The sequence below is a fragment of the Nelumbo nucifera genome, chromosome 1, assembly GCF_055504915.1.
Source record: "Nelumbo nucifera cultivar China Antique chromosome 1, China Antique-T2T, whole genome shotgun sequence".
Lineage (NCBI taxonomy): Eukaryota > Viridiplantae > Streptophyta > Magnoliopsida > Proteales > Nelumbonaceae > Nelumbo > Nelumbo nucifera.
Window position 1 is genome coordinate 140,314,304 of NC_142649.1, and position 51,551 is coordinate 140,365,854.

Consider the following 51,551-nt stretch of genomic DNA (forward strand, 5'->3'; position numbering starts at 1 on the left):
TCATCAACCTACCAGAGACCTCGGGCTTGAGCAAGACTTGCCTCAGAGGCTTGTTGGTGAGGACGACGACGGTATGAGCTTGGAAGTACAGACGGAGCTTCCGAGCTGCAATGACTAGCGCATACGCCAACTTTTCGATCTCTGGATACCTCATTTCTGCACCCTGCAACACTTTGCTAACATAGTAGATGGGTCGTTGGACCCAATCTACTTCTCTTATCAGTACCGAGCTGACCACCTCGTCACTTGCAGAGAGGTACAACTCCAAAACATCACCTTCCTCGGGTTAGGTTAAGACTGGGATGCTGGCGAGGTACCTTTTGAGCTCGTCGAACGCGAGCTGACACTCTTCGATCCATTCAAAGCCTCTGCTTTTGATTGCCTTAAAGAAAGGCAAGCAGTGATATGCTGATTTGGACATGAAGCGGCTCAGAGCGGCTATGCGGCCATTCAACCTCTGAACCTCCTTCAATTTCTGGGGTGGTCTCATTTCTAGTATGGCCTTAATTTTATCCGGGTTGGCCTCAATGCCACGCTGGTTAACGATGTACCCTAGGAATTTACCTGAGGTGACACTGAAAACACACTTGTTCGGGTTTAACTTCATATTAAATTTACGCAAAATCTCAAAAACAGAATGCAAGTCTTGTATTAAATCATTTGAAAACTGAGTCTTGACGACCATGTCGTCTACATAACATTCTACTTTTCTACCAATTAATGGCTCAAATAATTTATTTACAAGTCTTTGAAAGGTAGCCCCGACATTTTTTAATCCAAAGGGCATGACTTTGTAGCAGTACAGGCCTAGTTCGGTTATAAAGGCCATTTTTTCTTCGTCGGCAAGGTTCATTCTTATCAGGTTATAGCCCGAGTAGGTGTCCAAGAAACTCAGCATCTCGTGCCCTGAGGTCGCGTCCACTAGGCGGTCAATCTTGGGGAGTGGGAAGCAATCCTTCGGACAAGCTCGGTTCAGGTCGGTATAATCGACGCACATGCGCCATTTACCGTTGGCCTTCTTTACCAGGACAGGGTTGGCTACCCAGCTCGGGAAATGAACCTCTCTAATAAAGTCGGCTGTGAGGAGCTTCCCGACCTCCTCATCAACTGCTCTCCAGCGCTCTGGGGCTAAGTTGCGTTTCTTCTGTTTAACGGGCCTAACTACAGGATCAGTATTCAGCTTGTGAGTTATGATGCTAGGGTCTATGTCGGGCATCTCTGTCGCGGACCATGCAAAAACATCTAAATTTTCAAGTAAAAAACTTATCAGTTAGGATCGCAGAGGCTCCTCGATTGAAGCAGTGATTTAGAGTGTCCGAGTTGGGTCCTCTGTCGAAGTTGGGACGAAGACAGTCTCTTCTCTGGGTGCAACTCACTCCTCGCACTGCTCCGCAGGTCGCTCCAACTCGAGGTCGTCTGCCACCTAGGCTTTCCCTTTGAGGGCGGCGATGTAGCACTTGCGAGACTCAAGCTGATCGCCTCGTGCCACCCCAACTCCGAAGTCCATAGGGAACTTCATCGCCAGATAGTAGGTGGAGACCACCGCACGTAGGGCGTGGGTGATGGGCTGACCTATTATGGCATTGAACGGGGAGGGAGTCGTGACCACCAGGAAGTCATGGTTGAGCCTCACTATGCTAGGCCAGGTGCCGACCTCCATAGGTACAGTGATTCTCCCAAGGGGCCTGACTTCCTCTCCGCTGAAGCCCACCAAGGGAGTACTTGCGGGCTTGAGGTTGCTTTCTTGGAGCTGAAGCTTGTCGAATGCCGCCTTGAAAAGAATGTCCGCCGAACTGCCGGAGTCGACGAGGACACGCTTGACTTTGAAGTCGTTAATCCTTATCTTCACAATGAGCGCATCATCGTGGGGGTAGTGGACCCCGCACGCGTCATCCTCCGTGAAGAAGATCGGGTCTTCTGTCCTTGGCCGCTTTGGGGGGTTCTGGTCTTCCCTTCTGACCTCGCGGGTTGATGTCCGAGCTGCAGCCGAGGTGCAGCCCGCAACAATCCATCCTCCGACGATCACATGGATAGTCCCCCGAACTGGTCTCTCCTCCGGGGGCTGCCTCTATGGCTGCTCTGCTTGCCTGCTGCTGGATTCAGGAGCATCTATACTTTGCCCCCTACTGACCTGCTTTATTATTTCTTAAGTATCTGCGACGGATGAGCTCCTCTATTTCATCGCGGAGGTTTTTACAACTCTTAGTACTATGACCGTGATCTTTATGGAAGCTACAATACAAGTTCTTATTCCTTACATTAGGGTCCTCTCTAAGTCGGGGTGGCCACTTCACGTACGGGGCGTCCTTGATCGCCATAAGGATCTCGGCCCACTTCGCGTTCAGAGGCGTGTAGTCTGTCCTCTCTGCTGGTGGAGCTTGGAAAGGATGACCTGGCCTTGCCCCTCGAGTTGGGTCTTTTTTCTTCTTTCTGTCCCCTTGGGTCGAGGACTCGACTTCCCTTTTTCTTTTTTCAGGGACCTGCTCACCCTTCTGGTTGATTTCCTCCTCCGTCCCTATAAACCGGTCCACGAGCTTGAGGAACTCAATTACAGTCTTGGGCCGATTAACAACCACGTGCCACTTGAATTCTTTGTGCGTGATGCCTCTCTTGGCCACTGTAAGCTGAACTGCGGGGTCTAGGTCTGGTATCTGTAAACAAGCGTTATTGAACTGTTTGATGTAACTTCGGATAGATTCTCCTTTCCTCTGGACTATGCCAAGGAAGCTCTCCTGGGTTCTCGGGCACCGCTTGCTGGTGACGAAATGAGAAGTGAAGACTTGCACGAATTGCACCCAGCTTTTTATTGATCCGGGCGTGAGGTTCCTATACCATGTGCGGGTCACTCCTTTGAAAGTGGTGGAGAAAGCCACGCACATGCAGGACTCATCGGCCCTTGCCAAGTGCATATGTGATTGGAAGGCGTCAACATGGTCATTCGGGTCGAACGATCCATCATATTTGTCTAGGGGAGGTAGTTTGAAGTCCTTGGGCATTGGGACGACCAAGAGTTTAGGAGATAGAGGGGATGGTACAGAGAGGAGCGAAGTGGCTTTCACTTCGCCCGAGCTTACCTCTTCTTTTCCTTTGAGTTTGGGCAAGTAGTGCGTTGTAGTTCGGGGAGCTCGGCGACGTCTCCACTGCTTTTTTGCGGGCTCCGCGTTGGTGCTGCTGGCCTCGGTATTGTCGGGCACAGTTTTCGCGGCGAGGGGGACGAATTGTTGGTGATGGCTGCGGATAGAGGGATCTTGCATGGAATCTGTGGCCAATACCTCGAACCGGTTCTCCACAAGCGGGGCCACGAACTCGGAAAGTTGAGGCGATGCGGGTCTAGTAGGCTGGGACCCTCCCGACCTGACCGCGCGCGGCGAGGCAGGGGTAACTGGTCTTTCCTTCCTCCCATGGGATGAGACTTGACTCTTGAGAGGATTCTGGGTCTGAGAGGTCTCTCCCCGGCGAGAAGGACGTTCATTCCGACGGTGAGGCCTGACTTGTTGCGCTGCTGGATGTCGAGGAGGAAGCGGTTGCTGGGTCTGAGGCAGCAGAGGAAACTACTGCTGGTAGTGATCCTAAGAAACTTGGTGCAACACTTGCTGCTGATATAGTTGGAATTGCTAGACCTGTTGCATCTGAGCTTGCATAGCTCGCATGCATTGCACTAGGTCTTCAAGCTGGTTTTGGGCGATCACCGAAGGAACAAGGGAGGGTTCGATGAAGGTTGTTCCAACTGTGAAACGGAGTGGAGCGTTCACGGGTGCCATTGTCTGAGGCACGTTCAGAATGGGAACTCCATCCGTGGAGAGGGGGACGATGAACTGTCCAATACACACCGTTGGGACTTGGAGTTGCTCCCCGGCGGTGTTCATTTCTGCACTGCGTCCGGCGTTGCTGGAGGAAGCCATGAGAACTGAAGTCTGCAAAGTTTTGGTGGAAGGCTTTTTGAAGCGTTCCCACAGACGCCGCCAAATGATGTAGTGCGATCCGGTCACTCCTAGCTGGCGGTGGCCTGGCTCCTAGCTGGCGACGGACAACACCTGAGATGGAGAAGACAGTGAAGGATTCCTGGGGAGCTCACCCGGCGGGAACACTCTGACGATCAAGTTAGAATTCTGAGAGATAATTGCAGAGAATACAAGGAGAGCTAAGAGTGTAGATAGCGCGAAATCAATTACCTTTGTCCCTTGGGGATCGGGGCCTTTTTATACTGATGCCCTGTCAATTTTGGCGTAACCGCCACTGATTCTCTGTTGCAGCCGTTACTGCCAGACCTGAGGTAGTGGGCGTAGGTAACCATTGTAGGGTACGGCCCTGCCAGACAAGGGACACTTATCAGAGCCAGGTAGGCACGACGCCGCCTGGCCAGAGACGTGAGTGTAGTCTCCAGATCTGGCAGGTATGGTTGTTAGGCGATGCACCGAGTTACCTAGTACCGAGCTACTGCTGACATATTGAGATGCTTCTGCCCGAAGTAAGTCTTTGAGTCGATTACTTAGGCTTGGGCAGGAACCTACTAGCGAGCTTGCCCGAAGTGCCTTCAGTTCAGGATGTTCCTTACCCAGGGATCTTAGATTGGGGTGCTCCCTTCTTGAGAAGGAGCTCGGGGACTCCTTACTGAGGAGGAGCTCGGAGGCTCCTTATTGTGGAAGAGTTTGGGGGCTCCTCATTTGGAGAGACCTCGGGGCGCTCCCCCTTTGGGAGAGAGCTCGCGGTAACCTAAATACCACCTTGTAGCGATCTGTTGCTCGTGTCGAGCTATCAGGCTGGGCTCCAACGAGCTCATCACGCTGAGTTGCGGCCAGGCTGTCATGCCGAGTTGTCACTTATGTCGAGTCATTTCCACGTGTTCCCCCATTATGCGATCGGGCCAAATCACCCTCCATCAAATTCCTTGTATGGCTGTGATGTCCATTTTGTATATTTTAATTGAGAAGAAGTCCCATTATATTATGATTGATGTATCTTGTGTGGTTTCTTGGCCTTGTATCCAAGCCAACCTTCAAATCGGTCTATCTAGTCTTTCCACTCATTATGTTTTCTGGACTAGGAGGAATGTTGCTATAACTTATATTAACATGCATCGTTTTCTTTTCATGCTCTTTCATGACTATGCTGATGTCTGGCATCGATGCTGATTTCCTAAAAATCATTGCCATGTTGGAGCCACCTTAGTGTTAGAAGAATCGGCGTTGAAATTTCTGTTTGGTTGGCCGATTTTGATGATTTTGAAATCAGCCATTTTTCAAGGATTACTTTTTTTTGGTGACTTTCTGATTTTCAATTAATTTCGATTTTTTGAAGATGATATGGCATTGAATAATAACTCTAATACAAAAATAATTGGACTTTGAAAATCAGTACCAAACAGACTTGAATCTGATTTCTCAAATATCGACTTACAAGACAGAAATCATAGCAAATAACAAAATTTAATTTACCGATTTTTGAAAAAAATCTATGAGGAATATCAGCATTGATGCCAAACATCACCTACGTTTTCTCTATTTTGCATTTTTCTAGTAAAAAAGGAAAAAAGCGGACCCAATTACACAAATTTGGGGTGATTCGGATTTTCTCCTCACACCAACCTCACAACATTTTTAGTCGTTCATTGGGAACATCTCCCATAATTTGATTCTAATCTAGAATTTTTAAAGGATTAGTCATTTGAAAACAATAATTCTCATTGGATCCTAATTTTGTTTGGCAATGCATTGGCCTGTTTTGTTTAGTTCGGCTCCTATATGTAAATTTCTTTCTTCCATGTGTCTAAAATCATCAAAGCACCTCGTAGGGGGTCAAGAATTTGAGATGTTCAACCAATGATTTCAAGTGTATTTTTCTGACATATTAGATTTGCTCATTTAAAGTTTAATTTGATGACGTATGATCACAAAGCTCATCGGAAGCTAACGTACACGTGAGAAGCACGCGTCATTTTACCAGTTAAAAGAACAAAATCCACTTTGTTGCCTCGATGTATTAAATGACAAAAGAAGGATTTAGAGAGAGAGAGAAAGAGGTGCGGCGCCGGCAGCCGTGAGACAAGAGGTCTTGCTACGTCTCACCCATCACTCTTGGGAGTTTGGGCTTCATTCATACTTCAAACCGTTATACAAAATATCCCCAACAGGCTATTTTTTTTCTTTATCTTTTTTTATTAAAGAAATCAAAAGAGATTGGATTCTGCTCCCTGAGACCCTGGGGGTTCCCTCCAATAGTCCAAACCCTTAAAAATAAAATTTAATTTTAATTAGTTTATTGGTAAATACAATTATTTGAGTGCCAATAAAGTTCAAATTTACTAAAAGGCCCCCACCACAGTTCTATTCCCAGTTCCCACCGACCATGCTCTCTCTACTGAGAAACTAACTGTAAGAGAACTCTTCCCTTCTTCACTGCTAGAACAAACGGATACCTTCCGTAATCCGTATCTTACAAAACATAAAAAAATAAATAAAAAAAAAAGAAAATCTCGCACTCCCCCAAATGGGCCAAATCTCAATCGCCCATTCGCCCATCAACCGAATCCATCCAGCCTCAACTCCCGAGTCGGAGAGCTTCAACTTGCGACCATATATATATATATATATATCCTATTGCTCCATGGTCTAACACTAACATACGATCTCATCGTCTTCGTATGCCCTGCTTTCGACGGTATTTCTCCGGTATCGTTTCCCGAATAAGTTAGGAGGGTAGAGAGAGGAAGACACGAAAAAAAGAAAAGATAAAAAAAAAAGAAAAAACAAACAGACTTTTTTCATCTCTGTGAGAGAGAAAAGGGAGGGAAGAGAGCAGAGGAGATTACTGAGAGTTATAGAGCTTCATTTGCAGCCCTTTCATGGCGTTTTTCATTTACGTATATCCATGAGTACGTCTTCCCGTATTGTCGTGGATTTACAGTTTAATCTCCTGAAATCTCTTACGGATCCACTGCTCTAGCTCTTCGGTTTTCGTCGTGAGTTTTCTTTCTCTTATTGATTTTGATTTGCATATATATTGTATGTTTTTGGACCTGGCATTCAGAACGTCGGCTATAAATTTCGGAGTTTTCTTTGGTTTTTGTTCCTTTTTGATTCTCAGTTTCAAGCGTTTTTGAATTCTTTTTGTTGTTTCCGGAACCCTACATTGCTTTATTAGATTATTTTTTACTAACTTGGTTTATGGCTTTGTTTTTGATGCAAATTAGGGTTTCGAGTTTGGTGTCTTCATTGAGCCGGCGGAAGGAATTGCAGTATGAGCGTCGATACCCACAGGGAAGGGGAGAATTAGGGTTCTTGTCCGTAGTCCTTGGATTTCCATGGGTGATGGCGGAGTCGCCTGCGTGCCTTCCCAGCATGTTATGGAAAGGTTTCCAATTCCGGATATGTTCTGCGGGGGCAATGGTGGTTTCAACTCCAAGTCTCTTCAGTTTGCAGAATCACAAGTTCAGAGAGAGCATGAGAAGAAAATGAAAGTAGAGAAAGAAGATTTCGGTTCAGTCAAAGGGCGAAAAAGAGGTGCAGAGAAGGGGGAATTGGGTTTAGAGAGAGGGAAGAAAGGGGAAGTTGAGAAGGACGAGATTCTGTCCAACTCGCTGCCAAAGAAGGATGAAATGGAGGAGGGAGAATTGTGTTTAACGAAGGGCCCGAAAGCAGAATTGGAGAACGGTGAGTTTGTTCCAGATAAATTGAAAAAAAGAGAAGCTGAGAAGGGAGAGTTAGTTCCTGATAGATGGAGGAAAGAGGAGGTAGAGAAAGGAGAGTTCATTCCAGAAAAATGGCCCAAGGGGAAAGTAGAGAAGGGAGAATTTTGTGCAGGAAGACTGCGGAGAGAACTAGAGAAGGGAGAGTTCAATTCAGTGAAGTGGAGAAAAAGTGAGGTAGAAAGGTCAGACTACAGTTCAGGGGAACCACGGAGAGGTGAACCGGAGAAAGTGGTGAAGGATGGATTTGGTTCCGTAAGAGAGCGAAAACGTGAGCAAGATCATACACCACCTTCTACAAGGTTTTCCGATGAGGATGCTTCTCAGAGAAAGGATTTCACTAGAATTGACAGTGAGCGTAGAAAAAGGTCTTCCAGGTGGGATCATGAGAGGGGCTCAAAGATCAGTTCAAGAGTCATAGACGAGGAACCAGGTTCCTACAAGCGCGAACACAGCGATGGGAAGAACCACGGGAGAGAGTACGCCTCTGGAAGTTGGCTGAAACGGTATAGTACAGATTCCGACAGCAGCACGCGCAAATACCATGGGGAATATGTTGATTATTCAGGTTCTAGAAGCCGGAGGATTACTGATGACAGTAGCCGGTCTGGCTACTCGGAGAAGCAATACTCACGCTGTTCGGTGGAGAGCTCGTTTAGGAATTCTTCCTCTTCATCAAGGGTCTCATCATCAAGCAGGTATTCATCTAGGCATTATGATTCTTCTTTATCTTCAAGAGGAGTGCATGACAGACATTGCCGGAGGCGAAGTCCAAGTTATTCTGAGCGGTCCCCACATGACCGGACCCGGCATCATGATTATAAGGATCGAAGTCCTGTCCACAGTCAGAGGTCCCCACGTGATCGGGCCCGTTACCATGAGCTTAGGAACAAAAGCCCCACTCATGCTGAGCGGTCTCCATATGACAGATCAAGGCGCCATGACCGCAGGGACCTGACCCCGGGTTACTTGGAACAGTCGCCTCTTCATTGTGGTCGGACCCGTGATCATCGAGAAGTTAGTAGAAAGAGTGATAGACGGCATGATCGGTATGGAAGTACAGGGCACCAAGAAAAACTCGACCAGGTGGATTCTGTCGGAGATCCTCATAGGCATTCAAGTAGACAACCAGAAGACACCAGTTTGCATGATGGTGGTAGTTCTGTTGAGAAAAATGTCAACGATCAATCTCACAAAGAAGAACAGTTGCAAAACCCAAGCACAGAGACCAATGAACCTCCTCAGGTTGATGGAGTTCCAGATGAGCTTCTCTCCATGGAAGAGGACATGGATATAAGTGACACACCACCACATGTTCCAGTCATGGTTGATTCAAACCAAGGAAAATGGTTTTACCTCGACCATCTTGGTATTGAACAAGGTCCTTCTAAATTGCGTGACCTTAAGAGGCTTGTTGATGAAGGGGTTCTTCTATCAGATCATTTAATAAAGCATTCGGAGAGTGATAGGTGGGTAACAGTTGAAAATGCTGCTTCTCCATTGGTGTCTGTAAACTTCCCATCAATTGTTTCAGATTCTATAACTCAGCTAGTAAGCCCTCCTGAGGCTCCTGGGAACCTGTTGTCAGATGCTGGCGATGCTGCACAATCTGTTAATCAGTATAGACAAGAACAAGCTACCAGCGGTTTAGTTGAACCTGAGCTCATAGAAGATCTCCGTATTGATGAAAGGGTTGGGGAGTTGCTAAGGGGTTACACTATTATTCCTGGGAAGGAACTCGAGAACATTGGAGGTACACTTTTCTTCTCTTTTCATTTTCCTTTCCCATTTTCTTACTATTCTGAAGCATTCTTCTGTTCTTGTTGTTTTCATGTAAGTTTGATTATTTTGATTGTATTTTCCCCTGTTTTGTTGGCTTGCAGAAGTACTACATGCAACCTTTGAGCACATAGAATGGGAGAAATGGGGTAGCTATGAAGGTACTTCTGGATTTGCATTGATTTTAGCTCATTGATTTATTTATCTGGAATTAACATATGTGCATATGTTGCAAATCTGTGAGCAATCAATTTGGTGTTAGGCATTGGTGCTGTGCAATTGATTTGGTCTACTGTTCACCCAGGGAACAGTCTATACATATAGGAGGTTTGGGGACGTTTAGGCATTGTCTTGGCTGCCATAGTGCTTACATATGTAAGTGAGGTCAAGTTTAGTGAGTGGTGTACCTAAGCATTAGCTTGCATGGAAATATTCCAATTGAAAATTTTAACTATCTGATTTTTTTTGGGTGTATGAAATCCTTTTGGAGTTGGGTCATACTATGGTGTTTCACGATCCATTTTGGAGATATTCCATTACTGAAGGTGACCTCAAAATGGTCTTTAGAATTTTAACTAAAAAGAACATTATAATTGTTATAATGGTTACCTCAAAAAGAACATATCTACGTTTCGTCAAATTTTTGCAAAATGGACCCCAAAAGGAAACTTGATCCACAGTCAGAATGGACCTAAAATGTAGATTTTCCATTAGTGAAGGTGACCTCAAAGTGGTCTTTAGGATATACTATGGCATTATAATTGTTATTATTGTATTACCATGAGTCATTTTTTTTTTTCTGCCAATGCATCATCACAGAGATTATTCATATAAGTTTTGAAAGATGGTTAAACAACTTATTTTCCTCTCCAGTTCATGTCCCATTTTGAGTTTATTGCATGCATGTGCAGGTTTCACAAGGTTCCGATCTGGCACTGGGGAGGCGTATGGACATCAAAGAGATGAGGACTCTGTGAGATCCTTTGACATTACATCAAAAGAAGCTTTAGAAATTAGGTTGCCTGCACTTCATGACAAAGATTATGCTTTTGGTGGTGGTGATTCTGTTGACTGGTTTTCTGGGCGGTGGTCCTGCAAGGGTGGTGATTGGAAGAGGAATGATGAAGCTGCCCAGGATAGATCATCAAAAAAGAAACTTGTCATCAATGATGGTTACCCGCTTTGCCAGATGCCAAAATCTGGGTATGAGGACCCTCAGTGGCATAGGAAGGATGAGTTATACTATCATTCGCACAGTAGAAGACTTGATTTACCCCCGTGGGCCTTCTCTTTCTTTGATGATAGGAATGATTTCAATGGAATAAGCAAGCTAAGCCAAGCCAAACCACTGGCTGCTAGGGGAGCAAAGGGTATTATGCTACCAGTTGTCAGGATAAATGCTTGTGTTGTCAAGGACCATGGTTCATTTATCTCTGAACCTTGCATAAGAGTTAGAGGAAATGATCGTCATTCAAGATCCATACGTTCTTTTGCTGGAAGTAGTGACAACAAGAATTCATTATCAGAAGGTGCTCCTGGATCCAAAAAGAATATTGAACAGGATTTGCTGGGTTTACAGAAGTGTATAACACCCATTAGCACTCAAAAAGATCACGTTTGCACAATAGATGAACTACAATTGCATTTGGGTGATTGGTACTACCTTGATGGTGCTGGCCATGAATATGGACCATCGTCATTCTCAGAGTTGCAAGCTTTGGTTGATAAAGGTAATATCCAGAACTATACCAGTGTTTTCAGGAAAGTTGATAAAATTTGGGTTCCGGTTACCTCTACTGCACTAGCATCCAATGCTGCTAGCCATGCCCAAGAAGAAAAAGGAGCAGATAATGATTCATCTGGAGTTCACCTTTCTCAATCAGAGGTTGCTGCAGAAGTTGTGGGCAATGTTGCTTTAAGTTCGTTTCACAGTTTGCACCCACAATTTATTGGTTTTGCTCGTGGGAAGCTACATGAGTTGGTCATGAAGTCTTACAAGAGCCGGGAGTTTGCTGCTGCTATAAATGAGGTCTTGGATCCATGGATCACTGCTAAACAGCCAAAGAAGGAATTGGAAAGGCTCCCCTTGAATTTAGCAACTGCAAAAAGTTCTTTCTCATCCCGAAGATCAGGTATGAGAAAATCCTTGAAGTTATGTGTGAGTTCTTTGTTCTGTTTTTTCATTTTCCTTTCTTATTTTTGGATAAAAGTATTGATACAAGGATGTATGTGAATAAGGGGACTGTTATCAATGGGTCTACCTAGGAGCTATCTTCCAATATTTAACCCAAATACCCAATTTATCAACTAGTTAATCCCAACATTGATCTTTCCTACTCTCTTGGATAGTTATGATATTCAGAATGGTTTGGGTGGCATAATCATCACATTAGCAATTTTTGGTTGTTAATAGATGCTTTATTGATTAGAATAAAGAACAATAGTATGCACAAAGGTGCATTGCATCTCCCGTCTCAGGCTGACTGTCACTACCTACTACCCTGTGATCCCTTTTTGTCATGCAATTTGTGTCACAATACTTGTTCCTATCTGGCCCCGGAATAAGTGTTCTCCATTGACTCCCTGTCTTGCCATTGCATCAGCCAACTGATTGGCTGGTTTATGGATCCAGCAAAAGGTGATAACTAGTTCCCTTTCTGTCACTCTTCTCTTTCACGGTGTTTCAGTATTGCCATGGAACCAGACCATTTTTTTTGGATCAATCATGGAACCAGACCATTTTTAAGCCAGCTTACCCAGTGTTTTAAAAGCGCAAGGTGCAAAAAAGGCACAGGGGCCAATTTGCGCCTGAGGCGCAAGGCACAAGGCGCGAGGCGCACAAAATTTTCAGAAAGTGCAAAAAAATAGAAAAAATATATAAAAATTTAAAAAAAATCAGAAAAATACAAAAAACAATACAATCTAAATTTCTAAGAGTTAAGAGTTAAGATGTGAGTATGACAATGGCATCTAAAGTTCTAATTTCTATTCTAAAGTCTAAAGTTCTAAACAATTAAATAATTAAAATAACATAGTATCAAAACTAAACACAGTAAAACCTATTAACATAACTATTAAGTTACAAGTATAATTATATTGAAAAATATAAAAAAAAAACTAAACACAGATACAGCAGACCTATAGAAAATTAGTGTATTTACCTGAATCGGATGTGATGTGAATCTCCAAGACTTCAAGACCACACCACAGTAAAGCCTATTATGAGTCTAAGACAGAATCAATGTTTTAGTATAAAAATTAGAGAAAAAAAGAATAAAATTGGTAGCAGAAAGAAAAAAAAAATGTTTAAAATGATAAAATCATTGGAAGAAAGAAAGAAAAATAAATGGAACTTGCACCACTATTTTCGGTGTAAAACTGATGAAGCATACAGTGGAAAGAAAAAAAAAAAACTAAGAAAGAAATAAAGAAATAAAACTAAAAAAGAAATAAAGAAAATAGGGAGGAAGAAGAAGAAGAGGGCTGGAGCCTTGGAGCCCCTGTTTTCAGTGCAAACAGCAAACCAGTGGAACTGTGGAAGAAAAAAAAAAGGGGTGGAGCCCCTGTTTTCAGTGCAAAACAGTGAAGAAGAAAAAAAATAGAAACAGAGAAAGAAAGAGGAAGAAGAAGGGGTGGAGCCCCTGTTTTTGGTGCAAAACAGTGAAGAATAAAAAAAAAATGAATGAAAGAAAGAAAGAAGAAGAAGGGGCGGAGCCCCTGTTTTCAGTGCAAAACAGTAAGAAGAAAATAAAGGACAAAGAAAGAAAGAAGAAAAGAAAGACAGAAAGACAGAAAGACAGAAAGAAGTTACCTATTTTTGATTGAATGTGCCACTGGAAGATTGAAGAATGGATTGAATCTGAATTCTGGACCTGAACGATCAAGAAGGTTTGCTCATGGAGCCTTGGACTGGAGTTCAACGATCAGACTTCTTTTGCTTTTTTGGGAAGTTTTGATTCATTTCCCATTATTCTTTTATTCTTTTACCATATGGTATGCAACAGGTGTAAAAAAATAAAAGAAAAATAACTTTTATACATGATAATATCTATCTATAAACTAAACCATAGAGAATTAAACAAAAAAATTTGAATACATACATAAGGCGCTCGACTGGGCTGCCTAGCGCCTGGCCTAAGGCGCATGCCTAGGCTCAGAGGCGAGCGCCTTCCTGAAGGGCATACACCTGGACCTGGGCGAAGGGCAAAACCTGAAATGTGCCTTTCCTCCATGCCTAGGTTTTCCTGAGGTGCGACTTTTAAAACACTGCATCTAGTTGGGTGCATAGTTGTCAAGTCGCCTAGGCGCCAGCCTAGGTGTTGCCTAGGCGACTAGGCACCCTTGGCTGGGTGCCTCGCCCTGCCTAGGCGACAAAAATGACAAGGCGGGCGCCTTTTGTAATACCATTTATATTGCTGTATCTTATTAATGTATGTGTTAATACATTTTTATTATATGCTATGTATATATATATATATCAATTATACTTTGTTTTAATGTTTTACTATTGAAATTTAAAAGATCAAAGGGTTTTGAGAAGAGAAAAAGAAAGAAAGAAAGAAAACTCCATTCTTGTTTTTTTTTTTTTCTATTTTACTTTCCATCTTGAATACTTATCATATAAAGTTAATAACCTTCTTTAGCTGCTAATTAATATGAATTTACTCTATTAAATACTTATTACAGTAGTATTATTTTTGAAAATAATGAAATTAATATATGTAAAAGATTTATATCTTTTAGGTGTGATGATTTGCCACATTTTTAGAGAAAATTTAATGTTCTTAATAAAGAGAATTGCTATTTTTTTTTTTCAATTAACATACATGGTATATAAAACTAGGAAACTAGCCAAAAGTCGGTTTTTTAAATTATAAAATTTTTATTGCCTAGGCAATGCCTAGGCGCCCCAGTGTCGCCCAGAATCGCCTAGACGCCTTGAAAACTATGGTTGGATGGGATCAGGTTTACAAATCTAAGGAAGTTGGGGGTCTCGAATTAGAACATGTCAAGGAGAGGAACCAAGCACTCTTAGGGAAGTGGCTAAGGATGTTCCCTGTCGAAACAGATGCTATTTGGACTTCTGTCATTAGCAGCAAGTATGGAAGGCAAGCTAATGGTTGGGATAGTAAGGTGCATTTGAATCTGGTAAAAGCTTCAAACCTTTGGAAAGGTATTTCTTCAACCTTCTCCTCTTTCATTTCTTTCAACAGATTCAAAGTGGGTAACGGTTTTAAAATCAAAACTTGGACTGACCTTTGGTGGGGGGAAGATACCTTGGCCAACACTTTTCCTCGCTTGTTCAAGTTCAACCTTCATGTACTAAAGATGTTACTGTTGCTTCCTGTATCCAATCCTCACCCTCTGGAGTTAACTGGAATCTAAATTTCAGTAGACCTTTAAGAAATGTAGAGATTGATGAGACTGCAAATCTCTTAAGTTCTCTAAGTGAGGTCTACATTTCCGTTGCAACCCCAGAACAATGCATTTGGAAACTTAAACCTGATGGAAAATTCTCAACTAAGTCCTTCAGGGCCTTGGTTCTGGGAATCTCCAACTCTAGTTTTCCTCACAAGAGGATTTGGTGCTCTAATATTCCCTCTAAAGTCTCTTTCTTTGTGTGGGAGGCCTGCCTCAACAAAATCAACACTCGCCCTCTGGAGTTAACTGGAATCTAAATTTCAGAAGACCTAGTAGAGATTGATGAGACTGCAAATCTCAAGTTCTCTAAGTGAGGTTTACATTTCCTTAGCAATACCAGAGCAATGCATTTGGAAACTTCAACCTGATGGAAAATTCTCAACTAAGTCCTTCAGGGCCTTGGTTCTGGGAATCTCCAACTCTTGTTTTCCTCACAAGAGGATCTGGTGCTCTAATGTTCCCTCTAGAGTCTCTTTGTGTGGGAGGCCTGCCTCAACAAAATCAACACTTGTGACTTGGTTCAGAAGAAGAGCAAAGGCAGATTGTTTATCTCCCCCCGTGCTTGCCCCTTATGTCTGAAGGATGGTGAATCCACTAATCACCGCCTTCTACACTGCCCAGATACAAGGAAGATTTGGTCCTACTTCCTTAATCTTGTAGAGTACAGCTGCGTTTTTTCTGAACATAATTGACTTTATCCGACAAGGAAGATTTGGTCCTACTTCCTTAATCTTGTAGAGTACAGCTGCGTTTTTTCTGAACATAATTGACTTTATCCGACAATGGAGGGGCAGTGCTCTTGGAAGTAGGGGAAAATTTACTGGTGTATGGTTGCCCAAGCAGTGATGTGGTGTGTTTGGAAAGAAAGAAACAATTGTCTCTTTCGGAACAGAACTAGATCTTTTGAAGATTTGCTTTCCCACACTATTTTTTTGGGCAATCTGTGGGCTTCTGTTGTGTAGTTCAAAGGCTTATCTCTGAATGTTCTGCAAAGAAATTTGGGGGAAATCCTTTCCTCTTCACCTAGACCTTCTTGAAGATTAAATGCTGTTCCTGTAAGTTTGGAATCAGAGCTCATTTTGAGTTTTGAAGGCAGTGCCTTGGGCAATCCCAGAGCTGTGGGGATTGGCAGAGTTTTTAGAGGAAGGGATGGAAGCATTAAGTGGGCTTTTAGTGGCCCAATCGGAGTTGCTGATTCTTCAAAAGCAGAAATCATGGCTGCACTCACAGGTCTTCGAATTGCTAAAGAAAAGGGCTGGTCTGTTCTAATAATAAAAGGTAACTCTGCAAATACAATAAGATAGTTAGGGAGGAGGGAGGCCCATGAAGACTAGCTCATTACCTGACCGAGGCCAGAGACATTTTGAACACCTTGGCTGTAAATCTAATCTGGATTTCCCAGGGAACTAAATACTACAGCTGACGGTTTGGCTAAATTGGATACCTTTAGGGAAAATCTGTATAGTGAAAGAATTCTACCTTTGTAATTTCTTTTGCTGTTTGCTTGTAGTCTGTACATCTTCTCATATGTTCCTTCTTTTTTCTTAATACAACCAGTTATCTTTTCTCAAAAGAAAGGGGGGGGGGATGAAAGGAAGCGGAAAAGGGAAAGACCCTGTTTTCATGTGCAAATAGCCACTAAATGAAAGGGATAAAATATGGGGCAGAGCCCCTGTTAAGTCTACACTAAGATATCATGGTTAATGTACACATTTTAATTTTGAAGTCTGACATTTAAATTTTCAAGTCTAAATACACATGAGGTGTTCTGTTTTCTTGGAAAAAAGAATACAAAAAGAAAGAAAAAAAGGGACGGAGCCCCTAATGGTAGGGTTTAGTCCCTGTTTTGTGTCAAAACAATGGAAAAAAGATGAGGAGGAGCCCCTGTTTTGCATCAAGCAAAAAGAGGGGGAAATAGTAGGCCAAAGTCCCTGTTTTTGTGTAAAAAACAATAGGAAAAATGGGAAAGGGAACCTTGTTTTGCACAAAAAAAAGGGGGGGAAAATAGTAGGGCAGAACCCTGTTTTTGTGTCAAAAACAACATGAAAAATGGAGGAAAGCCTCGGTTTTGCATCAAAACAAGGATAAAATAGCTGAGCGAGGCCCTTGTCGTTTGTGTTTAAAACGATGGAAAAATGCTATTTTACATAAAAAAAGTGTTTTTTTTTGAGAAAAAGTAAAGAAAGAGGGTAAAAATTAAAGGCAGAGCCTCTGTTTTTGGCCTCTAAAGAAGAATTAAAAATAATAGGGTGGAGCCCTGTTTGTGTGAAAAAGGGTAGAAAATGGGCCGGAGGCCCGGAGCTCCTGTTCTTGTATTAAATAAGAGGATTTCAAAATAATAGGGGAGAGCCCCTTAGTACCACAAGAAGAAGACAACAAGAGTAGGGGTGAGCCTCTTAGCCCCTGTTCTTGCAGCAATCCAAAAAAAGTTGAGAAGAAGCAATTGAAAAGACTTGGCTTTGGAACTTTCATGCAGCACAGCAACAGTCGTGGAGGAGGGTTTCTGCTCCTGCCCAACCTTTTACTTTTGTAACAGAGAGTTATCATTCGATTGACTAATGACTTTCCATTTAAGTTTTATATAAAAGGACACAATTGCCCCTCTCCATATAAAGGAAAGTTTAGAAAATGAGGGCTACAATAGTCTTTTCATTTTTAAAACCACTCTTTAAGTAATGATATGAATTGCATATAACTTGCGATTTGTGATTCAAATCTACGATTCATACATAAATCATACATTTTTTTCAAAAAAAAATGCTATATATATGTATATGATTCATATTGTCTTATGAACGATTTGATATGAATTGTACGATTTTAACAACATTGGGTGGCCTACACTTAGAAGCAACCATGGATCTGGTTGAAGAGGATTCTGCCACCCAAAGCAGTCTCTTGAAGTGTGCTCTGAGGAAATGGATCAAAAGTCCCACCGACTTAATCCAATGAACATCACATGAGAAAATTGTTGAGTTGTTGACCTATATACTCTCCCATTTGGAACAACACATTGCTCTGTGGGGTTTAAACTCCATAAGTGTATCAGGGGCCTGCTCTCTAGTCCTGAAGATTCAATCATTCAACTTTTACCTCATGTTATAATCTGTTAATTTTCCAGTTAGTGACTTTTTCTCATCTATTTTACCTTTAATTAATGACAGAGGATGATGGTAAAAATAGTGTTAGTGCTTGTAAAAGAGCTCGGTTGCTGGTTGATGAAAATGAAACAGACTCTGAAATGGAAGCAGATTTCCAGACATTCCAGAGAGGTGACTGCTCATTTGAGGAATTATGTGGTGAAACTAATTTTGACCAAGAAAATGCTACAAGTCCTGAGGCTATGAGGGAGAACTGGGGTCTGCTTAATGGATGCATCCTTGCTCGGGTTTTCCATATTCTGAGAGCTGATATGAAGTCCCTTGCATTCGCTGCTGCTACTTGTAAGCACTGGAATACTGTAGTCAGGCTTTACAAAGGTGCTTCCAAGGAGGTTAACTTGTCATTTGCAGGCCCCAACTGCACTGATTCCATGTTCCAGAACATTATGGTAGGCTATTGATTTACTATAGAAATGCTGGCTATAAGTTAATTGACAGTTTCCCTTAGTTAACTTACCTATTTATTTGACTTGCAGAATGGTTATAGCAAAGAAAAGATAGTATCTATTACTTTAACTGGTTGCACAAATATTAGTGCTGGGACACTTGAAGAAGTTATTCATTTCTTCCCTTGTATATCTTCTATAGATATTCAGGGTTGCAACCAGTTTAGAGAGTTGTCACAAAAGTTTCAGAATGTGTGTTGGAAGAAAACCCGTACTCATGACACTAAGATTTCTGAAGAATCGTATTCAAAAATGAGGAGCCTTAGACAAATAGCTGAGAGAAGTTCCTCAGTTTCCAAAGCTTTGAAGGTCTCAAGGACTCACTTTGATGATTCCAGTGAGCCTGGAGGTTCTCTTGATTATAGCTCTACTTGGTATAAGATAGACTCAGCAAGTCAATCACTCCAGCAGAGCTCTTACAGACGTGCTAAGTTACTTGATGCTAGAAAGTCATCAGCCCTTCTATCAAGGGATGCTCATATGAGGCGGTTGCTCGGTAAGAAATGTGAAAATGGGTATAAGAGGATGGAGGAATTTCTTACTGTCAGTCTGAAGGACATCATGAAGGAGAATACCTTTGATTTCTTTGTGCCTAAGGTATGATCACAATGTTTGTCATGCAAATACAATGTGCCTGGTAAACTCTCTGATTTCTGAAAATTTTCTTAAGTTTTTTGTGCACTTCAATTTGTCAGGTTGCAGAAATCGAAGATAGGATGAAGAATGGTTATTATATAGGTCATGGCTTGAGCTCTGTCAAGGAAGATATCAGTCGCATGTGCCGGGATGCTATAAAGTAAGTTTGATTTTTAATTGCTACATTTGATGTTTTTTTCCTGCTTTATACAATATTTGGAAACCCATTCTGTCAAATGTTATAAATGCTTCAAAACTCAAGTCTTGAACATCTGGTGTTGCACAAAATGACAATATATTTCTTTTGGAGTTCTCTCTATTGGAAGTTGTTTTATTTTATCACTTTCATTAACAAGTATATATTTTTTTTCGTAAGGTAGTCTTTGTTAATTTTTGCTCCCTATTCTACAAATGTGGGCTAGGTTTTCTAATTGAGTTTTATCAATGACATGGTCATTTTGGGTTGATTACTGTAAATGCACAGTATAGTGAGGAATTTGAATTAAATGATGTACATAGAAAGCCTCCATAATCAAATAAAGAGAGAGATGGGTTGCCCAATGACCTTCCCCCTCTACCATCTCAATTTGGTAGAAAATGTATCTGATATGTCCCGGAGATCTCACACACAATTCTCAGATACACAGCAAAAATACACAACTCAAATGAAAAGAAACTTGTATTCATTCAAAGGAAAGTAATAACAGTTGGTCGGTTCTTCGAGAGACCGCCGGCTCTCCCAAACACTCAAAATATTCCTCACACAAAGAATGATCCCTCTCTATCCCGAAACTACCTTCTTATTCCCTCCTGACATCATAACTAACTCCCTCTAGAAATGCCCAGCTGTCATAGCTACAATTAGTCCTGTTCATGGGCCGGGCTCGGGCCGGGCTTTTACTCATCATTAATGGAAATACGCTAGGTCCGAGCCCGAGCTCGGCCCGGCCAACGGGCCTATAACTTGGGTCCGAGCCCGGCCTTGATAAAAAGCCCGAAGCCCGAGCCCGAGCCCAAAGCCCGACCTAATAAAAGAAATTACAATTTTCCCTATTCAAATTAGAATTAAAAATTCATATGTTTTTTTTTCCTATTTAAATGAACAATGGGCCTACAAGATGGTTTTTTTCCCTTTCTTTTACGTTTTAAAACATAGTTTTACATTCTTAAATCAAAAAATTTATTCAAATGGACATAATCACATAACCCATTTTAAGTCTAATTTTAGGTCAGGCCAGGCCGGGCTCGGGTCGGGCTATTTTGACAAAACCCGAGCCCGGCTTGAATTTATTGCAGGCCGGGCTTTTTGGCCTGAGTTTAAGCCCGCGGGCCTAGAAACATGTTCAAGCCCGTCCGGGGGCCGGTTCGGCCCGTCGGGCCACCCGACCCATGAACAGGTCTAGCTACAATAAGCCCCAGCTGGCATAGCTACAATAAGCACACCAATATCTAAACATTTCCCTCCTTAACCGACTGCTGACCTGGCTTACGCTGCCCTTTCCCTCTCCTAGCATATGTAAGGATAATTGGAGGCCTATCATTACCCGCCGCCCAAAGTCTAACCTTGTCCTCAAGGTTAAAATGAGGAAATTGGTCTTGAAGCAAGTCAAAAGGCTCCCAAGAGTCTTCCAAATCAGGCAGGTCCTACCAATGAATAAGCACTTCCAAACCAGTAACTCCAAGCATAGTGGATGGACGCACACCGCGCACGGCAGCTGGTTCCACAAGCATTTCCATATCAACAGACAAAGTGGAAGGAATCACAAGAGAAGAGATATGGTTACCAATCGCCTTTTTGAGTTGCGAGACATGAAAAACTGGGTGAACCCGTGCCTCTAGAGGAAGTTGAAGTTTATAAGCGACAACACTAATTCTTTCCACAATAGCAAATGGTCCATAAAAATGAGGGGCAAGCTTTTCATTGACTCGGCGAGTTAAAGACTGCTGGCGATAAGGTCGCACTACACCAAATCCCCGACATCAAAATTCACATTACACCGGCTCGCATCAGCCGAGTCCTTCATCTTTTGTTGTGCACGGTGTAGATGAGCACGCAACTCAGTAAGTATAGCGTCACGTTGAAGGAGAACAACTTCAACATCAGCATTAGCCGTAGAACCAAGCTCATAGCGGATTAATGGAGGAGGATCACGCCCATAAACCACCTTAAAAGGTGTCATACCAGCAGTAGTGTGAAAGGAGGTATTATAGCTATATTCCGCCCAAGATTACCAAGAAGACCAGCGAGAGGGAGAATCAGCCGCAAAACAGTGCAAATAAGTCTCTAAACAGCGACTAACCACCTCCGATTGACCATCCGTCTGAGGATGGTAAGCTGAACTACGACGCAATTCTGAACCTTGCAAAGTGAACAGCTCGCACCAAAAGAAACTCATAAAGACTTTATCACGATCAGACACAATTGATCGGGGAATGCCATGTAAACAAACTATGTTGTGTAAGAAAGCCTGAGCAATCGTGAGAGCTGAGAAAGGATGACTGAGAGGGATGAAATCGGCGTACTTGGAGAAACGATCGACCACCACCATAATTGTATCAAATCCCTTAGACTTAGGAAGAGCCTCAATAAAGTCCATAGCAATATCCTCCCAGATCTGATCAGGAGCGGGTAAAGGTTGCAAAAGGCCAGTAGGAGACATGGCTTCATATTTACTGCGTTGACACACATCACAAGCCTGCACAAACTCCTGAACAAAATGTTTTATCCCCCGCCAATAAAATTCAGTTGCTATACACTGATATGTCTGGCGGATACCAGCGTGACCCCCCACAACACCAGAATGAAACTCTTTAAGTAAGAGGGGAATAAATGGAGAAGAAGCAGGCATAACCAATTTACCTTGATAACGAAGGTGATCCCCAACTAAAGAGTAGGCAGGATAGGCAGCAGGATCCTGTTGTATAACATTTTTAATGTTGGCCAGAAAAGATTCTGCATCGACTTGCTCCTTAAGGTCATCAAAATCAAGAAAAATAGGGACTGTAAGAGAATTTAAGTGCATTTCAGCAGGAACTCTGGAAAGAGCGTTAGCCACGGCATTTTCAGTACCAGGTTTGTACTGAATCTCAAAATCATAATTCATAAGCTTAAGGAGCCACTTATGATGCTCACCTTCGACAACCCGCTGCTCCAACAGATACTTAAGACTACGCTGGTCGGTACGTACAGTAAAGCGCCTACCAAGAAGATAGGGGCGCCACTTTTTAATGGCAAAGACAATGGCCATTAACTCATGCTCGTAAACAGATTTAGACTATGTAGACGGACTAAGCTTGTGGCTGTAAAAAGCTATAGGGCGATTATTCTGCATCAATACCGCACCGAGACCCATACCGGATGCATCTGTCTCGATCAAGAAGGGTTGGGAAAAATCCGGAAGGGCCAACACAGGTACTGTCGTCATAGCCCGTTTCAACTCTTGAAAAGCATTCTCAGCTTCCGCATTCCATGAGAAGGCATCCTTTTTAAGCTGCTGTGTCAATGGCCATGCTATTTTACTGTAGTTACGCACAAAACGGCGATAATAGCTTGTAAGTCCCAGAAACCGCGAAGAGCTTTAAGTGAAGATGGTTGGGGCCAATCAACCATGGCCTGGATTTTAGAAGGATCGACAGAAGCATCAGTCGCACTGATAATATGACCCAGGTATTCAATGCTAGGCTGAGCAAAGATACATTTCTTTGAGTTAGCAAAAAGACAGTGGGCGCGCAACACAGAAAAGACCTGCTGAAGGTGATCCAAATGGGTAACTTTGGAAGCACTATAAACCAGAATATCATCAAAAAACACCAGAACAAAGCAACGAAGGAAATCATGGAAAACAGTATTCATTAACGACTGAAAAGTCGATGGCGCATTAGTAAGACCGAAGGGCATGACAAGGAACTCATAATGGCCCTCGTGTGTGTGAAATGCGGTCTTGGGAATATCCTCACTGCGGACACGAATCTGATGGTAGCCCGATTTAAGATCAATTTTGCTGAAAATAGAAGCACCATTAAGCTCATCGAGAAGTTCTTCGATAATCGGAATGGGAAACTTATCCGGAACCGTGGCACGGTTAAGGGCTCGGTAATCCACACAGAAACGCCAGCTTCCGTCCTTTTTCTTAACTAAAAGGGCCGGGCTCGAGTAAGGGCTTGTACTTGGCTGAATAATACCCACAGCTAGCATCTCGGAGACAAGGCGTTCAATTTCATCTTTCTGGAACTGGGGGTATCTGTAAGGACGAACAGAGATAGGGGAAGTGCCTTCACGCAAGACAATAGCATGCTCCGTAGCCCAAGTAGGGGGTAAACTCGTAGGCATATCAAAAACATCTTTGAACTCATCCAGTAAAGAAGAAATTGGCAGAGACAGGGGTGTAGACAAAGCAAAGTTCAAAGAAGAATCCACCACCTGCAATTGTCTCAGTTCCAACAAAACCCCTTGTCCCTCATGTTGCAAGTTACGCATCATAGCGTGCAAAGACACCTGAGAAGAACAGAGATAAGGGTCGCCCTGCAGTTTCACACGGATACCCCCCAAATTGAGCTTCATAGACATGTTACCCCAATTCATCACTGAATCACCGAGAGATGCTAACCAATGAAAACCAAGAATGACATCCGTAGAGCCCAATTTCAAAGGGAAGAAATCTGCAATGACATCCAATTCAGGTAAGTTGAGGCAAACCTGACAGCAGACTCCAGAAGTTCTCACCTCATTGCCATTACCCATCTGAACTCCAAACTCGTGTGTAGGAGTACGGGGCAATTTCAATTCCTCAATTAAAGCTTCAGAGATAAAATTGTGGGATGCACCTGAGTCTATCAATACGACTACCTCACGCGACAAAATGCGTCCACGCACCTTAAGGGAATTAGCAGCACACAAGCCCACAAGAGATGAAACACAAAGCATGACCGAATCTGGAGCTAGAGCAATTTCAGTGTCAGCCGAAGTGCTGTCCAAATTAGACACATCAAAAGCAATTTCCTCCACATCATCCTGAACCCATAAAACCTGAAGTGATTTCTGAGCACAACGATGACCAGGGCTGTATTTCTTGTCGCAACGGAAACATAGACCCTTCGAACGCTTCTGCTGCATCTCTTCATCGGTCAATTTTTTGAAAGCAGGTGGCGAGGACTTAATAATAGGGACCGACGAAGAAGAAGGAATCGCGGCACGTGTAGGTCGAGTGACAGCCGAAGTAGTCACATGCGAAACACGTGAATTAAAATGAGCTCCAAAGGGGGATGTTGTGGGCCAACGAGGAAATAAACCCGATTGATAAGCCCAAAGGGCCTGATTCTTATCCTCAATCTTCTGGGCCGCAACCATTTTCTTGATCAACCCAACGGGTTCCATCTGTCAGAGCTCGGCTTGGATATCTAGACGCAACCCATTAACAAACGCTGCTTCAAGGACTGATTCCGGCAGGCCACGTAAGGGAGCAAAGAGAACCTCGAATTGGCGGCGATATTCTTTAATAGTAGAAGATTGATGTAACGAGAAGAGCTGCTCTTGTAAATTACCTTCCTGAGTCGATCGAAAACGTTCAACGAGGAGCTCTTTGAATTCTTCCCAGCCACGAAAAGGTTGCCGACCATCTTCCCAGTAATACCAAGCCAACGCATCGCCCTCTAAACAGACAACGGCAGCTCACAGACGCTCCGTCGGAAGCAATCCATTAATCTCAAAATAGCGCTCAGCACGAAAAAGCTAGCTGTCTGGATTCTCCCCATCAAAAATAGGCAACTCCAACTTCCGAGGAAGTGAATCAGAAAGCATGTTCCGACACCGGCATCGAAGAAGACGTCGGAAATGCCGTACTCTTCCCTTTGTCAGCAGCACGACTTGATGCGAGAAGTGGAGGAGAAACGTCAGTAGTAGATAAAGGAGCAGAAGATACCTGAGGAAGATCACGTTGATGAAGCCACAAATCAAAACGTTTCACCAGATCCTGAACGCCTTCTTCCAGAGATTGTATAGAGCTCTCTAGAGACGAGATCTTCGAAAGACCAACTGCTACCTTATCTGGATCGAGACATTGAAAATCATTACGTAAGCCATCCATCTCCAAATGAAAATCAGAATGCAGAGAAGACAAGCGTTCTTCGAATTCCTCCACCTGCGATGCCACCTCCTTAACTATCACCATGTTCGAGGAAAGACGGGCTCTGATACCACTAATATGTCCCGGAGATCTCACACACAATTCTCAGACACACAGCAAAAATACACAGCTCAAATGAAAAGAAACTTGTATTCATTCAATGGAAAGTAATAACAGTTGGTCGGTTCTTCGAGAGACCGCTGGCTCTCCCAAACACTCAAAATATTCCTCACACAAAACGATCCCTCCCTATCCCGAAACTACCTTCTTATTCCCTCCTAACATCATAACTAACTCCCTCTAGAAATGCCCAGCTGGCATAGCTACAATTGTTAGAATGTTGAATGATGTCTCTTTGTATGAGTGTTCGGCTGATAAGATTTCTTATTAGCCCATACTTAAGTTCAAGTTATCTTGTAACTGGGCCTGTGTTAATGGGCCTAAGCCTGTTTAATGTTTTAAGTTACTGGGTGTCCCGTCACTAATCAGGGGCATTCCAGTAATTACTTGTATCTTGTACTACATTCAAATATAAATAATAACATGGTCGACTGGCTAGAACAGTTCGACATTCCTGCATCTCTTCTTCTTCTTCTTCTCCTTTCTGCTACTTCGGCTACAGTAGTTTAGCTTTCATGGTATCAGAGCATTAGCTTCTTCCTGGTTTCAGTCGGCACACACTCTCTTCTCTTGCTGTCTTTTCATCTTCTCTCTTCCTTTTCTGGGTTGTTGCAGTGAAGACCTAGGGGTGTAAGAGAGTAAAGCAAGTTCGAACCTAGGGTTTCTCTTGGTTGTAGGACTCAAGGGAAGTAAGACCCAGAAGTAGATGTCCTACTAGGTTATTTCCAGCAAATAGTAGCTATTTGGCTACTAAGAGAGGTCTGTATAGGACAGACCTAGTTGAGGACTGATTTCAGCAGTCCTAGCACTAGCAAAAAGGGGCTTAGCTTCTTCTACAGTTGCAGCTTCGGTGCTCCAGCAAGACTTGCACAGAATGGTGGTAAAGACTTAGCTTCTTCTATAGTTGCAGCTTCGTGCTCCAGCAAGACTCGCACAAACTTAGCTTCTTCTACAGAGCCCACTGTTCACTTGCTACTGTTGCAGCCTCGAACTGTTCACTTGCTACTGTACCCGAACTGTTGCAGTTTTGGTTCAGCCCAAGTGAAGTCTATCTAGTGTTCTACTAGCACTGTGAACACTTCTACCAGCATAGCAAAGTGGTAAACAGCTCCAAGTTCAGGTTGGTTATCAGTCCGAAATCCCTCACCACTGCTGTGAGATTACCTAGGGAGCTGCCAGCTCCAGATTGTTCAGCACTGTGAACCCTAGTTGAGGACTGATGTCAGCAGTCCTAGTATTGGCGGCAAGGAGGGGCACTCTCTTTACAGTTGCAGTACTCGAAGTTCAAGTGGAGATGCATAGCACAATAGTTGAGAATCCTTAGCTTCAGGTCGGTTACCAGCCCAGAACTCCTTGCTTGCTGTTGTAACTGAACTATTTCAGAACTGTGACAGTCTCGGCAAGTCTGAAACTGTGTCGAGTGCTATCAGAACCTGCGGTGATCATTTCGGCTAATCCGAATCTGCTCCAGAACTGGTTCAGAACCTTCAGAACTGCTTCGGCTAGCCTTAATCAGTGTCACCTGCACAGTGGCTGCAGTCAAGATGTCTTCAATACCCAGAGATGTTTCTTCTAGAGATAACAGGCCTGCGGCAAGTGGGAATTTTGTCACCAGCAACAATGATGACAACTCACAAAATACACCAACAGTGTCTTCTTCTCCTATGGGACAGGTTGCTGATTCCTCTGGAACTGGTACTTTGGGCTTCACTGCTAGTGAGGTAGAGGTCCTTAGCAGGGCATTAGCCCGTCTAAGAAATAATTCTTTTGCTTCTACATCTCTTGCCAGATCAGGTACAGCCTCTGCCTTCAGTGCCACTGGCTCTATTGATTTAGTGCCACTGGCTCTACTGACCACATGACACATATGTCTTCCCTATTCTCTTCATATCATTTGTTGTCTGGTCAGGATAAGATGAGAGTTGCTGACGGGTCTTTCTCCACTATCTCTGGAAAGTGAATGGTTGACCTAAGCAAGGACCTCTCTCTTAAATCAGTTTTACATGTTCCCAGTCTTACCTCAAATCTTTTGTCTGTTTCAAAACTTACCAAAAATTTGAACTGTAGTATAACCTTTTTTCCTACTCATTGTGTCTTCCAGGACAGATTGACAAGGAGAACGATTGGGTGCGGTCATGAGTATGGAGGCCTCTACTACCTTGATGCAGACATCGGTTCAGCCTTACAAGCATCTGTTGCTAGTAGCCCGGAGAGTGTGGAGTCAATAGCTAAGCTGCATCTTTGGCACGCTAGGCTAGGTCATGTGTCTTTCTCTTCATTAGAAATGTTGTTTCCCAAATTGTTTAAGGGCATTCCAAGTCAGAGTCTAACCTGTGAAGTATGTCAAATGTCAAAACAATGTAGAACTGTGTATCCAATTTCCAGTAATGAAATTTGTGCTCCTTTTGATTTGGTTCATTCTGATGTCTTGGGCCCTTCACCCATTGTTTCCTTTGATGGCTTCCGGTACTTTATCAGTTTTATTGACCACTACTCTTGTTGCACATGGATCTACCTGTTAAAAGGACGGGATGAAGTACCACGGATAACCATGGCATTTTGCAAGATGATTGAAACACAGTTTAATAAGAAGATTAAGCAATTCAGGTCAGACAATGCTGCTGAATACTTTGAAAAATCCTTGAACTTATTCATGGAAGATGCTGGCATACTACATCAGTCATCTTGTGCTTATACTCCTCAGCAGAATGGGGTTGCTGAGCGCAAGAATACACATCTATTGGAGACAGCTCGACCCTTACTATTCCAGCACAAAGTCCCCAAGCAATACTGGTCTCAATACTTTTTGCATCATATCTGATAAACCAGATGCCATCTAAGGTGTTGGGTATGAAAACCCCTTTCTCTGTTTTGTGCCCCACTCTTCCAGACATTCCCCTTCCTCCTGGGGTCTTTGGTTGTATATGTTTCATACATGTGAAGGATCCAAAGAAGACCAAGCTGGATCCTAAGGCTACAAAGGGAATATTCTTGGGGTACTCTCTTACACAAAAGGGTTACAAGTGTTATGACCCTGTCTCCAAGAGAAAGTATGTCACCAAAGATGTGGTCTTCTTTGAGTCTCAACCCTATTTTCAGTTTTCTCAGAATCCTCTTCTGGGGGAGACTAGTGGGATGGAAGAGGATTCTCATTCTCCCTCCTTTTTTGTTCCCCTATCTGCCTCGGGTCTTCCATCCTCTCCTCCTACTCCTTGTTGTGACATTCCGGGTCAACCCAGTGAGGCTCCCACTGTGCCGGTTACCTCTCCTGATGCTGTAGATGTTTCTGAAGGCTCCAATAGGCAACAAAAAGAGATACTTACATACAACAGAAGAAAAAGGGGCCCTCAACCTCATGATAGCAACCAGTTGGACTCGGATCAATCTGTCTCTACAATCCAAGGTAATATCAACTCTCATACTTCTGATTTGGATCTTCCTATTGCTCTTCGTAAGCCTATCCGCTCTTGCACCACCCAACACCCCATTGCTGATTTTGTTTCTTACTCACATTTATCTCCTGCCTATCACTCCTTTGTGTCTGCTCTTTCCTCTGTGCGTGTTCCTTCTAGGTACTCAGAGGCTGTGTCTGATCCAAGGTGGAAAGAACCTATGAATGAAGAGATGAAAGCCCTAATGAAAGCAAGAACTTGGGAATTAGTGGATCTGCCAGAGGGGAAGACCACTGTTGGGTGCAAGTGGGTGTTTACTGTAAAGCATAGGGAGGACGGGTCCATTGAAAGGTACAAGGCCAGACTTGCGGCAAAGGGGTTTACTCAGAAAGAAGTGATTGACTACAAAGAAACCTTTGCCCCAGTAGCAAAGCTCAACACAATTTGGGTTCTATTGTCACTAGTAGCAAATTTTTCATGGGAACTTCATCAACTGGATGTGAAGAATGCCTTCTTAAATGGTGACCTTCATGAAGAGATAGTTATGGAACCTCCACCAGGCTATGACTTTGGTAGAAAGGTGTGCAAACTAAGGAAAGCATTATATGGGTTGAAGCAATCTCCCCGTGCATGGTTTGAGAGGCTCTGTGGGGCCATGAAGAAAGTGGGGTACACTCAGAGTGGTGCAGACCATACCTTGTTCATAAGGAGACAGGATAGCAAACTTACTGCACTCATTGTTTATGTGGATGATATGGTAATTACCGGGAATGACTTGGAAGAGATAAAAAGACTGAAGGAGTTTCTAGCTTCTAAATTTGAGATCAAAGACTTGGGTCATTTGAGATATTTTCTTGGGATTGAAGTTGCCAGGTCAAGAGAGGGAATCTACATATGTCAGCGGAAGTATGTTCTTGACCTCTTAGAGGAAACAGGCATGATGGGGTGCAGGCCAGCAGATACTCCAATAGAACAGAATCATGGCCTGCAGGAATCAGTAGGGGAGGACTACTATGATAGAGAGAGATACCAAAAATTGGTAGGGAAGCTGATATACTTATCCCTCACTCGGCCAGATATTGCTTATGCTGTGCATGTTGTCAGTCAATTATGCACTCTCCAAAGATCCCTCATATGAAAGCAGTTGAAAGGATTCTCAGGTACTTGAAGACTTGCCCAGGAAAGGGAATTCTCTTCAGGAAAAACAATAGAATTGAAATTGAAGCTTATATTGATGCAGATTGGGTTGGTTCTGTGGGAGACAGAAAATCAACTTCAGGATATTGTACATTTGTGGGAGGGAACCTGGTCACATGGCGCAGTAAGAAGCAGAATGTTGTGGCTAGATCAAGTGCAGAAGTAGAATACCGAGCTATGGCACACGGGGTAGCAGAACTCTTATGGCTCAGAACTCTTCTTAATGAGCTTGGTATTAAGGCTGAGGGTCCTCTCAGGCTGTATTGTGATAATAAAGCTGCTATCAACATTGCCAACAATCCCGTGCAGCATGACAGGACAAAACATATTGAAATTGATCGACACTTTGTCAGAGAGAGAATTGTTTCAGGAGAACTCTGTGTGCCTTATACTCCATCAGAGATGCAAATTGCAGATGTATTGACTAAAGGGCTGGCAACAACAAAGTTCAGGGACATACTTGGCAAGCTAAACATGATTGATATCCATGCTTAGCTTGAGGGGGAGTGTTAGAATGTTGAATGATGTCTCTTTGTATGAGTGTTCGGCTGATAAGATTTCTTATTAGCCCATACTTAAGTTCAAGTTATCCTGTAACTGGGCCTGTGTTAATGGGCCTAAGCCTGTTTAATGTTTTAAGTTACTGGGTGTCCCATCACTAATCAGGGGCATTCCAGTAATTACTTGTATCTTGTACTACATTCAAATATAAATAATAACATGGTCGACTGGCTAGAACAGTTCAATATTCCTGCATCTCTTCTTCTTCTTCTTCTCCTTTCTGCTACTTCGGTTACAGTAGTTTAGCTTTCAACAATAAGCACACCAATATCTAAACATTTCCCTCCTTAACCGACTGCTGACCTGTCTTACGCTGCCCTTTCCCTCTCCTAGCATATGTAAGGATAATTGGGGGCCTATCAGTATCCCAAACAGAGCTCATTTCCTGTTACCCATTTGCTTAGCTATGAGCCAAAAAATTGGCTGACCTGGAAAGAAAATGGAATGAGGGGCTATCTTGATGCTAAACTTTTCTCCTCTCTAAGCTGATAGGTCTACATGCACCTAAGGTCCTTGCCTATCATCTCTTCTCCCTAAGTTGAATAGGATTCATGGCATGCTTTTTTTTTTTTCTATTGCCTATAAACTATTCTCAGACTATACTACCATTTATTCTGTTGTTCTTGACTTTTATTTACTATGTTATGCTGCGGTTATTATCCAGTAATTTCATATGATGTGTTAATGCAGAGCAAAGGCTCGAGGAGATGCTGGAGACATGAATCACATTATTATGCTATTTATCCAACTCATCACCAGTTTGGAAGATTATTCCAAGTCATCCCGTGGAAGAGATGAAATCATGAGGACACTGAAGGATGGGTCAACTTCAGGATTTTGCTCAGCAACCTCCAAGTATAAAAAGAAACAGAACAAAATTGTGAACGATAGGAAATACATGAATAGGAATAGCAGCTTATCCTATGTCAATGGTGGTACAGATAATGGATATTTTGCAACTGATCGTGAAATTAAAAGGCAGTTATTCAAATTGAATAGGCGATCTCTAGATTCTGAAAATGAGACTTCTGATGAGCCTGACCGGTCTTCTGATGGTGCTATAAGTGATGATGAGAGTACTGCTTCTGATACATACAGTGACTTGGATTTCCAATCAGAGGGTGCAACTGGAGATTTAAGAGGATATGGATACTTTCCAGCTGATGAAACCTTTGACTCAATGAGTGAAGATCGTGAATGGGGTGCTCGCATGACGAAAGCAAGCCTTGTTCCTCCTGTTACTCGGAAGTATGAAGTCATTGATCAATATGCTATTGTAGCAGATGAGGAGGAAGTGAAACGGAAGATGCAGGTTTCTTTACCTGAAGATTATGCTGAGAAACTTAGTGCACAAAAGAAAGGAACAGAAGAATCAGATATGGAAATACCTGAAGTAAAGGACTACAAACCTAGAAAACAGCTTGGTACTGAGGTCCTGGAACAGGAAGTCTATGGCATAGATCCTTATACTCACAATCTTCTCCTTGATTCCATGCCAGAAGAATTGGATTGGCCACTCCAGGAGAAGCATTTATTTATTGAAGATGTGCTCCTGCACACTCTTAATAAACAAGTTAGGTTCTTTACTGGCATTGGAAATACACCTATGGTGTATCCTTTGAAGGATGTTCTTGAAGAGGTAAGGATCAATGCTCAACAAGGAGGTGATACACGCATTTCAAAAATGTGTCAAGGAATCTTGAAGGCCATAGAAAGTCGACCAGAAGACAATTATGTCGCATACAGAAAGGTATATTAACTATTATTCTCCTGTGTGGTCTACTATAATCATCACCTTCTTTCCATTGTTTTTGTAATAGAATACTGCATCCTTGACTTTTGGTAATGCCTTGGTTTTGCCTTTTATAACCTTGATTTTTCTGATTGTGTATTGTGATATGGTGATCAGGGGCTTGGAGTTGTTTGCAACAAAGAGGAAGGTTTTGTTGAAGATGATTTTGTTGTAGAGTTTCTGGGTGAGGTATTGCTATCTGCTTCTTTGTACTATAGTGCATATGTTTTTTCATTTTCTGCTACTCTAGTCTGGCACAAAATGCATTGGTATGTCTTAGGTTCCTCTTTGTAGAAACAAGATAATGACAGTTCCAATTATATGTAAAAATAAGAGCAATATCCATTTTACTATTTACCCATTGCCTTTGTTTTAAGTAACTGTCCCAGCTCTTCATCTCTCTCCATTATTTTATTTTATTTTATTTTTGATAATTAACAACATTCACATCTTTATTAAAGATCAAATTAAAACTCCCCAGCATTTCATAATGTTTGTAAAAGTGAAGGGTGAAGAACAAAAATAGACTTATAGAACTTTTTATCTGAATACTTAATATTTTAGACATCATCAGCATCATCTAAGCCTTGTACGACTATATGGGGTTGGCTATATGAATCCTGTTTAGCCATTCTGTTCTGTTCATTGCCATACCCATTATTAATTTTTTTTTGATAAATGAGTAAGATTTTATTAAACCAGCAAATAAGAGTTACAGGCAGCCCACCTAATCATTCTTAAGAGCTTCATTCTTAAGAACTAGGTTACCTAATCCTAATCCCCCTTCTTCCTTACTTCTGCTGACTATCGCCCACCTAATCAGATAATCCTTCTTTTCTTCCCCTGCTTCCCACAAGAAGTCCCTCATCACCTTTTCTAGTTTCTTAGCTTCCCTTGAAGGTATCCTAAACACTGAGAGAATAAAACCGAAAGACTGGCAAGAGTCGCCCTAATCAAGGTCACTCTACCCCCTAATGAAATGTAACTTTTCTTCCAAGAAGCCAATATCTTTTCGAACTTTTCCACAATTGGATACCAAAACCGACTTTCTTTTGGGTTAGCTCCTAACGGAAGACCCAAGTAGGTTAAAGGCTAATCAGACATAGAACACTCTAGACAACCTGCTACAGCCTCTGTCTCCCAAGCTTCCAAATTGATTCCAACCACACAACTTTTGTCAAAGTTAATTGTCAGGTTTGAAGTATACTCAAAGGATTTAATAAGATCTTTTAGGTTTCTCACTCTCCCTAAGACTCCCCCTTCACAAAAAATGATAATATCGTCAGCAAACTGAAGATGAGTCATCGAGACATTATTCCTACCTATTCTCTACCCACTTATAAGCCCTTCCCTATTTGCTTTAGAAATCATTCTACTAAACACATCTACCACAAGTGTGAACAAGAAGGGTGAAAGGGGGTCTCCTTGCCCGAGCTTGCTACATGCTGGGAAAAAAAATCCTTGAACTAGAACTGAAAAATGACAAGAGGTTATGCATCCACTCACCCACCTGCACCATCTATCCCCAAATCCACATTTTCTTAACACTTCTAATAGAAAATTCCAATCCACCGAGTCATAGGCCTTCTTAATGTCCAACTTACAAGTGAAGCCTTGATTGCCTGATCTCCTCATTTCCTCCACACATTCATTTGCTATAATCTTCCTATCTTGAACAAAGGCTCCTTGGGCTTGAGTAATGAGAGAGGGAAAGACATTTTTAATCCTTAAAGAAAGCACTTTTGCCACAATCTTATAGATGCTAGTCACCAAGCTAATCGGGGTGGCATTAACTCCACGACTAATCACATGGTTGTTTTCAAACTCCTTAAAAACCTCAAGCAAATCTTCTTTGATAGTGTCCCGACACTCTTGATAGAAAGCCATAGTAAAACCATCTGGTCCAAGAGCCTTTGACATGTCCATAGAGAAAACAACTTGTCTTATCTCCTCGTCTTCAAAGTTCCTTTCTAGCCAACCCGCCTCAACGGCTGATAGACTTGGCCAATCCAGATCTTCCACTCTCACCCGTCTCTCCATGGGCCTACTCAAAATGGATATGAAGTGAGTTGCAAAGCAGTTGGCTATATCCCCTTGGGACTCGATTACCACTCCTTCGACCTCAAGCTTGGCCACCAAATTTTTTCTCCTTCTCCCATTAGCCATAGCTCGAAAGAACTTGGTTTTCCCATCCCCTTCTTTGATCCATTTATCCTTAGATTTTTGCCTCCAAGATATCTCCTCCCTCAATAGGACCTCTTCCAAATCTTTATTCAGCTTCCATCTCAATTCTCTTTCTTGTGCACTCATGGTCCTTTGATGCTCCTTTGAATCTAAATCCTCAATTTGGGTTGACAATCTAGCTTTTAGCTCTTCCAATCTACCAAATTCCTCCTGATGTATCAATTTTTGGTGATGGCCAATTTTTTGTGCTAAGTACCTCGTCATTCGGTCTGCTTCCAAGTGGCTGATGACTCAGGCCGAAGTGGAGAACTTTGGCTGCACGTTGTAGCGTTGTAGCGTATCCCACAGACGGCACCAAATGATGTGGTGCAATCCGGCTGCTCCCTGCAGGAGATGATCTGGCTAGCAGCAATGACGGGCTCGATGAACCTGCAAGAGATGAACCGGAGAACCCAAGGGTGTTTACCCGGCGGAGTTGCTCCGATGCTTAAGTTAGCACTTGGTTGCGAGTTGAAAATGATATTAGATTGTGAGAGAGCTAGAGAGTAGAGATTACGCCTCTTTTTCCCTCTTCTCCTTCACCCTTTTCACCCTTGGGGGGTGAAGCCTTTATATACTGGAGTCCTTGCGGGTTCGGTGGAGTAGTTCCGGAATTCTCGCTACGACAGGATCCGCTTCCGTGTTAGGTGGGGATAACGCTACCAACTGGTAAGGCTGACCATTTCCGCTTGAATCGGGGAATGGGGAGATGATATTTAGCCGTTACAAGGTACGATCCCGTAAGACGCGGAGTACGGTGGCGAGATCTCCGGGGTTGCCATGCGGTGGTCGGTCAGCATTGCCTGAGCTCGTGCTCTTTAGATCCGACTTGATATGAATGCCGAAGTGCCTTGGGACCGAGGTGGTCCTGATGTGACCTTGCACTGAGGTATACTCGTCCCGAGGTAGACTTGTCCGAGGTGGACTTGCCTCGAGGTGGACTTGTCCTGAGGTGGTCCTGTCCCGAGGTGGTATGGTTATCCGAGCTCGATCCATTGCGGACTTGGCGTGTTAGGCTGAGCTGTTATCCTACTAGTTAGGTCGCTAGTTCAGCATAAAGGCTGGTCGCCAGGTCGGCGCTTGTGCCTGGTCGCCAGTTCGGGACACCATCATCTTGGCTAAGTTGTTGCCTAAGTGGTTCCGGGTGTCACCTAGTGTTCTGAGATGCCATGTGTCACAATGTCATTGGAGGGCCAAATCCGCCCTCATCACCTCCCTATTCCAATCTTTTATTTTGGATCTTAGACTTTTTAATTTCTTGTGGAAGCTAACCCCTTTCCACTTCACTCCCCTAATCTCTTCTCTCCACCACTCAACTTTATATACAAAGTTTTGGTGTGTCAACCACATGTTCTCGAACCTAAAGGGTTTAGGTCCAAGTCCAAAAGTCTCTTGGCCTAGCTTTATAGGACAGTGATCTAGGTAACTCTAGGCAGAGATTTAGCCACCAAACCCCTCCAGTGTGCTTCCCAACTTTCTTTGAAAAGGAATCTATCTAGTTTTGAACAAGATGGATTCTTCTGAAAATTGGACCAAGTGAAGTTGGCCTGTAGCATGGGAATCTCCTTCAGATTACAACTGTTGAAATTCATTGAACCTCCTCATGCTAGTTGTGATAGATTGTTTGACTCATTTAGAAACCTTATTACATTGAAGTCTCCACCCAAGCACCAAGGGCTTTCCCATAATCCTTGAATTCCATAGAGTTCTTCCCATAGTTCATTCACTCTTTGTAAATATTCGACCCATACACATTGGTTAATACCCACGTGAAGCATCCTCCACCATCCTGAACTTTAAGGATACAGAAAAGTTACCTATCAGCTCCTCTAAAGGTTCTACCGCATCCTCCCTCCAGAGAGTAATTATCCCCCCAGAAGCTCAAGCTCCCCAAGACGGAGTTGAGCACCAATTCACACCTCTTGCTTTCCACACACTTCTAACCCAACTTCTATTTAGAACTACTAGTTTGGCTTCCTGTATCAATACAATGTCAGGCCTTTCCTTCTTCAACAAATCCTTTATCACCCTCCTTTTCTGCCTACCTAGATCCCTCACATTCCAGCTAATGATCTTCATCAACTCGGTTGTAGAATGAGACCCTTCACACCACCCTCCTTCCTTCACTTTGGAGCCTTCCTCCTCTTCCCTCTTCCACTAAACTCTTAGTCCCCTTCTATGTCTGAAATTAGTCTTTCCACTTCAGACCTTTCCTTTTTGTTTTTGTTTTTGTTTTTGCTTTTGTTAATTGTTTCTTTTCTTGACATCACAGGTTTACCTCTTCCTTTCTTCTCACAACAATTGCTCCCTAGGGGTTCTGGTTATTTTGGTGTTACCTCTAACAGATCTTCTGTCTTTTTATATTCTTCCAGCAAAACACAGATTTGCTCCCAAATTCTCTCCACTTCCTCCTCCTGTCTTTTTTCTAACAATGGAACTTCTTCCTCTGTTTCAAACATCACCCTTTCAATTTCTACTCCCTCACCTCCGGCTGTTCTCTCCAGCTGTGATGCCGAGGCCCCTTATTCAGGCACAAACCTAGATTAGTAACAAAACCCGAATGGACAAACATACCTGGCCTAGAAGGAGAGAAATGGTCTACAAGTTGTGTTGGGATATCGGTAATAGAATTCTGGCCAGAGCTCATTCCCTCTGTCTGATTTGGTTGTTGGGGTAAACTTGGTTCAATCAAAACCTTTTCAATCCCTACAACCATAGAAAACTTTGGTGCATTTTCCTTTCTGAGTGTTTTCTTGTAAACCTTCAGAGTTGAATCCTGCCCCTCCAAACCGAACCTCTTTACCTGTCTGTTTTCTGGAAAGGATTTGTTTGCAAGGAGAGATGTGCCCGGACCATCCTCTATAGCTGCTGCCAAGTTCCCCTCATCCTCGTGTGGCACATTAGTTGGAGTCTTTAACTTTTCAGTCTTGTTTTCCACCTTATTCCGCTCCTCCCCTTTCCCACGTCCTTCCGAAGCACATATTTCCTCCTCTGGGAACAAAATAGCAGTGTTTAAACTTTCTTCCTCCCACAAATCCTTTGAAACTTGCAGATTTATGCTTCCTATACTGATCGGATCATCTGCATCTGAGTCTGAGACGCTCTCATGATGACAGATCTGCTTCACAGTTTTCAAGGTCACTTTGTCGGACTGATCTCGGATTTCGCCGGTCTTTGGAGAGTCGTGACAAAGTCTTTGAGGGAACCCACTGTAACACCTTGATAACTGGTTTGACTTCTTCTTAGCCAAGGAAGAGCACGATGGGGACGATTCTAGACGATTAGTTTTGTCTAACATTGATCCCTCCTCAGTCAAGTGCCTTCTTAAAGAGGCATGTGAGAACTTAAAACATGGGCCAGCTTCCTTCGGCCCAATAAGAGACTGAGAGGGCTCAATTGAAATAATAGGTTCAGCCCTACTTAATTGCTCAGTCACATGATTTTTTAAGGGGCCACCCCCTTCGACTTGACCCGACGGTTCAACTTTCTGAAGAGCCGGTTCAGTTTCCTTAGCCAGTCTGGTTTTTCTTTTTAAAGCTAACTGGTCTATCTCATTTGAATTTTTGGCGCCAGAAATTAGCACCTGAGCAAAAGATCTTTTTACTGTCGAGTCCTTGCCTTGAGTCCCACGTATTTGACCTTCTTTACTGCCCATATCTTTTAAGTAGCCGAAGTTTTGCTTGCCTATTTTAGTGCAACTTTCTATCTTCTGATTCTCCAATCCTAGCCAGCCATGTAGGGCCTGTTCTTCCACCCATTCATCTTCTTCCTTTCTAGCCTCTGATCCTAGAGAAGCTTCAATGGAGGAAACTAATCACACCTGTAATGACAGTCCTTCAACCTGGAGAGTGATATTCCTAGGTATATTCTCTGGTTTGACTCCATCTAACATCAAAGCAGCAGACATCAAATCTCCCCAGAATTCCCCCACCAGACGAGCTCCACACATCAAAGCAATGGAGGCTGCTACTTCATGTTCCCATAGATGGAACGGCAACCCAATTACCCTGACTATCACTCCATCTTCAATGGCAAAAGTTTTCGAATTGGAAGAGGAAGACCATCTGTACACAGTGAAGATCTCCTTGTCCTCTTGACTGCTTAGAGCTTCAACATCCAACATGTTTTCAAGAGGATCACACTGCCTTCATTTTGTTGAAAGGAGTTAATATGAATGTTTTCCTTAGTCTCAACTTACTAATCAACATATCTGCAACCCTCCTCCAATCTATAATCAGATTCTTTTCTTCAACCACTAACGTATTGTTCCAGCAGTTTTTGCTGAAATGTGCGTTCAGTATTGGATTACTCTTACTGTTTGCCATGGATAGAAAATCCTGGTTAGGAGTCTCCCCCTCCATCACTGATGACTTCCCCCCAGAAAGACCCTTATCTACTTCTGCAGCTTCCACCATCTCCTTCGTTCCTGAGTTCCTTTGAGCTAGGAAGCCAGTCAAGATCTCAGTCACTTCTTGCCATCCTTGACTGTTTTTCCCAGCAGGGAAACAGACCATTTGTTTCCTTCCTTTTTCAAAGAACTCTGAAAGAGATATGAATGCACATTTAGCATTCTGTTTACTTTCGACCACATATCTTCTTCCTGATTTTGTGTTATTTTCCTTCCAGAATATCCGTTTTCCTTTTATTGCTGCTTCGTGCACAAAATCCTTTTTTTTGTTCAACCATTCTATTATCTCTAAGCCTTCCACCAGAACTGTAGCATTTTTCACCTCCCTTATCTTCAGGCTGTAACACTCTTTGATTCTTAGTTCTTCGAAGATAAAGTCTTTAGTCTCCACATTCAAGGATTTCCTCCCCCTTTTCGCCTCCACAAAACCATCCATCCCAAAACTACTCATCCTTCAAACTTTTACCAAGGACAGACCAACTGAATTAGAGAGTTTCAGACCAACAATATAAGGTGGACTAGATATTTTGGGCACTTAAATAATTTCTTACCACTTTCACCCAATTCCTACTTATGGGGATTTGGGGCCATCAGGATAATGCTATATAGCCATGTCATGGTCTCTTTTTTACCATTATCATCATATTAAGTTTAGGCCGCTTGCATCCGAAGGAGGTCTCTCAACAATATTATTTTGACCTTGGGTGGGTTAGGAGGTTAGAAGCCTGAGGGAGATTAGAAGCCTTCAAGATAGATTGATGTTTCTTTTAAGTGGGTTAGGAGGTCAGCAAATAGTTTGGGTGATGGGTTAGCCAGACAAGGGATAAATAAAGCTGAGTTGTTTTGGGCTGAGTTGTAATTCTGAACTTTTTTTGAGGGGTTCTGGTACCCTATTCTAAGGGGATGCCGGATGACTATTAAGTTAATCTAATGAAAGTTACGATTTCCTATAAAAAATCGACCTGAAACTTCTGTTGCCTTTTGTTTTTAATGTCTTTAGGTTTATCCAGCTTGGAAATGGTTCGAGAAGCAAGATGGGGTTAGATCCTTGCAAAAAAACAATAAAGATCCAGCTCCAGAGTTTTATAACATTTATCTTGAGAGGCCAAAGGTCCCTCCCCTTTCTTTAGTTGTGTACATCTGCTTGTATATTTTTCCTCTTTTCAATGCATTGCTAATAAAGTCATCTGGTTGTCTTATAGGGTGATCGTGACGGGTATGATTTAGTTGTCGTTGATGCCATGCACAAGGCAAACTATGCAAGCCGGATTTGTCACTCATGCCGACCTAATTGTGAAGCAAAGTAATTTTTGTTTTAGTTCATTCTCTCTTCTATAATGTGATCTGTCCTCGAAAACATCTTGATGTCCATGTTGAAACAAGTGAAGGGGGAGCATGTTAATATGTGCCCATTGCACTGGAATAATCAAGGAAGTGCATTAAAAATGTTAAACTCTTTTTTAACTATTGTGATAGTTGAGAAATATAGGAACAAGGAATTTATGATGGAAACTAACTAAATCTGGTGCTCATAGGGAAATTTTGTTTAGTAACAGAATTATGCCTGTAACTCTTGTTTCTGCCTTGTCTGGCTGCTGATTACATCTTCTCATGTACCTATTTTAATAGATTCTTATTTCTTAGTTACTTTCGATCAAAAAAAAAAAAAAAAAAACAGAACTGTTAACTTTATGGTCTGAGCCTCTAACCCCTCTCAATTGGAGAGATTTAGCAACCTGATGCCTGGACAATTTGCACTTTGAATCTCTTTATGATATCTGGATGTGTGTACAAAGAATGCCATATTGTGTTGGATAGTTACAATTTTTGTACAGTTGTACACTCTGTATCCACACCTCGTGCAGCTGTGTCCTTGCCATGTCTGGATAACATAGGTCTGAGTACATATAAAATGAACAGAATATTAATGCCTTATGCAGAATGTTTTCTTTGAATGCTTCCTTATCTTCAAAATGACCTATTTATGCTGTGGGAAAATGAAATTGCTGGCCTGTTATACATGAATGTGGCACAAATAAGTTTTAGAGAATGTAAAAAAATGAAATTCATTATTGATAAAAAAATGAAAATAACTTGTTATCATTTATTTACTTATCCAATCTTATATCTTGGTTTGAATAAATTCCCTTTCTGTTTTATACCACATGTAAATGAAGTATGTAGTGCCCTAGGTGTTTTACTACCCATGATCATTGAGTTGTAAGCATCTGCCAGAATATCTGTTGCATGTTATCACAATTGATCACTTGATGTTTTTGCTTTAAAGTCATCCTGGTTCATTGATATTGTGATATTTTGTTATCACTGGTAAGTGTGCACATGCTTTGCACATGGTAATTCTAGATGATGATAATGATAGTAATAATGTATCCAAAATTTTCTATTAACTTCATGTATTTTTTATTTTTTGTTTTATATATATTTTTTTGTTTTTTATTATTAAACGGATGCGGATTGAAAATTCAAATCTGATTACATAAACACTTCATCCAAATATGTGATAATCGGATCGAGTTGTGAATTTTCAAGTATCATTGATAGGCCTACTTGCTTGGCTAGATTCTTCTTTTTTGTAATATTTAATCTTTTTGGTATATCTTTTTTTTGTTCATTTATAAAAAAAATGTAAAATTTAAATAGAGGGAATTGAATGGGGTGAAAAGTAGTAGTTCAATTTACAATTTAAACCTCATAATTAAGTAGGGACTAAATTCAAAAATGAGTATTTTAGTCAAAAGAAAGTTCCACAATCTTATTCATATTTTTAATAGTAGTGTAAATATAGAATTATAGACATGTTCAATTTTTTCTATAACTTATGTTTCGTATTTTTGTGTGCAAAAATAATTCTAATATGTCACACTTACTTTTTGTTTAATGTGATAAATATATGATATTATACATGTGCCTAAATGTTTTTTTTTTGCAAAATTTATGTATTTTTATATTTTATTAACTTTTATTATTTATTTATGACATTAAAGGTTAACATGTTTGACCCAAATTTTGAACTATTGATCTTTGCCAAATAGTAAAATAATTTCATTTTTGGTTATTTCTAAATTATGTATTTCATTTTCATTACCAATAAAAATAATTCGTGTTTATTACACTTATTTTTTTAATTGATTAATAAAAATATCATAAATGTGTCTAATTTTTCTACATTTTTTGTAAGTTTCTATATTTATTTCTATTTTAAAAATTTTATTACCTAACTATGATTTCGTAGGTTGGTCAATTTGATTCGGATGGCTGAATTGCTTAGCCACCACTTGGATTAAAAATGGTTTTGTTTTCGAGTCAGTTTTAAAATATGAGTTTATATTATTAAAAATATTGACACAGATCTAATTTAATAAGAGAAAATGGGAGTTAGTAATTTAAGTATAAGACTTAATGAGAGGGGATTAAATGAGGTGGAAAGTAATAATTGAAGTTAATTTTCAACCTTACCATTAGAGATGGACTAAATGCACAATTATGGGCATTTTAGTAGCCATTAAAGCTGAAATAAAATGGCTTTTATATCCTTTCTCAAACAAAAAAGTAGAGGGTAATTTTATTCCAAAAAAAGTTTCACATTGCATTCGCACTTTTATATATAGTATAGATTTGTAAATTCGATACTTATTTATTCACTTCATGCAACAGGGTTACTGCTGTGAATGGTCAGTACCAGATTGGGATTTATACTCTAAGGCCTATTGCATATGGCGAGGAAATCACATTTGATTATAACTCTGTAACAGAGGTGCATATCTTTTGCCTGTGATTCTCTATTGTGTTTTGAGAGAAGTGTTTCCTAATTGTATATCACTTGTTTTTGCTTCAGAGCAAGGAGGAGTATGAAGCATCAGTTTGTTTGTGTGGCAGCCAAGTATGCAGGGGAAGCTATCTAAATCTTACCGGTGAAGGGGCTTTTCAAAAGGTACAGAGTAAAAGATCTTACTTGATTGGTTTGCTTTCATTTAGAATCATATTACAGAAATTCAATCTTAGCAGTATTCCCCCCTTCTTATTTTGGTCTTGGTCTCTGTTGATTTTTATTTTCTTCCCTTTCATTTTATTTTTTAGGAATGGGGTGGGGGAGTCTGGTTGGCTCTGGAAGGCTTGCTTGATCAGTTCACCAAAGCCATTCATAATATGATACTCCTTTTTCTACCTTTTATTTTGTGTGGCCTCAATTAATTGAGCATTTCTGGCCAGCACCCAACTTACTCATCATGTTACATTGCTTTTTCTTACTAGAGTTTGATGTGAATCAGGTACTTAAGGAGTGCCATGGGATGCTAGACCGACACCGTTTGATGCTAGAAGCTTGTGAGTTAAATTCTGTATCTGATGATGATTATATTGAGTTGGGAAGAGCTGGTTTAGGAACTTGCTTACTTGCTGGGTTACCTGATTGGCTCATTGCATATTCAGCTCGTCTGGTATGTATTTTTGCTGCCTTCTAATCTCTCTCTTAGAATTGATGTCTTAAGTTTAGTTTCTGAAATGTCCATACAAATTCGAACGAAGGTGAGGTTTATAAAGCTTGAAAGAACAAAGCTTCCTGAGGAGATTCTAAGGCATAATTTGGAAGAGAAAAGGAAAATTTTCTTAGATATTTGTGAAGATGTCGAGAAAAGTGAAGCTGAGATTCAGGTGAGCATTGGTTACTGCCAAAACATATAATGTATATACCTGAAAATGTGGATTGTGTGATGTGCAAATTCTTTTGGGGGGAGGTGCATTACCAGCTTATGATTGCTATATGCTTTTGGTCCGGTATATGATTATATTGCATCTTGTCTATTCTTTTGTGAGGCAGGCTGAGGGTGTTTATAACCAAAGGCTTCAGAATTTGGCACTTACTCTTGACAAGGTGCTTTCCATTCTTTTTCTTAAAAGGAATTATTCTCCCTCCCTCTCCCCCCCCCCCCCCCCCCCTCTCTCTCTCTCCTGTTTTTCTTAGAGGTTATCCAGATAGTACTGATAAAATTATTCTGATTTGCACCTGGGATCAATTTGGCCTTCTTCTGATAGTTATTCATTTTAACAGGTGAGGTATGTAATGAAATGTGTATTTGGTGACCCAAAGAAAGCTCCACCTCCACTAGAAAAGCTTAGGCCTGAAGCTGTAGTTTCGGTTCTCTGGAAAGGGGAGGGATCACTTGTTGAAGAATTACTGCAGTGCATGGCTCCTCATATGGAAGAGGGACTACTAAATGATTTCAAGGCAAAGATTCGGGTCCACGATCCATCTGGATCTGAAGATCTTCAGGGAGAAATTCGGAGATCTTTATTATGGTGAGCAGTGTGATCTCTTGTTTCTTATTGTTGTACATATTTTGGTGATACCTGTGACAACTTATATTTTCACTCGTATCCCCCTATTTTATTTACAAGGCTGAGGGATGAGGTTCGGAATCTTCCATGTACATACAAGTGTCGGCATGATGCAGCTGCTGACTTGATCCATATTTATGCCTATACAAAATGTTTTTTTAGAGTTCGGGTGAGTCAAAATTACCTGGCAAAGTTCTCACAAGTTATATCTATATTTAATTTGATGAATGTGGATATGGTTTTCTTCTACCTTGACCAAGGGAATTTCCTTAATGCAGGCATACACAACTGTAACTTCTCCACCTGTATACATTAGTCCTCTTGACTTGGGCCCCAAATATACTGATAAGTTGGGGTCAGGCTTCCAGGAGTATTGCAAGACATATGGTGAAAACTATTGTTTGGGGCAGTTGATTTATTGGCATAACCAAACTAATGCTGAGCCAGATTGCAGCCTTGGAAGAGCAAGAAGAGGTTGTTTGTTGTTACCTGATATTGCATCCTTCTATGCCAAGGTTCAGAACCCATCACGTCAACGTGTCTATGGCCGTAGAACCCTCAAATTTATGGTTGCAAGAATGGTAAGTGCATGCCAAACTTATCCCTTGTTGTTAATTTGTCTTTTTCCTCTTCCCTCTGCAATGATTGTTTTGAGGTGTGCATGTACAGCACATTCCGACCCAGAGATGTCAACCGGTCTGGTTTGAATAACCTATAGCATGATCAGATATTTTCTGGGCCCACATGCCAGCTGGTGTAGTAGACCTGAGTGGATCCATCTGTGTTCCACATCACAATCTCAGTCCAATAACCTCCCGCCGTGGAAAGCTGAAGTTGTGGACTCCTGGCATCTTCCCTTTGTTTGCACCTAAGTAGAGACATGCCTTTTTAGGAACTTCCAAACATTACCTTTCCTTAACACAGCAAGGTGTTGGCTGAAATTTGCAATATGGGGGGAGTGGAAAGATATCATGAGAGCTCCAAAAATGGTATACACATTATACATATGCTAGCTTAAAAATCTCAGCATACTGGTTTTCGCCATACAGAATTTCTTTGGACCTATTAATTGGCTGGTCTTGATCCTGTAAAGCTTTTAGAATATGGGTATCTTGGGGGTCGTAGCTTCTAGGGTATTCTACAGGTCCCATGGCCCCTATCTACTATCTCCCTGGTAGAATGTTAGTGTAACAAATGTTAGAGATCAGTTAATCCAAATTGTTTGAAGGCTTGGGATGTGGTGATCCCTATGTGGCCTTAAGCTCAATTTTCTCTCTTATTCAACCTTGTTAAATTTGTTGATGTTTCATTCAAGGATACATTGCTTATTGGACTTGTTTTCTATAACAGGAGAAACAGCCTCAGAGACCATGGCCGAAAGACCGCATATGGTCTTTTAAGAGCACCCCACGAGTTTTTGGAAGTCCTATGCTAGATGCAGTTCTTAATAAGTCTCCACTGGACAAGGAAATGGTACATTGGCTGAAGACCAGATCACCAGTTTTCCACGCCACGTGGGACGAGTGAGCCAATAGGTTTATGGGTAGCAGTGGGATTGTTTACCGACCTATTTTGGTTTTGGAATGATTATTCTGTTTTATTTCATAGCTACCCCATAAAAATGGGAGCTGGTAATCATTTCAAAACATGTCCCTATTGTGCATCTCACACACCACCCATTCCTCTGTACAGTTAATTTCTGCTTTGTAATTTGTATTCATTATTTCAGTGGTAAAGCATTGGTTTCTTTTCCTTGTTTAAGTAAAATGTGAAAAAAAAGAAAAGGAAAATATTTGATTTTTAGGCTGCGTTTGGAAAGAGTGTAAATACCGGTTCAATGCATTATTGCATCCCGGTTCATAATTGCATACGTTTGGAGTCCTCGTAAAAACACCCTTAAGATCGATGTAAAATTGCAAATATGTCAGGATTTACATCGATCTTGGGGTGAAAAACTTCAGTTTTTTCGAAGTAAAACTTTACGCCCTTCCTTCATCGAGGGAAATAGGCGAGGAGTTTACCCTCATCCACCACCAGCACGATGCAGTCGAGTAATGGCGACTTCCGAGTCAAGTTTACCCTCATCTGAGCGTCTGTTTGAGTGTTCGAGGCTCTAGATATTTTCCTATTCAAGTCGTTGGCGACTTCTACATTCGATCTGAGTGTTTGTGTATGTAAATCTGCATCAATAGCCAAGGAATAGACGCTGATGCTGATCTGCGTCGATTTGAGTTTACCCTCTCCAGTCCACTCATTCTAATGCTGATCTGCAACTCTCTCTCCGACAGGCGACATTTTTCTCTCCAGTGGCTCTCTCTTTCCAATGGCTCTCTCTCTTCTGCGAACTGTGATCAATCATCCAAAGACAATCATTGTAATAAGTAATATACAACTTATTGTTCTTACGGATTAGATCTGTTAACGAGTTAATTTTTCATCGCATATATTCATTGATTAGTTAATAATCTTTTGTTTTAACATAGATTGTTGTTTGTGCAAACCGATTGGATTCCATTTCTTTGTGGCGTTTGATGATATCAAGTCTAATTTAAAATTAATCTAAACAACTTGAGTCTGTCCCCTTTATACATTAGGCACTTCCACCCATTTAATCAGATGGTGGAATCCCCTTTGTACAACAGTTTAAAGGGGACAGAATCCCACCCATTTCTTTGGAATCCCATCCATATAATCTCCCTTTGGAATCCCAATGTTTGATGATATTCAAGTCTAAAGGGGACAGAATATATGCAATCGGATTAGATCTACCTTAGGCACTTCCACCTGAAACGTTTCCACCCATCTGATTTCAAAGGTTAGGTTCAATCTAATCCATACCTCCCAAAACCAGGGAAGTCACAACATATGAGGCTTTGGTTTGGACAGTCACACCATATAAGGCTTGATTAATTTCAAATATTTTATTTTCACTATTAAAAAAAAATAGAATTGTTCAGTGTCCATGTAGTAGCATAAGCACATCCTCTATTCTTTATTTAAGACCAACAAACTAAATCATGCTTTCTGTAGCATGATGCATTTGTATTTGGTGGGAAACTAATGAAAGGTGTTTCCAAAATAATGGTTGGTAAACGGAACAGATATTTTAATCTACTTTCATGATATTCATGATACAGTGGCAGAATTTCAGATAAAAAATATGAAGACAACTAAAAAGCTTGAACCATTATTAGAATCTTCAGCTTTCATATAACCCCACAACCTCCACTCAATTTTGTGGATGGCCAAAACCTCCTCTAGTCAGTGTGGTTTCTTAATTACAATATTTCAGTGACTAGAGATAGATTGGGATACACTAGTTTTCCAATAAAACATGATGAGCATCCTCTTATAGGCCATACAATAGGGTGGTAGTGGCAACTATAAATTTAATTTTTAATCGACTTTTTTGGATATGCTTAATGGGGTGCAAGTACCCCCAATATCAAGGTACCTCCATACTTGTAACTGAAATGGATTCAATTTCAATAGCAACAGGTTGCTTATTAGTTTGCTTCTTCTAGTCCGCATTAGCCATTTTATTGGAACTTTTTGTCTAAACTATATTGAGGTGGCATCATTTTATAGGAGACTACTAACCAGGTTGCTTATTAGTTTGCTTCTTATTGTAGAGGTGGTAAGCAAAGGTCCTCAATTTCGCTCGAATATGTAGTGATGTAGCAAAAACTGAATATCATATTCTATAATACCTCTTTTCTTTTAATGAAATCAGCATTTACCTATCCAAAAAACTTCCAAATATTTCGCTCTGTTACCTTTTACTGGATAGAGAAAATTGACCTTTAACATGATTTTCTGAATCAGATAACACATTAACAAGGTGAACAGGTGAATCAATTCAAGTAGATGCCATGTGGCCACAGGTAAAATGAAGTATTGCTGAAAACAAATTGTAAAAAGATATTAGGAAAACAAAAGGATGACTCATATTTTATCACTTGAAACAGCAGTAAACAAATGTGAAAAGGAACTCAGAGTTACTAAATTCCTTAACCCAGATTGGGCAGAAATAGACAAGAAAAATAAAGCTCACCAGGAAATTTTCCTTGGCACCATATGTTAATTGTTTGGGTTCGCTGTATAACAAATTCAAAACATGCAGCTCATTGTCTCTTACATAGGCAAGCATATTTTCATCTGGAGAGAGATTGGATCTATGATTGGCGAGCATGGCATGCTAGGCAGCTTAAACTCTGGTTTAGAACAGGAAAGATCCTGCAAATAAATCTGATGATACAAAACCAAAATCACTAAGGAAATTTTCCTTGGCACCATATGTTAATTGTTTGGGTTCGCTGTATAACAAATTCAAAACATGCAGCTCATTGTCTCTTACATAGGCAAGCATATTTTCATCTGGAGAGAGATTGGATCTATGATTGGCGAGCATGGCATGCTAGGCAGCTTAAACTCTGGTTTAGAACAGGAAAGATCCTGCAAATAAATCTGATGATACAAAACCAAAATCACTAAGGAGGGAAAAAGACATATTTAGATACTATAAACAGTTTTTAGACAACCATCTAAAAAAGGTAATTAATCTAAGTAGGATAATCACAATGATTACCAACTACATTGCTGCAGTACCACATTAATATAGAAAAATTCCTTTTTATATCAGCTAATATAAATCCAGATTAAACCAAGTTATCAACAAAAATCAAACTAAAGGGCTAAAAGAAAAGGCAGCTTCCAATTCAAAAATATGCATTTCAACACCATACATTGTTTCTAAATGAAAAGATCATAGGTTTGAGTTAGGATAACTGCAGTAAGTACCAACTGCATCATTAAGAGTACCACACCATCCAAGAAAAGATCTCTAGATTAACCAACTAAAGGGCTAAAAGAAAAGAGAGATTCTAAGTGAAAAAAAATGCAACCAAACATCATAGTTTTTAAGTACCAAGTTACTAGGTTTAAGGTAGGATAACAGAAGCAAGTATCAATTGCATCATGGAGTACCACATCAATGTATTCCCCACATTAAACTAACAAAAGAAGTAAAATGTTGAAAGAAAAAGGAGTTTCAATTAAAAAATATGCAGTTAAGCATCAAATATAGTTTATAAGCAGGAAACTAATAGCCATCAGTTTGTACAATTAGCAAAGGATTAAGTTTCATAATTCAAACAGGTTGGAAAGACTCTCCCAAATACCATCTTGTGAATTGGGATCATATTTGTAAGTCTTAGTCCAAAGGTAGTTTGGGAATAAGACATATAAAGTCTTTCAACTTTGCTTTACTGGGAAGTTGGCTTTAGAGGTTCTCTGCTGAACCAGATAACCTTTGGGAGGCTGGATTACTACCATTGACTTATGGTTGTGGTGTGTGGAAAGGAATCTATTAAGTTTCCACACATTTCAGAAGGTGCATCAACTACAAAATTGGAGATGGTATAAGACTCAGATTCTGGTTAGACCCCTGGATTGGGGATCACACTCTTATAGAGATGTTTCCAACCTTGTATAATGTAACAACAGACAGGGAAGTCTTGGTAGCTGATTCTTTTTTGTTGACTGACAATTGCAATTGTTGGACTCCTTTTAGAAGGGGCTTTAATGATTGAGAGCTTCAGATAGTACCAGACCTCCTTGTTCTGCTACAAAACCAGCATTTAAATATACAAACACAGGGTACAAGCAAAGGAACAATAGGATTTTTTAGCACAAAGCTTTTCTGAAGCTGAGGTCATCAATTTGGCTATAGGGGTTACTAGAAGTCGGTTGTGTATACATACTGTGTTTAAAGATGATACTTTTAATAGTATTTTTTTGAGGATGGGCTTTTCTTTGAGGTCCTTCTTTAACAACTTCTCATTTTCCAAAGGACCTGTTTTGCTTTAATACAATTATACTTTACCTTTTCTCAAAAAAAAAAAAAAAGTATTAAAAGCATATCAGCATCATAGGATTCATATCCTATCTGATTTCTTAAGAACAAGTTTTTTGATATCTTAACCCTTCGAAACACAAAAAATACATTAATGAGCATATCAACATTTTGAAATCATGTCCTTTTATCATTTCTGTGATGATGAAAGCATTCACATATGATAAGATATCAATTAGGTAAGAGAAAGGTTGTTCATCCATGATACCCAGATTCTTATACAAGAGTGCCTTACTTAAATGTTTGTGTAAATCCATATCTGACACCTTGCCTAATGGTTTCCTTGTCACTACATTATTTAATTCACATTTTCTTTGTTACTGTGGCAGCTTTGGAGGCTCAGTGTTAGTATACGTGGATGGGACCCCACTAGTTGAATGGCGTAGATGAAGTCATTTGCCAGCCAATGACTTCAGCTTCAGCTTCAAAAGTGCTGGTGATGTCTGTACACCAACACTTCAGCAAGACAACTGCACACTGATGTCATTGGCTCATGGCCCACTTTTGAATGAATTCAACATCGACAGTCTGTTGGATTTTTGAGAGACGTCACTAGAACTTTTGAGTGTACACAAGTGTTCGAACAGACCTGCACTTTTGAAGGGAACTGTAATTTTTTGTAAAAAAAATGAGATGTTAATTTGCATCCTTATAAAATTTCCAAACAATCACAAAGTAACACCCTTGTTTTGTGCCAATAGTTGCCAAACAAGAAGAGTGTAAATTAAAGGTAAAATTCGGTCCACAATTGCATGCACCTGAATCGAAGGTGTGAGATTTTGCAATGTATTTTTGTATTTACACTCCTTCCAAACGCAGCCTTATGTTTCTTTGGTTCTCCGTCTCTAATTTTTTTTGTACTCATGTTTCTCTTGCCTTCGCCAGCCCAATCAATGAGGCATTTTTCTAGTGCACTAGAGGAACCATATTTCCACTTGGTGGCGGTGATGGTGTCAAATGTAAGGTTAGCCCAAGGTTTAAGGAATCCCAATCAAGATGCTACCACACCTATACACAAGACATTAAAGCTGCACAATGGGATTAAGTTTTATTCGTTGATTTATTTATTTTCAAGGAAATGAAATTTATTAGAGAATGGATCTATTCTTGGGTCAGGCTCAGGTTTAGCTTTTGCCAAAATTTGAATGGGCCTGATTTGAAGCCAGAGCCAGATCGTGTAAAGCCGAACACAAAGCCTGGCCTGTGAACAGGCCCACTACCCTTTACCGACACTCTACCTGCCATGAATGCAGCCATACATTGCCATTTTGTATTGTGAGATGTACGGCTGTAATTACTGTGAGTAGGGTGCGGGTAGAGAAAGTAAGTAGGAAATCTGT

At 41.3% G+C, this 51,551-nt stretch overlaps 1 protein-coding gene across 3 annotated transcripts; it reads left to right on the forward strand.

The window, feature by feature from the left end:
* Positions 1-6,713: 6,713 nt before the first annotated feature.
* LOC104585741 (histone-lysine N-methyltransferase ATXR3-like) lies at positions 6,714-46,081 on the forward strand. 3 transcript variants are annotated; one of them, XR_016080270.1, is made up of 20 exons: positions 6,714-6,958; positions 7,190-9,437; positions 9,568-9,624; positions 10,375-11,595; positions 18,049-18,434; positions 18,522-19,088; positions 19,187-19,287; positions 31,210-32,269; positions 32,429-32,500; positions 39,943-40,053; positions 40,145-40,245; positions 42,618-42,717; positions 42,799-42,894; positions 43,041-43,399; positions 43,488-43,613; positions 43,780-43,833; positions 44,011-44,258; positions 44,358-44,466; positions 44,576-44,878; positions 45,648-46,081. XR_016080270.1 is itself a non-coding variant. In XM_010242715.3 (20 exons), exons 2-20 carry the CDS (start codon positions 7,301-7,303, stop codon positions 45,822-45,824), a joined length of 7,194 nt encoding a protein of 2,397 aa, XP_010241017.1. In that variant the 5' UTR covers positions 6,714-6,958; positions 7,190-7,300; the 3' UTR covers positions 45,825-46,081. The 3 variants fall into 3 exon arrangements, 2 of the variants coding, with proteins under 2 accessions (XP_010241017.1, XP_088750596.1); XM_010242715.3 differs by having other exon boundaries at positions 43,232-43,399; XM_088894470.1 differs by having other exon boundaries at positions 6,739-6,871; positions 43,232-43,399.
* The last annotated feature ends 5,470 nt before the right edge of the window (positions 46,082-51,551 follow it).

Excerpts from the sequence above, each read along its gene's own strand:
- LOC104585741 (XM_010242715.3), top strand. The coding sequence starts at position 7,301 with ATGGGTGATGGCGGAGTCGCCTGCGTGCCTTCCCAGCATGTTATGGAA. Across the intron at positions 40,246-42,617 it reads CGACCTAATTGTGAAGCAAA|GGTTACTGCTGTGAATGGTC; the intron begins GTAATTTTTGTT and ends TTCATGCAACAG. Across the intron at positions 44,467-44,575 it reads AATGTTTTTTTAGAGTTCGG|GCATACACAACTGTAACTTC; the intron begins GTGAGTCAAAAT and ends TCCTTAATGCAG.